The sequence below is a fragment of the Triticum aestivum genome, chromosome 5A, assembly GCF_018294505.1.
Source record: "Triticum aestivum cultivar Chinese Spring chromosome 5A, IWGSC CS RefSeq v2.1, whole genome shotgun sequence".
Taxonomy (NCBI): domain Eukaryota; kingdom Viridiplantae; phylum Streptophyta; class Magnoliopsida; order Poales; family Poaceae; genus Triticum; species Triticum aestivum.
Genome location: NC_057806.1, coordinates 620,990,573 through 621,062,661, shown reverse-complemented (window position 1 = coordinate 621,062,661; position 72,089 = coordinate 620,990,573). Strand labels below are relative to the sequence as shown.

Here is a 72,089-nt window from a genome sequence, read left to right as displayed (position 1 = left end):
GAGCTATTTCAACAATTTAATTATGGTCTTCTCCTATCGACCCCCAAAGAAAAGAATAGAAATAAAACTATTTACACGGGAAAGCTCCCAACAAGTAAAAGAAGAACAAGAAATATTTTGGGTTTTCTTTTTAATTACTACTACAAGCATGGGAAGTAAACTAATTAAAAGCTACAACTATTTTTTGGTTTTTCTTAAGGTTTATCAAACACACAAGAAGAAAGCATAAAAAGGAAATAAACTAGCATGGATGATACAATGAAAAAGTATGAGCACTGACATCTAGAAATGAGTGTGTGAACATAAATGTAATGTCAGTGAGAAATATGTACTCCCCCAAGCTTAGGCTTTTGGCCTAAGTTGGTCTATGGCGACGGCTGGCCTGGCGGATATCCATAGTAAAAGTTGGGGTCGTAGTGAGATGCAGCGGCTATCGCCTCCTGAGCTGCAGCATGGCGACGAGCAGCCTCCGCCCTCCTCTCGTACTCATCTGCCTCCTCTCTGGTAATAACATATCTTCCTTTTGCCTGATAATCAAAGAAGGCAGGACCAGGGAGAGTAATATGGACAGCACGACATCTGTCAAAGATTAGTCGATACTGGAGAGGTGATTCATTCCTCTCGACAAACTAGTGGTGAACCATAGCATTAAAGTCTAGGTAAGCAGGGGGTAATTCAATATCATCTTCGCATATGGCTATACCAAGAAAATTAGCTATGTGGGTTGCATAAATTCCACCAAATAAATCTCCATTAAATCTATTGAGATGCAACCTACGTGCAACAATGGCTCCTAAATTATAAGATTTTTCTCCTAACACATCACTCCTAAGAATAATGAGGTCAGGGACACACAAGTGACATGCCTCATCTTTACCATTAATGCATCTACCTATGAAGAGAGAAAAATAATGTATAACAGGAAAGTGAATGCTCCCTATAGTGGCTTGTGTTATATCTCTAGATTCTCCCACAGTTATACTAGCAAGAAAATCTCTAAATTCAGATTTGCGAGGATCCCTGATACTACCCCATTGTGGAAGTTTGCAAGAAGTGGTAAAATCCTCTAAGTCCATAGTGTAAGAATTTTCATAAAGATCAAACAGGACAGTTCGAGAATTATGTGAAGATGAAAATTCAAACCTCCTCACAAAGGAACTAGTGAGATGGTGATACTGGCTGCACTTCTCTTCCTCGAAGCTCACAAGATCAGCGTTACGGAAATATGCGTTAAATTCTTCCTTAATCCCCGCTCGATCCATAAAGTTTTCCGAATGCCATTCACAAGGACGCACTGGAGCGTTTCTTGGTGGCTCATCATCAGCATCATGCATTGCAAGCCTGGGTCCTTGCTTCCTTGAAGAACCACCTTGGAACATTTTCCTAAGCATATTTCTTCCTCTGAAAAATTCTTAAAATTTTTAGTAACTTCAAAATAAAAGTAAACCAAACTCAATAATATTTATAGCAACTACTCCTACAAGTGCCAAGGGCCTATATCATGCATCAAAACTACTTGGAACCATATAAATTTGACATGCAAGCTCAAGAACCTGGTCACCTAGGAAGCAACAATTTGCAATGAATAAAGCACTAGAACAAAAACTATTTGGACCAATGGAGGAGTCACATACCAAGGAACAATCTCCCAAGCAGTTTTGTGAGAGGTGCTTTGAGCAAGGAGATCGAAAATGGCAGCAAAATGAGCTTGGACTCGGGTTTGAACTAGATATTCATGTTTGGGGGAGGAAGAAGTGTGTGGGTGAAAGGATAAGTGGAGGAGGGCCACCGTGGGCCCACGAGGCAGGGGGCGCATCCTCCACCCTCGTGGCCAGGTGGATGGTCCCCCCTGCTGTGTTCTGAGTGCCAAATATTCTCAAATATTCCAAAACAAATCATATTTAAATTTCAGGGCATTTGGAGAACTTTTTTGGGTATTTTTATATTGCACGGATAATTAGATAACAGACAGAAAATACTATTTTTATTTTATTTAATATAAATAACAGAAAGTAAAAGGAGGGTATAGAAGGTTGTGCCTTCTAGTTTCATCCATCTCATGATCATCAAAAGGAATCCACTAACAAGGTTGATCAGGTCTTGTTAACAAACTCATTCCGAATAACATGGAACCGAAGAAATTTTCAATAACACTATGTTACCTCAACGGGGATATGCACATCCCCAATAATAAGAATATCATATTTCTTCTTGACAGTAGGAAGAGTAAATTCAAAACCTCCAAATATAAACGATGGAATTTTTCCAATAGAGTTGATACTATGAACTTGAGGTTGTTTCCTCGGAAAGTGTACCATATGCTCATTACCATTAACATGAAAAGTGACGTTGCCTTTAGTGCAATCAATAACAGCCCTTGCGGTATTCAAAAAAGGGTTTTCCAAGAATAATAGACATACTATCGTCCTCGGGAATATCAAGAATAACAAAGTCCGTTAAAATAGTAACGTTTGCAACTACAACAGGCACATCCTCACAAATACCGACATGTATAGCAGTTGATTTATCAGCCATTTGCAAAGATATTTTAGTAGGTGTCGACTTATTCAAATCAAGTCTACGATATAAAGAGAGAGGCATAACACTAACACCGGCTCCAAGATCACATAAAGCAGTTTTAACATAGTTTCTTTTAATGGAGCATGGTATAGTAGGTACTGCTGGATCTCCAAGTTTCTTTGGTATTCCACCCTTAAAAGTATAATTAGCAAGCATGGTGGAAATTTCAGCTTCCGGTATCTTTCTTTTATTTGTAACAATATCTTTCATGTACTTAGCATAAGGATTCATTTTAAGCATATCAGTTAATCGCATACGCAAAAAGATAGGTCTAATCATTTCAGCAAAGTGCTCAAAATCCCCATCATCCTTTTTCTTGGATGGTTTGTGTAACGCCCCAAGACCGTTGCGCCAGGTGTCTTCCAGTTATTCGCTGTTGTTGCCTTGTCATTTGCTTGCGTGTCATGCATTTCATATCATGTCATCATGTGCATCGCATTTGCATACATGTTCGTCTCATGCATCCGAGCATTTTCCCCGTTGTCCGTTTTGCAATCCGGCGCTCCTATGTCCTCCAGCGTCCCCTTTTATCTCTTTTCGTGTGTGAATGTTAAACGTTCTCGGAATGAACCGAGATTTGCCAAGCGGCCTTGGTATACCACCGGTAAACCGCCTGTCAAGTTTCGTGCCATTTGGAGTTCGTTTGCTACTCCAACGGTTAACCGAGGAACCATAAAGGCCCCGTGTGTGTTGCAGCCCAACACCCCTCCAAAGTGTCCCAAAACCCATCCAAACCCCCTCCATGCTCTCGGTCGTTCGATCACGATCGCGTGGCCGAAAACCGCACCTCATTTGGACTCTCCTAGCTCCCTCTACCTATAAATATATGGCTCCCCTCGAAATTTCGCGCAAATGAACCCTAGCCCTCTTCCTCCTTCGCGCGCCGGACATGTCCACTCCGCCGCCGGACATGTCCGCCGGCCACCTCACCCCGGCCAATCGTAGGCCGCCACGTCGCCCCGCCGCCGCTCTCCTCCAACCCCCGCACGCCACCTCACCCGCCGGCCCTCCCTCTCCTCCACACCGCGCGGGCCCGGGAGGCCTAGATCCGGCCCTCCCGGCCCGATCCGCGCCCCGCCGCCTGGCCGGTCCGCGCCGTCTGGGGCTCCGCCACCGCTCCGCCGGAGCCGCCTCGCCACTGCTGCCGCCTTCGCCGGCCCTGCCCCGCCGCCACAGTGCGCCTGCCGCCTCTCGCACGCCGCCCGCGCCGCTCAGAGCCGCGCAGCTCCGCCGCCGGTCGCCCACCGCTCCCCGCGCCTTCCTCGCCGGCCTCGACCTCGCCGGAGGCCGCCGCCCTCGCCGGAGTTCGTCGCCGGATCCGCCGCCCCGGATCGGGACGAGATCCACCAGCCCTTCGAACCAAACGGCACCTCCCCACATCCCGGATATCCTCATCCCGCGTTGACTTTTCGCGGAGGTAAAATTGCAAGTCCCTAGATCTGTGACATTTTCTAGCTCTGCTCAACATGCCATATCTCATCATCCGTAGCTCCGTTTTGCGCGTGTGTTATATCAAATTGTTCGTCTAGATGCCATCTTCATTTCATTCCATTGCACCATGCTTGTTTGAGTCCATCTTGATGCCCTAAATGCTGTTGCAAGAGTGCTATGTAATGTTAGTTTCTGTTTCTTAACAGAATATGGAAATTTGTCTTTTTTGCCATATTTAATGTGTGCCTCCTATGAACTTGAGCCCTACATGTGTTTTGTTATATGCCATGCCATATTTACAGGGGTGTATGCCATGTATTTTTGTGAGCAATGTGGTGACTAGCACAAGCATGCAAAGTAGCTCTCGTGATGTTGCTGATTTCAGGGACTTAGAATTCTTCTAAGTCATTTTCCCTGATGTTATTTTTATGCCATGTATTCATGTTGCTACAGAGTGATCCATGCCTCTTTTGAGCATGTTCAGTAAGGATGATTTTGAGATATTGTTATGCTCTATCCATCCATGTCTTTGTTTGCAATTATGGAGTACCCTAGAATGACTCAATCTTGCTCTACTTTTGCTATAAAATGTTCCCGGCAGATTGTTTACGTGTTAATCAATTTTGCCGAGGTTGTTGTAGTTGATCCATGCATGCTATGAGATTGTTCTTGCCATGGTTAGCTTCATAATCATGTTTTCTTGCTGGTAGTATGCTTAGTTTGTCATGCAATGCCTTGTGTTGTGTTGAGTGCATCGAGCTCGCAGACACCCCACATGCCTATTTAAGCTTATGGGTAAGGTAAAAGGTATGAGGTGGAGCTGCAGCAAGCGACTAGCATATATGGTGGCTAACTTACGCAAATGAGAGCGAGAAGAGAAGCAAAGCACGGCCGTGAACTAGAAATGATCAAGAAGTGATCCTGAAACTACTTACGTCAAACATAACACAAGAACCGTGTTCACTTCCCGGACTCCGCCGAGAAGAGACCATCACGGCTACACACACGGTTGATGCATTTTAATTAAGTCAAGTGTTAAGTTCTCTACAACCGGACATTAACAAATTCCCATCTGCCCATAACCGCGGGCACGGCTTTCGAAAGTTCAAAACCCTGCAGGGGTGTCCCAACTTAGCCCATCACAAGCTCTCACGGTCAACGAAGGATATTCCTTCTCCCAGGAAGACCGGATCAGGCTCGGAATCCCGGTTACAAGACATTTCGACAATGGTAAAACAAGACCAGCAAAGCCGCTCGAATGTGCCGACAAATCCCGATAGGAGCTGCACATATCTCGTTCTCAGGGCACACAGGATGAGCACTCCATACAGCTAAAACCAAACCTCAAGTTTCCCCGAGGGGGCGCTACAAAGGACTCTAGTTTGGACCAACACTCAGAGGAGCACTGGCCCGGGGGGTTAAAATAAAGATGACCCTCGGGGTTCCCATTATAACCCAACCGCGTAAGGAACGCAAAATCAAGGAACATAACACCGGTATGACAGAAACTAGGGCGGCAAGAGTGGAACAAAACACCAGGCATAAGGTCGAGCCTTCCACCCTTTACCAAGTATATAGATGCATTAATATAATAAGAGATATTGTGATATCCCAACAATAATCATGTTCCAACATGGAACAAACTCCAATCTTCACCTGCAACTAGCAACGCTATAAGAGGGGCTGAGCAAAGCGGTAACATAGCCAAACAACGGTTTGCTAGGAAAGGTGGGTTAGAGGCTTGGCTTAGCAATATGGGAGGCATGATATAGCAAGTGGTAGGTATCGCGGCATAGCAATAGAAATAGAGCGAGCAACTAGCAAGCAAAGATAGAAGTGATTTCGAGGGTATGGTCATCTTGCCTGCAAAGTTCTCCGAGAAGACGAAAGCTTGATCCTTGTAAACGTACTCAACGGGTTCCTCGAACAGGTACTCGTCTCCCGGCTCTACCCAAGGCAAGAACACAAGCAAAGGAAACAACAATCAACCACAGTGCAATGCGCAAGCAACATGATGCAAAACATGGCATGATATGCGGGATGTAATATGCAATGCATATGCGTGCTCCGGAAGGGAAAGATTGAGCCAGGCCTCAACTTGGCAAACCAAGAGTGCCGCTGGAAAGATGAGTTGATTTCGGTCGAAATCAATATAAAGATCACCGGAATCGGATGCACGGTTTGCAAAAGGCAAGCAAAACAATAATGGCACGATTCTGCGATTAACAACATGATGCCATCTAGAATGCAACAAGAAACTAAGCTACTGCATTCCAACATAACAACAAAGCACATGGCAGTGATCCACTCAAGATGCTTGAAAAAAGATGAACACTGAGTTACGGCTAATTCACACAAGAGCAGGTTCAAACAAGCATGGCAAAAGTGCAAAAGATATCAGCATCACAGACTTAGTGAAAATACTAACATGTCAGGAATTAACATCAGGAAGCAATGTTTAGAGCAAGATAACAACATGCTACAGGATCAGATCATAGCAAACAAAGGCATGGCATGAATCAACTCAAAGCATATAACAAAAGTTCCTTACTGACCATAAGCCAAAAAGGATCATAAGATATGATGGCACCCATGTAAACATAGCAAAATTCGTTAACAGATTCAGACTTAGCAGAAAACTGGACATGGCATAAACAGAATTACGTAAGCTGCAGCTCCACCTCACTACCCTTTTCCTACCCATAAGCTTAAATAATCTTGATCGCGAGGGTGTGAGATTGCTGAGTCCCCGTGACTCACAGATTACTTCCAAAACTAGTTGCAGGTGCCGATGATATCGTGCAGGTGACGCAACCGAGCTCAAGGAGGAGCTCGATGAAGATCGTGTTCGTTGTGTTGTTTCATTCCAGTTGATCAGTAGTGGAGCCCAGTTGGGGCGATCGGGGATCTTTTGCATTAGGGGTAGTCTTCTTTTATTTTGGTTCCATTGTCGGACCTTGTGTTGTATTTTGGATGATGTAATGCTATATTTATGTTTTGTGTGAAGTGGCGATTGTAAGCCAACTCTTTATCCCTTTCTTATTTAGTACATGGGATGTGTAAAGATTACCCCTCTTGCGACATGCCTACAATGCGGTTATGCCTCTAAGTCGTGCTCGAACACGTGGGAGATATAGCCGCATCATGGGTGTTATAGTTTGGGAGGAAAAGGCATGGCTTTCTGAACCCATGGTTCTCTTTCTTTACCATGTTTCCTAGCAACAAAGTCTTTCTTATCATAATGTTGATTCTTTGATTGTGGGTTATCAAGATCAACAACAGGTTCAATTTCTATATCATTATCATTACTAGGTTGAGCATCATCATAAACATTATTATTAGCATTATCACTAGTTTCAGGTTCATTACCAGATTGTATTTCAGCATCAGAAATAGAAACATCGTTTGGGTTCTCAGGTGTTTGAGCAATAGGTTCACTAGAAGCATGCAAAGTCCTATCATTTTTCTTTTTCTTCCTTTTAGAAGGACTAGGTGCATCTATATTATTTCTCTGAGAATCTTGCTCAATTCTCTTAGGGTGGCCTTCAGGATACAAAGGTTCCTGAGTCATTCTACCACCTCTAGTCATAATTCTAATAGCATTATCTTTATTCTTACTATTCAATTCATTGAGAAAATCATTTTGAGCTTTAAGTACTTGTTCTACTTGAGTGGTAACCATAGAAGCATGTTTACTAATAAGTTTAAGTTCACCTTTGACATTAGCCATATAATCACCCAAGTGTTCAAGCATATTTGAATTGTATTTCAATTGTCTACCAAAATAAGCATAAAATCTTCTTGCTTAGCCATAAATTTATCAAACTCATCTAAGTATGGGCTAGCAAACTTAGTAAATGGGATTTCAGCTTTATCATATCTATAGAGAGAATTTACCTTTACTACCTGTGTCGGTTTATCAAGACCATGAGTTTCTTCAATAGGTAATGGATTAAGATCATATGTTTCTTCAACATGCGGTAAATTAAGACCGTGTATTTCTTCAATAGGAGGTAAATTCTTAACATCTTCAGCTTTAATACCTTTTTCCTTCATAGATTTCTTTGCCTCTTGCATATCTTTAGGATTGATAAATAGAATACCCCTCTTCTTCGGAGTTGGTTTAGGAATAGGCTCCGGAGGTGTCCAATTATTTTCATTTGTCAACATATTATTTAATAGAATTTCAGCTTCATCCGGTGTTCTTTCCCTGAAAACAGAACCAACACAACTATCTAGGTAATCTCTGGAGGCATCGGTTAGTCCATTATAAAAGATATCAAGTATTTCATTTTTCTTAAGAGGATGATCAGGTAAAGCATTAAGTAACTTGAGAAGCCTCCCCAAGATTGTGGGAGACTCTCTTCTTCAATTTGCACAAAATTATATATATCCCTTAAAGCAGCTTGTTTCTTATGAGCAGGGAAATATTTAGCAGAGAAGTAATAAATCATATCCTGGGGACTACGCACACAACCAGGATCAAGGAATTAAACCATATCTTAGCATCAGCCTTTAATGAGAACAGAAATATTTTAAGGATATAAAAGTAGTGAGTTCTCTCATCATTAGTGAACAGGGTGGCTATATCATTTAATTTAGTAAGATGTGCCACAACAGTTTCAGATTCATAGCCATGAAAAGGATCAGATTCAACCAAAGTAATTATATCAGGATCAACAAAGAATTCATAATCCTTATTAGTAACACAGATAGGTGAAGTAGCAAAAGCAGGGTCAGGTTTCATTCTAGCATTAAGAGATTGTTGATTCCATTTAGCCAATAACCTCTTGAGTTCGTATCTATCTTTGCAAGCTTAGGAATAACAGGCAAGTCTTCATCATCACTTTCATCAATATTATCAGATTCAATATTTTCATTGTCTCTAACCCTAGCAAGTTGTTCATCAAGAAATTCACCAAGTGGCATAGTAGTATCAAGCATAGAAGTAGTTTCATCATAAGTATCATGTATATCAGAAGTGGCATCATCAATAACATGCGACATATCAGAACGAATAGCAGAAGCAGGTTTAGGTGTCGCAAGTTTACTCAAAACAGAAGGTGAATCAAGTGCAGAGCTAGATGGCAGTTCCTTACCTCCCCTCGTAGTTGAGGGATAAATCTTAGTTCTCGGATCTTTCAAGTTCTTCATAATGATAAGCATATATAAATCCCAAGTGACTCAAAGAATGAGCTATGCTCCCCGGCAACAACGCCAGAAAATAGTCTTGATAACCCACAAGTATAGGGGATCGCAACAGTTTTCGAGGGTAGAGTATTCAACCCAAATTTATTGATTTGACACAAGGGGACCCAAAGAATATTCTCAAGTATTAGCAGCTGAGTTGTCAATTCAACCACACCTGAAAACTTAATATCTGCAGCAAAGTATCTAGTAGCAAAGTAATATGATAGTAGTGGTAACGGTAGCAAAAGGTAACAGTGGTAAAAGTAATGTTTTCAGTATTTTGTAGTGATGATAGCAATAGTAACGGAAAAGTAAATAAGCGAAGAACAATATATGGAAAGCTCGTAGGCAATGGATCGGTGATGGAGAATTATGCCGGATGCGGTTCATCATGTAACAATCATAACCTAGGGTGACACAGAACTAGCTCCAGTTCATCAATGTAATGTAGGCATGTATTCCGAATATAGTCATACGTGCTTATGGAAAAGAACTTGCATGGCATCTTTTGTCCTACCCTCCCGTGGCAGCGGGGTCCTAATGGAAACTAAGGGATATTAAGGCCTCCTTTTAATAGAGTACCAGAACAAAGCATTAGCACATAGTGAATACATGAACTCCTCAAACTATGGTCATCACCGGTAAGTATCCCGATTATTGTCACTTCGGGGTTAATGGATCATAACACATAATAGGTGACTATAGACTTGCAAGATAGGATCAACAACTCTCATATATTGATGAAAACATAATAGGTTCAGATCTGAAATCATGGCACTCGGGCCCTAGTGACAAGCATTAAGCATAGAAACATCAATCTCAGAACATAGTGGATACTAGGGATCAAACCCTAACAAAACTAACTCGATTACATGATAGATCTCATCCAACCCATCACCATCCAGCAAGCCTACGATGGAATTACTCACGCACGGCGGTGAGCATCATGAAATTGGTGATGGAGGATGGTTGATGATGATGATGGCGACGGATTCCTCTCTCCGGATCCCCGAACGGACTCCAGATCAGCCCTCCCGAGAGGTTTTAGGGCTTGGCGGCGGCTCCGTATCGTAAAACACGATGAATCCTTCTCCCTGATTTTTTCTCCCCGAAACCAAATATATAGAGTTGGAGTTGAGGTCGGAGGAGCTCCAGATGGCCCACGAGGTAGGGGCGCGCCCTAGGGGGCAGGCACTCCCCCCACCCTCGTGGACAGGTGGTGGGCCCCCTGGCCTTCATCTTTTGCAAGGATTTTTTATTATTTCCGAAAAGTTGTTCCGTAAAGTTTCAAGTCATTCCGAGAACTTTTGTTTCTGCACATAAATAACACCATGGTAATTCTGCTGAAAACCGCGTCAGTCCGGGTTAGTTCCATTCAAATCATGCAAGTTAGAGTCCAAAACAAGGGCAAAAGTGTTTGGAAAAGTAGATACGACAGAGACGTATCACGATCAGACCCCTGTGCGTGCTCATTGGGAGGAGAGCCCTTTGGCCGCTACCCGCCATGCACCTCCCTCCGAACGTCTCCATTAATGGCGCCCGAGCACCTGTTATACGGTGTGGCTATATGTCTCACTGGACTGAGATTTAAGAGAGAAAAATGAAAATCTGAAAAGAAAGCTTTGCACAGATCTCGATGTAAGATCCGACGGACCTATATAGCATCGACTGCGACTTATAGCAAGATGAATATAAGGACGAAGACATTGGATAATGATTGTCCATGCGGCAATGCCCGAAATGCACAAGGGCAAAAGAAGAAGGAAGACAACGATTTGGCTCGATGATCTCTACTTTCTTGATGTGTTGCTGCAGGCCGCGGGAACTAGTCTCCGCGGCGAGCGGCAACGAGCTCTTTCTTGTCCTCAAGATGCTTCTTGAGAGCATCCATGGATTCCTCCACCAGCCTTCTACACTCGATGTGCAGCATGGCATTCTCGTCCATAAGTTTCTCGACGATGAAGCCAGTCCTCTTCAACAAGGCAGTGGTCTGCTCCTACTGCTCCGCACTTCCGACGATCTTCGCCCTCAGCAGGTCGCACTCAGCCCGGAGCTTCACATTGCTCTCATTTAGTTGCCGGATGACGTCAGTAGATTGTTCAAACGAGGCTTTCAGGTCATCCTGCAACCTCGCCCACCTGGAGATCCGATCCATCTGCCTAAGGACGAGGGCACACATGCGCATGTAGGAGTCGTCGCCTGCCCGCGAGATATTTTCCCAAGCCGCCGCGGCGCGGGAGGACATCTCTGCTGCATTCACGGCGCGGCGGGACATCTCTTCTGCTTCCGCGACGCAACCGGACCAGTCTGTTGCATTGACGGTGCGGCGGGTCCTCCGTGCTTCTTCGACGGTGCGGCGGGACCTCTCCGCTGCTACGGCCATGCGGCTGGACATGTTGGCTGCTTTCGCGGTGAGACGGGACATCTCTCGTGCTTCCGCTTTCAGGCTCGCCTCTCCCTGGTGGCAATCTCTCGACCCAGAACTCATGCTAGCCATGGCGGACGCAAGGGAACGATGATGAATGACTTGTTTGTTTTTGACTTTTTGTGGATGAGGAGTTGAGGAGGAATGTGCAGTCATCTTGAAGTAGTAGTATTTATAACCGCGTAGTAATACACTCCTAAGTGAGAAACTGTTTAGGTTTTGATCGGTGTGAACAGGTTTGCAATTCGGAATGTGACATAACGCGGCCTCCCTGTTCTTCTAAAAAAATTGTGACGGGACGCATGCTCAAAATTTACTGACGGTTATAAGTGCAGCACTATTTCCGGAAGGCGTAACGTGGGCACGTACGCCTTCTCGGCCGCGTACGTGGCGTTTGCACCATAGGGTGCACCGCAATAGGCAATGTCAGCACACGTGTGCGCTCGTTATTATCATCGCGCACGCTTCTTTTAATTAGAATGGGTGTGCCCGTCTAGCGCACACACGTTGATCTATCTAACTATTTTCAGTTTGTTGTGCCTAATCACAAACAGTTCATCCATGTGAAGTGCATGCCATCAATCGCAGACACTTTTATCTGGCTTACTTGTTTCTGTTATGTTGCCTAATCGCAAACAGTTAATCCTTCTGAAGCGCATGCCCTCAATCACACACACCTTGATGTGGCTGACCATTTCTTTTGTGTTGCCTAATCACAAACAGTTCATTCGAGTGAACCGTATGCTGTATATTGCACACACCTTCATCTGGTTGCCCATTTCCTTTGTGTTGCCTAATCACAAACAATTCATCCGAGTGAACCGTATGCTGTACATCGCACACGCCTTCATCTGGCTGCCCGTTTCTTTTGTTCCTCCTCATCAAAATTGGTTAATTAAACTGAACCGTATGTTCTGAATCACACATGCAACTAAAATCTGAACCGTGTTTGATGCATCCTCCATCGCAAATGTTTTGCATCCTTTTGACGGTTTTTTACACCACCGTTCGCGATTATGGCATCGCACACAGTTTCGTTGAAAGGTCTCTGAACTTTGATCGTAGTGTCGCGTTAGCAGCATCCTGGAGTAGTGATTGTCTTGGATATCGTCATAATTATTTGCTTTTCTATCAATTGCCCAACAGTAATTTGTCTACCCATCGTTGCTATTTTCTCGAGAGAAGCCACTAGTGAAATCTACGGCCCCCGGGTCTATTTTTATATCATATACTTTCAGATCCATATTGCCAATTGCCTTTCTTTTATTTGCTTCTTTTATTTTCAGATGTATATTATCAAAAACCAAAAAATACCTTGTTGCGTTTTATTTACTTTTATTTGCATATATCAATCTACTACAATCTTATCCTATCCTTACGTCACTTTTTGGCACCGCTACTCGAAAGGGATTGACAACCCCTTTAACGCGTCGGGTTGCAAGTATTTTTTATTTGTGTGCAGGTATCGTTTATGTAGTTACGCGTGGTTCTCCTACTGGTTCGATAAACTTAGTCTCATCACTGAGGGAAATACCTTACCATTGTTGTGCTGCATCCTCCCTTATTCCTTGGGGAAACACCGACGCATATCAAGCGACATCAGCTGGTGCAATCCTTCTTGCACTTGAAGAAGCCGTCGAACTCATGGATGCAGTTCACAATCCTGAGGAAGAGCTTTCGGCCCATCCGATAACGGCGCCGAAATACTTTGTCGCCGTGCAGTGGAGCGTCGACGAAGTAGTCGGTGTAGAGCAAGTAGTAGCCTTCCGGTCGATGCCTCTGCTTTGCCTTCAGCCGGCCTGGCGCCGAGCCACCTCATGGCGGCTTTGCATTGCTCGCGAACAGGCCGGCCAGAGCAGTGAGGACCATGAGGTGCTCTTCGTCCTGGGCGTCGCCTCGGCTTCCTCCTCCAGCAGCGGCACAAACGCCTCCTCGTCATCCGAGTCCATCGCCGAGCAGACAAATCGCTGAACACCTGGCGGGCGTGATAGGCGCGCAGCCGCCGGTATCCCCGCCCTTTGTGGTTAGAGCGCCGGAAAGCTCGCCCATGAGCGGGGTGAAGGCTGTCCGGCGAACCCTCTCTTTTCTGGCGGGGGAATGGCATTTCTAGCGGCGGTGAGTGGGTAGGCGGCGCCGAGATCGGCACGGCGGGGGAAGGGCGTGTGTGCGGGGGAGGGGATGGAGGAGGTCAGAATCTGGAAGTGCAACATGCTTTTTCGTCTGATAGTGGTGGTCCAGGCGCGGTTTTCCTTCCGCCGGAACCCCCAAGCCCCCCCCCCTAGTGCGCTGGGTTCGACCTGGAATTGCCGGGCCAGAATATGGGCTGGGCCGGCAGATTTTGTCGTTTCTAGGGGCGTGACTGGGGGGTTCTTTCGGTGCCGGCGCGAAAAAACTCAGCCTATGGGGGGGCTGTTGGGGGCGCGAGTGGAGATGCTCTAAAGCCGTAGGAACGAAGAAGCGGTAGGTGGTACCCCTGTGTGCCCCCACATGCCCTGTTGGCGGCCCCCAGGTCTGAGGGAGGCGGCTCAGGGGGGGTATCGGAGGAAGGCGAAGTGGGAGGAAGAAGAAAATGCTGAGAACCATTGGATGAATATCGAACGGCCGCTGGAAAATTGACCGACGAAGAATATGCTGTAGGGCGCGTGTTGAATAGTCGCTCCCATTTCTTTGTGCAGTTGACCACCGTGACTGGGTAGACTACTGACCCCAGTCGCGTGAGTGTGAATCGTGTCGTGTTCTAGTTTACGGTTCTGCACCTCGTCTCGTCGCCGCCCATCCTCCCTCTACTAGCAGCGGCGTCCTCCTCCACTCTAACCAAACCAGGGGCCCCGTGCCGATCGAGGGCCGCATGGATGTGGAGTCCTTCCTGGCGTCGTGCGCGGCATCAGGCGACGTGGCTTACGGCGCCGCCGAGACCGTGCTCGAGCGCCTCCAGGACCCCGCCTCCCGATCCGCGGCCCGCCGTCTCCTCGGCGCCGTCCGCCGCCGCGTAACCTCGGTCTCCGGGAATGAGGAATGTCCCCGCGCCTTCAACTTCCGCATCCGCGACGTCGTCCTCGAACCCCACCTCAAAGGTTGCCCCCTTCCCTACACACCCGTCCTCGACCCGCATGTCTTTCGCCGATCTGGCCGCCAAGACCCCGTAATCTTGATCCCTTTGCATCTGGCCCGTCGATCAGGAATTCGATCATAACTAAAACCTTGTCTCTAATCTCTACCTGACTACCAAGTTGGTTTTCTTTTTCTTGTTTCCGTTTTTGTGTAGTTCGTTTCTTGTTCGAGCATGACGTTCTTGGATTTGTACCAGACTCCAGTAATTCGACATTTTGCATTTTCGTGCGTGCTCTTGGAATTTATAACACAGTGAGACATTGATCAAGTGATTTATGTAGAGGAGTATTTTTGTTCTTGTACTCCATGTACAATTCACTATTTCCCAACAATTTTGATGGCCTCTAAGCATCATTTATTCATGTCTACTGTGTAAGCTACAGATTTATTCATATCTGTGTGTAAGCAGTAAATTTTGAAGAGAAAAGTTATCTATTTGGTTGTTCAAATTTGTTCTTTGGCAGAACAATCCTGCCCATCCTATCACCATAAGTATAAAAGCACGACATATGAGTGGGGCAAACGTGTTGTCAAACTAATATAGGACCTAAGCTACATATTTTGAGGGGCATGTTATCTATTTTTTTTCCTTCTACTAGTTTCTTCTCTGGGAGAACAATCCTACTCAACCTATAATCATAAGAATAAAAGCATGACACATGAGTGTTGCAGTCTATTGGCATATATAACAACTAAATAGGACATCTGTCAGCTATATCTTTAGTTAATAATTGTATATAGATCCAGTCTTTGCACTGGAAAAACTGCAATTAAATTTTTTCTTACATTATATGGAGTCTGGGTCTGATATGATTCTTTGTTACGTTTTGTGTGCATAAAGCATTAACTTTTGTCTTCATTTGGCGCAGCGGTAAAAACATCCAGTATTTAATATTTATTTGCTTTTCATAGCTTGATAAAATTTCAAATGCTTATAGGATCCCAGCAAAGAAATATGCTAACAATGATGGAGATGCCTAGCATTTTCACTCCTGAAGACCAGTCCTTCACTTTCTACGAGGGTCTCAATCAGCATCCAGATCCTGCTTTCAAGGATAAGATAGTCGCAGAGCTGGGATGTGGCAATGGTTGGATATCCATCGCGCTTGCAGAAAAGTGGTCTCCGTTGAAGGTTTTCCCCCTCTTGCTCTGTGGATATTTTATCTTACTACCATTATTACAGAAGTGGGAGCTGCCACAGTCAGACATTATTGTTACAGAAGTGGGAGCTGCAGCAGTTAGATATGTTTACTCCGATTTCATGATACACCACTTTCTAGACTTTCAGTAATCCACCAACAGTCTAACTTGCTTGGTACATCTGAGGAAACAATATCCGTTGACATTATTTCCTCCAAGTTTTAAGCAAGGAACTAGTCTATATACACTACACATTATTCTTACCATGTTGAACAGTCTGTCCTTTGAAAGGGATAAGAGGAAAATAACATGAAATTAGTTTTGAGTCGCACATGCCAGTTAACTGAATTACTTTGTACTTAGCTCGACATTACCATAATAGACCAGGAATTTGTCTCCGTCAGAACCCAAGCTGAGCATTGTTTGTTTCTTCGAAGGTCTACGGTCTGGATATTAACCCAAGGGTTATCAAGATTGCATGGATAAATCTTTACTTGAATGCACTAGACGACGATGGTCTTCCAATCTATGATGGGGAGGGGAAAACATTACTTGATAAAGTTGAATTCCATGAGTCTGATCTTCTTGCATACTGTAGAGACAACAAGATAGAACTTGATCACATTGTTGGATGCATACCTCAGGTATGGTCAGTTACTATATTTGGTGAAACAAAATTATATTAGACCAGGACTGATGGAAAATTCTTACTCCCACAATCTGATTTTCAGATTCTTAATCCCAATCCAGAGGCCATGTCAAACATTATCACTGAAAATTCTAGTGAGGATTTTTTGTATTCCTTGAGAAACTACTATGCTCTTCAGGTGAGTTGGAAGACACATTTTGCATCGTTATCACTTGAGCCACTCAGTTTAGCTAATGACAATGGCGTCACGTTGTCTTTCTATCTGGAGTAGGATCAAGAGTGAGCATTTTTTTTGCCGTAATTACCACCTTGTTATAACCAGATTAGAAGAAACAAAATGTGTTTGGAACATGTCACTTACTTGTTGGTGTGTATTTCTACCCCTTATATGATAAACGAATTTTTAGAAGTAATATGTGATTTGTACAACTGTACTGATACCTTGGTTCCACCAGTATAATTAATTTAACTTCGGATGGTTTGAAGGACAGCTAGCAGTCTACATAGACAAGGGCCACTAGACTTAACGATGGATATAGTAGGACGTATACAATGGTGCTATCTTAGGAGTGCCACGTAGGATAAATGCCGAGGTGGAGGAGAGATAAACTAGAAAAAAGGCTGGCCTTCTTTTAATTAAGAGGCGATCTGTTAGCAACGGTATCTCTCGCCACATATTTAGGTTCATCTAGTTATTACTTATTAGAGATAAGACTACGAGATAACCCATTACATCATATTTTCATTGCCATCTCTAAATTACATGTCAGGCTTACCGAAAAAGGCTTTCGCCCCGCTTTATATATAAAGCAAACCGCCCAAGCCACAAACAGGTAAACGAGTTCAGTCACAGCACGCCCAAGGCGCGGAGGTCCAACACACACACAGGCACGACACAAGGTACCAGGGTTAATGCTGAGGGCACAGCTCAACAAGCCCAAAGAAAGAAAAGAAAAAAGGAGACCGGCACACCGGAGACATCTGGACGCCTAATCTGGCTCTGGGGGAGGCGGCGGAAGCGGAGGCGCCACACGGAAGGCCATCGCTCGAATGTCGGAGATGAGAGTGTTGATGGCGTTCCGATCCTGGATGCGGCTAAGCGGCCGCCAGAGTTGCAAGAAACCACACATTTTAAAAATGGCGTCGGTCGCACGACGGAGAGGAGAGCGTTGTATGACAAGCCTATTACGAATGGTCCAAAGGATCCAGGCTAGCACCCCAACACAAAGCCACCTAATGTGGCGGTGACGGGGGGCAGAGGCCTGAATCTCCGCCAGCAAGTTGGGGAAGTTGGTGTTACACCAAGTTCCTCCAACCACGTCGCGGAAGCAGGACCAAAGGAACTGGGCGGTCATGCAAGAGAAAAAGATGTGGTTAGCATCTTCGGCTACGCCACAGAGGGGGCACATGCCATCGCCAGGCCCGTTGCGCTTTCGCACCTCAACTCCAGAGGGCAAGCGACCACGGATCCACTGCCAGAGAAAGATCTTGATCTTTAATGGGAGGTGGATATCCCAAATCAAACTAAACGGCTCCGGAGCCGTAGATGGGGCAATCACATGATAGAGGGACTTGGTCGAGAAGCGGCCCGAAGACTCTATTCGCCACAAGAAGGAGTCCTTAGCGTTGCTCACTGTACATGTCAGGCTTAAGATAAGACTATCTTATTAAGAAAAAAGTCCATTTTACTACCCTGAACAAAGTTGGTGGTTCACATTACCCCCTGATCTTTATTTCGGTTCCCTTTACCCCCTGAACAATCCCAAACCGGACAAAAGACCCCCTTGGGTGGTTTGTCTCAACATGCAGCTGATGTGGCGCTGGTCAATGGTGGTTTTGACCTGTGGGTGGGGCCATGAGGATTAACTTAAGTGAAACAGGAAATTAGCCCATGGTTAATTAGGAAATGGGACCCGCTTGGCAGTGACTCAGGGGGCGCTCGGTGAGGAAATTAGCCCTCGAGGCGGCGCTTGATGTCGAGCAGATCGCGGCGGAGGTTGTCGTCAGTGGGGAACCGCGCGTCGATGGCCAGGAACTCATGGGCTGCGGTGGCGGCGGCCGCGAGGTCGTTGGCTGCCAGGGCGTGGCGCGCAGTGTCGAGCGCGCGGGAACAGTCGAGTGCGGCCTCGACACGGGCCAGGGCGGACTCGTGCGCGAGTGCGCCGCATCGAGGTGGCGGATGCGGGAGGAGAGCACCTCGGTGAGCGCGGCGGTGGAGGAGGATGACTCCCTGAGCGCTGTGGCGTTGGAGGCGGCGAGCGGGAGGAACGGCGGGGCAGAGCGGAGCAGGGAGGCGGCCGCACGGTCGAGGTCGGGGCGGTGGGCGAGGAGCGCGTTGAGGCGGGCGTCGAGGGTGCGCTGGTGGGCGACGCACTCGTGGAGCAGGCGGGTCGCGGCGCCGACGTCGGTGAGGTCGCAGAGGGCGGCGAGGGAGGCCGGGTCGCCGAAGTCCAGGGACGGGGCGGCGTTGGCAGACGCGTCGGCCGCCGCGGATGAGTCCGAGCGAGGGGAACGCGGGGTGGGCGCGGCGGACGGCACGGCCATGGATGCCGGGGGGCAGGGTGGATCGCAGTGAGTTCAGATGTGCGGGAAGGGAGAGGGAAGAGAAGGGAGAAAGGAGAAGCAGGGCGTCAGGGCAGCAGCTTGGAACTCTGACGGTCGCCGGCGTCATCCAGATGCGGCGGGGTCGCGCGCGGTGCTCGGATGGAGGCAACTGCGATGTGAGGCTCGGGAGGAGCTCCTCTGTCTCAACCCAGCGTGACGAGGGAGACTCGCCTGCAGGTCAAAACCGCCCATTGACCATTGCCATGTCAGCAATCAGTCAAGTCAAACCACCCAGGGACTGATTTTGTCCGGTATGAGATTGTTCAGGGGGTAAAAAGAACCGAAATAAAGATCAGGGTTTTATGTGAACCACCAACTTTGTTCAGGGTAGTAAAATGAACTTTTTTCTCTTATTAACCACTGTACATGTACGTAGAATCACTTTCTTGGGCAGTAATAATTCATTCCTGAGTCCTGACCTCAACTTCCAGCTATTGCATGACTTCGTGTTACAACTTATAACTACAAACACGATTTTACTCCACTCTTTCATGTGGAGTTATTTGCAGTTTTTTTCTAGAATACTGGAATTTCTAGCAGTAGTATTCGCTTTTCATCTTTTTAAAATTAAATAGAGAAGTTCTGATCAGTTGCTAACAATTTGATAGTATGCATGACATGATGTGCACGTACTTTTAATCAATCAATATATTCGTATGTTGGCTGATTGTTCTATTTTGACATCCTTTTATTATTGGTATGCTTGTAAACTTGTTGCATGTGTTATTGCATCTAGGATTTTGTTGAGGACCAATTTGGCCTCGGGTTGATTGCTTGGGCAGTTGAAGAAGGGATAGCTATCATAAAGCCTATGGGTATTATGATATTCAACGTGGATTATGCATCAATAAGCTCTGGCAAACAAACATTATGCAGGTAGCAATGCTGTGAAAGAGAATATTAATTAATCAGGAAATATTTTCCATGACAGCATTATCCTAGTGTTTGGTCAAGAATTTCGAGTTGCACAACAACATTTAGTAGGGCCTATAAATTTCATCTACCTGCTTATTCTATTTTGGCAACGGCATTTTTATTTTGATTACCAACTAGCTGGGTTGCTTACAGGCTTCTGATGCGGATATTTCAGCTTTAGTTGAAATTGAGAAAATTTACCCACATCATTTTGAGTTCTTCATGGATCTTCATGGGGATCAACCTGTCTCTGCATGCACTGCCTTGGCATACATGAAATCTGGTGGCCGTGTTTCGCATGCTTTCTCCGTGTATAGCTGTCAACTTCGCCAACCTAACCAGGTTTCTTTGCGTTGTCTTTAGCTTTATAAAAGCAATAATATACCAACGCAAATAGTACCAATTCAGAGAATTTTCAGGTGAAGAAGCTATTTGAGAGTTTTAAAAATGGACTTCATGAAGTCAGCAGCTCGCTCGATTTATCTTTTGATGATGATTCTGTTGCCGATGAAAAGATTCCCTTCCTAGTATACCTAGCTCATTTTTTGAAGGATGATAAGCCCAATCCTTGTGAGCCTCCAGCTGGATGTTTAAACTTTCGGAATATTGTCGCTGAATTTATGAAGAGCTACCACCACATCCCATTAACTCCTGAAGTAAGGCTTTGTGTCCATTTCATTTACAATTATGTCTGGTTATACTATAATTTGCAATATCAAGCTATTCGGTGCTTCTACCTTCTGCTTCATATGATACTTTTTTCTTTTTCTTTCCTGGTACACTAGGATGTTGTTGTATTCCCTTCCCGCGATGTGGCAATAGAAAATTACCTTCGACTGTTCTCACCATCACTCGCGATTGTCGATGAACATCTGACCAGACACTTGCCCAAGCAATGGTTGACATCTTCAGCAATCGAGGTACCTCTCTCTCTCTCTCTCCAACAAAAACGCACGCACGCATGCATTGGCAGCTTGTGCATGTTATGCAACACTTCTTGTTTGAGCAACATCTGATCTGAACTGAGTAGTGATATGTTCTTTTGCCTTCAAAGTTATCTTGTTTAACGGGAACAGTGGAAAATACATGCCTATCCTGTGAAGAAAAATGATGGTTCAAGAATGTTGATGCTACTGCTTCCTTTTGACACTGCAGGGGAGGGCAGATGTAACCGTGCTGAAGACACAGTCACTGTAATTGAAGCGCCATGCCGGTCAGATTTGCTGATTGAATTGGTCAGGAAGCTGAAGCCTCAGGTTGTTGTTACTGGCATAGCTCATTTTGAGGTTGTCACCAGTGCAGCTTTTGTGAACTTACTAAGCGCAACACAAGATGTTGGTTCTCGCTTATTCCTGGACATTTCAGAGCATCTGGAGTTATCTAATTTGCCAAACTCTAATGGTGTGCTGAAATATCTTGCTGGAAACACCCTACCTTCGCATGCAGCTATACTGTGTGGTCTAGTAAAAAATCAGGTGCCTGTAACTTGCCACATAAATTGTTTTATCCATTATGGAACGACTACACATATGCCATGTTAACTAGTACTCATTCCGTCTGGAATTACTTGTCGGTCGCTCAAACGGATGTATCTAGCACTATCATCCGCTTGAGCGACAAGTAATTCTGGACGGAGTGGGTATGATTTAGTTATGACGAGTTAAACAACTTGATCTCCCTCACCCTGGACCGGCCCCAGATGAGGGATGTGATCAATGGATAATCCAGTACTCCCTTACAAAGTTGAGACACTTATTTTGGGACGGAGGGAGTACATCATAAGATGACCATGAGTAAATACTCCTTCCGTTCCTAAATATAAGTCCTTTTAGAGATTCTATAATATGTCTTCACACGGAGTAAATTGAGTGAATCTACACTCTAAAGTATGTCTATATACATCCGTATGTAATCCATATTGAAATCTCTAAAAAGACTTATATTTAGGAACGAAGGTAGTAGATCGTACTTTAGCAGTGTTCTTTCCATGAAGGGGACTTGCAGCCCTGGAATTGTATTTGAACTTCTGTGCAGTCTTACACCTATGATAGGAACATCATCTAAAGGTTTCATTTCTATATGCTCTATCTTATTACTTTGGATTAAAAATTGCAGGTTTATTCTGATCTGGAAGTTGCTTTTGCTATTTCCGAGGATGCAGCTGTATGTAAGGCATTGTCACAAACTATTGAGATATTGGAAGGACATACTTCTGTGATTAGCCAGCACTATTATGGATGTCTTCTCCATGAGCTGCTGGCGTTTCAAATTGGCGACCAGCATGCACAACAAGAGGTAAGCAGAATTTTCCTTGTCCAGTTCTTCACCTTACTTGACCTGATGGTAACATCTCATGTCTGATACTCCTTCCGGTTTTAAATACAAGGCCACTATCAAAACTACAATTTGCATCTATATAAGGCCACTATCTCTTCCCTATAAGAACTGATTAGATGCTTGCCTCGTACAATGGTGCTTACTAATGCAAACGTTGCATCCAGCAATAGAGAAAGAGGCACCAGATGCAACATGTTTAATTAGCCCGGAATACGGGAGGTTTTTCTGTACAATTAATTGTGCTATTTATTAGTTGACTTTGTTTTCTTGGTATCTAAGAAATGGGATAGTGGCCTTGTATACAAAAACGGAGGGAGGGACTCTTTTTTAATGGACATTCCGCTCAGCATAAGTCAGTTAATTTCTGAATCTTGGATTAGTCCCTCCACTTAGTTGGATAACACCTACTCACAGTAAACAGCTAAATGTTTTAGCAGTAGGATGCTTGATTATTTTTCATCATAATATGTCCAGACACCTACAGAAAATCTCCCTGAAAGAGGGGCCCTATGGAATACTTGCTGATTTTAATGTTTATTTTTTGTTGTGCTTGCTTTCAATTATTTTCCCTTGCTCATTTTTCAGAGGCAACCTGCAGAAGTGACACCTCAGAAGATAATAGGATTTTCTAATTCAGCTCTGACTACCCTAGAAGAAGCTGAATTTTTTGTTCCCGAGTTAAAGGATTGTAGTGTCATTCATATGGATTTAGACCGCAGTTTCTTGTCAGTACCTTCTGCAGTGAAAGCCTCCATTTTTGAAAGTTTTGTGAGGCAGAACATCACGGATTCTGAAGCTGATGTCCGTTCTAGCATTGAAAAGCTGGTGGGAAATAACTATGGTTTACCAGGAGACGATTGTCCTGATATTGCAGAGTCCTCCTACCGTAAGGAAATTGTATATGGCAGCAGCTGTCTCGCACTCTTTAACAAGCTTATCATTTGCTGTGTGCAAGAACAAGGCACCTTCTTTTTCCCCATGGGCACAAATGGACACTATGTCGCAGCAGCGAAGTTTATGAACGCAAAAACCTTGACAATTCCAACAAATGTAGAGTCAGGCTTCAAGATTGAACCGATGGCTCTAGATGCAGCTCTAGAGGATGCCATTGAGAACAATAATGTATTCCGTCCATGGGTGTATATTTCTGGCCCTACAATCAACCCTTCTGGTTTCCTTTATAGTGATAACGAGATAAAAGATCTGGTCTCTGTTTGTGCTCATCGTTCAGCTCGGGTCGTGATAGATACCTCCTTTTCCGGTCTTGAGTTTCAAACTGATGGCTGGAGTCGGTGGAATTTGAGTACATTATCTTATGACATTTGCTTATGTTCCACACTAACTTATTTCATGCTCGGAGAGCTGTCTCTTCAGCTGACAGCGTCTGGCCTTGATTTTGGGTTTCTGATTTGTAGTAAGCCACCCAATGTGGAACTTAGTTTCGGAAGCTTGAGTCAGCCACATAAGACACTGAAGTACGCTTTTAGAAAACTGTTGGGTCTTAAAAACGAGTGGGATGGGCACTTCTCTAGTCCCTTCTATAGTCTCATCATGGAGCAACAGGACAAAGCTCAGGAATGGTTCGAACAAGTTCAAAAAGGTTAGCATGCTGTAACACTCTGAACTTCCCTCTCAATTTTTGCTTTCCCTCCGGTGCATAGTAAGGTATGTCAAGTGCATATGGATTATTCACAGCTGATAAGGGGAAATTCTCTAATATCATCATGGAGCAAAGGGAGAAACTCAAGAAACGTGCCAACAAGTTAACGAAGGTTAGCAGCTGTAACATTCTGAACCGCTCTATCAGTCTTGGCATTCCCTTTTAAATCTTAGATCAGAGATAAATATAGGACGAATCGTAGCCCCTAACTTGAGTAACTTGAGTTTTTGTTATCACTGACTGCATCCAGAAGTTAGTTGAGTCCATGCTATCACCTAAAATTCTAATTGCTACCACTAGGTAGACATACTTTCGCACAGCTTCAAGGAGGACTTTGGGTTTGACATGGTGTCCTTTTTTTGCTGCAATTTACAGACACTTGAGAGCTGTGGGTGGGATGTTGTCGGCGGTGATGGAGGTACCTCGATGCTGGCGAAACCGACGGCCTACATTAGCAGATCATTCAAGATAGACGGTTTTGAAGGCGAACTCGACGGCTGCAACATTAGGGAAGCCGTTCTTAGATCCACTGGTCTTTGCATAAGCAGTAGCAAATGGACCGGGATACCAGACTACTGCCGGTTCAGCTTTGCTCTGGAGAGCAGCGAATTTGAGCGGGCAATGGACTGCATAATCCGGTTCAGAGAGTTGGTTCTGGGGGAGGAACAAGGCTCGATCTGATGAAAGGGTAGTAAATGTCAAGATTGGGATTAATTGATTGCATGGAAGGTAAAACCTAAAGAAATACAATCGCCATTTTGTATCTTTTGCCCCCTTTTCTGTTGATTATAAATTAGATGGGAACTTCTTTTTAGAACTGAAATAAGATTAGATACTGAAAATTAATTACCGCCCCAAAAGATGCAAGTTAAGGCTTTGTGTCTCCTGAGAGTACTTACTACTTTACTAGTTAGGTATGTCAAGTCAATATGGTTTATTCACAGCTCATGTGAGACGAAATTAAGTGACTCATTTTCTGCATAAAGTTATGCACTCTGCATTTTCTGCATAAAGTTATGCACTCCGTATTTTCTGCATAAAGTTGTGCCTCTTACTGCTTCAATTTTTCTAGGTGTTGCTTCTTGCAGGATGCAGTTGTAAGATTGTGGTTTGTAGTTTTCTTTTTATTTTTGAAAGAGATGGTTTTTCCCTCTGACTTCTGTTACCAGAAACCAGAATAGCTACAATAAATTAGTAATTTTTTAATGAGTACTTACATTTATACATGTGATGGAATTTGGTTGCTCAAGCTACTGCAAAAAAATTCATTTGCTAAATAGCAACATGTTGAATTTCTTTTTGACTTAAATGATCTTCTTGACAATTTGAGTATGGTGCAGGTATGGTCCAGTGCACAGAGGGCGTCGTCAGGTAAGGAGTTGGGGCTTGTGAGAGAAATAATTCGGTGCAGGAGGGAAATTATAGTAGTGGAGAAGAATATGGGCCTTACACAGTCTGAAAAACATGAGAAGTATTCATGTGAAATGGACAAGAAATGACCATAATGGTATATTTTGGACCAGTAATTTGGAAGGAATTGGAGTGTCATCTATCCAATTATCTCTGCCATACTAGCTTATCGGTATATTTGCTTTGTCCCTTTTCATACGTCATTTTTGTAGGAGATAGGTGCTTCTTTTAAATTTATTTATTATTTTTCAAAGGCGTGAAATTTTAAAATTAAAATAATATCAAATTTGTGAACTTTTTCTTAAATTGTGAATCTTTTTCAATTTCAAGTGCAACTTTTTCTAATGATTTTCTTTTGTAAATCTTGGATTCTTTTTTAAAAAAATTGTGAACATTTTTTTCCAAAATCGATGACCTTTTATCAAATTCATGAACAGGCGCCTGGCTGGAGCGATGCCGTCGCCTAGTTTGGCCAAGGCCTAATCATTTTATTCTTTTGTATTTTTTGTTTTTTCGCTTTTTAAGTTAATTCATTTATCTCCTTGTTGAACTTTATTATTATTATTTTTTAAATCTGTTATTTAAAAAGAAATATGGAATACCTGAAAATGTTCTTGTTTTCAATTATTGTTTGTAATTTTAGAAATTGTTCTAGAATTTCATAAAATGTTTACATTTTTATTTTGTTTGTTCTCAAATTAAGAAATGTTTGTGTTGCAAAAAAAAGTTGATAAATTTCAAAAAAAAGTACATGGTTTGCTAATTTTGTTCAAAATTTTCATCAATGGTTGGGAATTTTTTAAGAATGTCGAGAGAAGGCGCTCCCAAACGGACTCTTCTGGCTTATCCGAAAACTCTTCGTTGAACATGATATTTTTTTAGAAATTATAGGATCGACCTCAACTTTGCAAACAGGTCGGCATGTCCATATTAGAGATCCACGCTTAGTTTGAATAACTTCTGATAGCGTATGCACGTTGTGACACGTCCAACCATTTATCAGCCTTTTTTCACCGAAACAACTTCAGAAAATGCAAAACATGTAAAAAAAAACCCAAGCAACTTGCCCTGGTGCCCTGAATCATACAAGGCCATGGATTATAATTTTTGGTTAATTTGACGTATGTAAGAATAAACATGCTCTCCAAGTGAGCCTTCTGGACATCTTTGAAATGACCTTACGTAACATGAAACCTATTAGTACATAGACCGCCTAATTGACACCAAAGAGTAAAATCTCCTTGTGCTTTTGCCACTAGGTTGGCATGTCCATGGTAGGCATGCATGCTAGGGTTGAATGACTTCCGACATCGTATGTATGTTGTGACACGTCTGGGCATTAATCAATCTTTTTTCACCAAGAAAACTCCAAAACATGCAAAACTTGTCAAAAACCTGAACAACTTGGCATGATGCCTTGAGTTGGTCATACAAGGCCATGAAATAAAATTGGGACCATTTCAAGGGTGTCGATAAACAACGTGCTCTCGGAGCCTTCTAGTTCTACCCGAACACCTTCCGTTGAACATGATCTATATTTGAACATCCTTCAAATGACCCCAATTTTTGCAAGCAAGTGAGCATAGTTGTATCAACGCATCATGCCCTCCTGTTTCTTTCATTGATGGTTAGTCATCTTAGTAAATTGGTGTAGACCAGAGTTTTCAAAGCAAGCAGAAAAATGCTCTCACACTTTGAAGTAAGAAACAATCTTGTATTTCTTTACGGAGGGAGTACTTGTTTTCCTCCGTCGACATGTGGGTGTGACACAGAAGAAAGGGGGTGGGGTTCTCACACTCTCGAGTATCTGATACTCCTGGAGTACAAATAGAAGTATGGCTGGTGTGCCTGCATGTAATCCTATGGCACAACCTATACGTTGGGCCAAACTCAGTTGATATAATCACTTTCACCCTTCAGGAGAACATGATTAAGTCGTCGCTCCTACAAAAATGAAAGTGCAATTACACAAATAAATGTGTAGTTGTCCCAAAATGAAGTGCAATAGGATAAAACAAATTAAATAGATTAACCCTTCTCCTTTTTTTAACATAACCAGATAAATCCAGTTGCATGAATAAATGTGTAGTTGCCAAAAATTGAAGTGCAACTGGAACAAACAAAATAAATAGATTAAACCTTCTCATTTTTTTAACAAAACAAGACAATCATAAAAATGTGAAAGTGTCACATCACTAAAAACAAATTAAGGACCAAACTGGCAGAGTGGTATAATTAGTTTGCATGTAACCACCTACCTGCCTACCATGTCTAGCTTAAGATCGAAAGAATGTAACAAACACTAAGAAAAGAGTAGCCTAAAAAAGGAATGTAACCAATGTCTACTCTAACATAACCAGGGTTCTGCTATATCATGTGCATGTGAAGAAGAAATCTCTAAGTAAAAATCCCTTAGACATTTTTGCCTATGTAAATTCGCTTCCAAGTTATTGGAAAAAAGACATGGCTATGCATATAGGTTAAGCTATATCTTGTGCATGTGAAGAACAAAAACAATATTGCTGTTTGTGGCTATACAAAGATGATAAGGATGCAAATACTATTCATTGGATAAAAACAATCTAGATCCACAACTATGCCTACCAGTATAAAAAATAAAGTGATATATATTGGACGCGACTAGAACATATGGCTGATTGAAGTACTGAAGTTCTAATCTTTTTTTTAACCCCGCCATGAAAGGGAAATTACGCAGAGAGAAAATGCAATTGCATGAATAAATGTGTAGTTGCACCCAAAAAATGAAGTGCAATTGGAACAAACAAAATAAATACATTAACCCTCCTCACGTTCTTTAAAAAAATGATAGCAAATAAAAGTGAAAGTGCAACCACACTAAAAACAAAGAAGGACCAAAGTAGTAGAGTGGAATAATTTGTTCGCGTGTAATCGCCTACCCGCTTACCATTCCTAGCTTAAGAAAGAATATCACAAACATTAAAAAAAGACCCGCCTAACAAAGGAATGTAGCCAATGTCTACTCTGATAAAAACCAGGGTTATGTTATATAGGTTATGCTATATATCATGTGCTTGTGAAGAAAATCTCGCTTCCAAGTTATCGGAAAAAAATTGCCAAAAAAAATTATTCAAAAAAAAACAGGGTCATGTAGGTTATGCTATATCTTGTGCATGTGAAGAGAAAAATACGTCAAAAGATATGACTGTTTGTGGCCTATACAAATACGAGGAGTATGGAAAAAATATTCACTTATGCAAAGAGGATAAGAAAAATTAAGATCCACAACTGTCTATAAAAACAAAAAATGCAATTGCTCCAGAATATGAAGTGCAATTGGAAGAAAGAAAACAACAAAACCTGATTTAAAAAAGAGGGTCACTTGGAAACAAAAGAAGGACGGGATTGGCAGAGTGGTATAACTTGTTTGTGTCAAAAACAAACTACGTACCTACCTCACTACCTGCCTACCATGTCTAGCCCAAGAAAGAATGTAACAAACGTCCAAAAAGGAGACTAGCCTAAGAAAGAAATATAACCAATGGTCTACAAGGAATTTTGTTTACTTTTATAACTCCCCTTTTCTCTCTGTTTCCTTTAGTATTAATGGACCGTGCATCCACCATGCGATGATTAGTTTGAATGCTTAATTATAGTGGTGATACATTCGCAGTAAATTCGTTGGCTCCATTAAAATTCTACCGTCATAGAAAAATAGTCCGATTCAAGATGAAGAAAGTTGTGCACGATGTAAGTGTGTAACCGAGGTTGTGTGTATAGTAGTACTCCCTCCGTAAAGAAATATAAGAACGTTTAGATCACTACGGAGGGAGTACTTGGGAGTGAGAGCAGTTCATGTATGTGTTTGCTTAGCAAGGGTGCTATTATGCTGTGTGTGCCACGGCAAGGTCGAGGAGTACATGCATATAACTATATAAGCAACCAGCTTAAGCAGCTGATTAGCTAACATATCAAGTAAACCTACTCTTTTTTTTGCGGGGAGGCAGAGTTGTAAAAAGTTTGTGTGCATTACCTGCCTACCATGTCTAGCCCAAGAAAGAATGCAAGTAACAAACACCAAAAGAAAAAAAAATGGCTCGCCTAAGAAAGAAATGTAACCAATGCCTACCCTAATATAACCACGGGATTCTTAAATGAGCTGTGATGCATGTTCTCGAATTTCTACTCTAGCATAACCAGCTGGGCTCTGAAACAAGGTGCCAATGTTCTGTGAAATGAAGAAACCTAACCAACGAGCCAGCGAGCAAGCAGCAGTGCGTTGGTTCTCCTATATAATGATGCAGCCGTCTCGGTCATTTCCCATCCTCACTCGCTCACTCCATCCATCCATCCATATCACTACACTAGTAGAAAACAGTGCTTTGGTCCAGGCCGGGTCAGCCCATTAGTCCCGGTTCAGTCCAGAACCGGGACCAATGTGGGCATTGGTCCCGGTTCGTGAGCCCAGGGGGCCAGCCGGGCCACGTGGGCCATTGGTCCCGGTTCATCTGGACCTTTTGCTCCCGGTTAGTGGGATGAACCGGGACCAATGGGTCTCGCTCCTGGCCCACCACCATTGGTCCCGGTTGGTGGCTTAAACCGGGACCAAAGGCTCCCCTTTAGTCCCGGCTCATGTCACCAACCGGGACCAATGAGGTGCCTATATATACCCCTCGCTCGCGAGCAGAGCACCCCAGTGCTTTGTTTTTCTCTGGCCGAGGGGGAGAGGGCTTGGTGGTGCTCTAGCTCACCTCCTATGCACACAAGGTGTTCGATGGAATGCCCGAGCCACACTACTTAAGCTTTCTCCTCTCCAAGCTCGACCTCCAAGCTCCATTTTCCATAATATTTGTCTAGGTTTAGCGGTCCGTCACGCCCCGTCCCCGTCTTCACCGCCGTCGATCACCTGCGCCGAGCTCATCGCCGACACCACCATGATGAGCCTCTTGTTTTATCTTCTTTCTGAAAGGAAAAATATTCTTACTTGTATGTTTACATAGATACTTGTATTATTTTCTTACTTTTATTATTGCATCTTATATGGTGCGATGGTTTTGGTATCCGCCCCCGTCGGCCCTCGTCCTGTCTATGATTCGGATGTGGTATATATATTATCTTTATAACTATTGGTTCATTTATTATTTATGAAAATTATGCCGACCAACATGACATAGATTTTATTTATGTAGGATGTATGTGAATCGGAAATGCCAACCGACCCTATTGTCGAGAGGTTAAATTTAGTTGAAGAAGAAAACAATTTGTTGAAGGAAAAAATAAAAAAATTGAGGAGGAGAAGATGATATTGGAGTTGCATGTTGCGGATGTCGTCGATGATCACAAGATCAAGATAGATGCAATGCGCTTGAAGATTAGAAAGATTAGAAAATATGCCATTCATACCGAGGCTTGGTATCATTATGCCGTTGGATCAATTGTTACCTTGGTTGCGATTATGATCGCATTTGTTTTCGCATTGAAATGTTTTACATAGTTTCAATGTATGGTTTAATTAATTAGATGCTCTGGAGAGCTATATGTTGTTAGATGAGAACTATGTATGCACTTTGGTTTTAATGTGATGATGAACTTCTATTAATTTGGACACTTAATTATATATAATGCACGCAGATGAACCGGCAATGGATGTACGGTGACAGACACACCCGCGAGTACATTAAGGGCGTGCATGAGTTTCTCGATGCGGCTGAGGCAAACAAGCAGAATGTTTTTATGTGTTGTCCATGCACTGAATGTGGGAATACGAGGTCTTACTCTAACCGGAAAATCCTTCACTCCCACCTACTTTACAAGGGTTTCATGCCACACTATAATGTTTGGACGAGGCATGGAGAAATAGGGGTTATGATGGAAGACGGCGAAGAAGAAGAGTATGATGACAACTATGTGCTCCCTGAATACGGTGATGCTGCAACGGGGGGAGCTGGTGAAGATCAAGAGGAACCAGACGATGTGCCCAATGATGCTACAACGGGTGAAGCTGCTGAAGATCAAGAGGAACCAGACGATGTGCCCGATGATGATGATCTCCGTCGGGTCATTGTCGATGCAAGGACGCAATGCGAAAGTCAAAAGGAGAAGCTGAAGTTCGATCGCATGTTAGAGGATCACAAAAAAGGGTTATACCCCAATTGCGAAGATGGCAACACAAAGCTCGGTACCGTACTGGAATTGCTGCAGTGGAAGGCAGAGGATACTGTGGCTGACAAAGGATTTGAGAAGCTACTGAAAATATTGAAGAAGAAGCTTCCAAAGGATAACGAATTGCCCGACGGTACATACGCAGCAAAGAAGGTCGTATGCCCTCTAGGATTGGAGGTGGAGAAGATACATGCATGCCCTAATGACTGCATCCTCTACCGCGGTGCATACAAGGATCTGAACGCATGCCCGGTATGCTGTGCATTGCGGTATAAGATCAGACGAGATGACCCTGGTGATGTTGACGGCGAGCCCCCCAGGAAGAGGGTTCCTGCGAAGGTGATGTGGTATGCTCCTATAATACCATGTTGAAACGTCTGTTCAGAAAAGATGAGCATGCCAAGTTGATGCGATGGCACAGTGAGAACTAAAAGAAAGATGGAAAGTTGAGAGCACCCGCTGATGGGTCGCAGTGGAGAAAAATCGAGAGAAAGTACTGGGATGAGTTTGCAAAGGACCCAAGGAATGTATGGTTTGCTTTAAGCGCGGATGGCATTAATCCTTTCGGGGAGCAGATGTGACGCCCGGATAGTTACGCTACAGTAATCCTTCGCTAATGATGCCACGCCACCTCGATTACTATTGATTAATCTCGCATTAGTTCGAAACCGATTCAAATTCAACTTTAAAATATAGGCAAACAACAAAAGTTTTCAAATAATAAAATTAAAATGTTCTGGTTGTGCCAAATAATGCGTAGGTAATTATGGTGGAGTAACCACACTTGTATAAAATATGTAAATACTCAAAATAAATAAAATAGTAGCAAAAACAATTAGTTAAATGACTTTAAAATATTAAACACTTACAAACTATTTTATTTTATGTGCCAAGTTAATTGTGGTGGTGGCATATTTATTAATACTAATTTTGGTACAACTAATGTATTTTGTAAAACTAAGCTATTTGAAATATAAAATTAACACAGAAAAGAAAAGAAAATAAGAAAAAGGGAAAGGCTAGAACAAAAATAGAAAGAACAACCCTCCTCCCCATCTGGGCCTCGGCCCAGCTGGCCTCTGGGCCAATCAGGCCGACAAGGCCGGCCCACCCCGGCGCCCTACTAGGTCACCCCGACCCCCCCCCCACCGAACCGAACCCTAGCCCGCACCCCCCCACTCGCTTCCACTCCCCTCCCCACGTCGTTCTCCCTTCGCCCCCATCCAGATCTGGATCGGGAGGGGGGAAACAAACCGCGCGACCCCGTCGCCCCCTGATCCCGCTCGACCCCGCAGCTCCTCCCGCCAGCCACGCCCTGCTCCTCCCCCGAGCTCGCCTCTCCCTCCCCTACACCCACCTCCGTCGCCATTCCTGCGCCAGAACCCTCCCCCGCCGACGCTTCGCCAAGCACGACGCCGCCCGTCGTCATCGCCGGCGCTAGGCGCCGCCTCGACCATGCCTCCCCACCGGACTGCCCCCCCCCCCGTCTACGACGCCGTCGTCTCCGTCCTCCGCCCCAAGCCCCGTTGCCCCGAACCCTACGGCCCCCTGTGAGCCGCCCCCTCCCTTTCTCCTCTTCGCCTCCCTCACCCGCCTGCTAGTTCGCCATGGCCGCGCCATGCTCACGCCGTGCTCGCGGACACCACCGCCCCGCTCGTGCCCCGCCACGTCCGTCGCCGTCCGGGCGTGTGCCAAGCCCCGCCCGGGCTCGGCCTCCGCTCGGGCGCCAACCTGCCCCGGCGATCTGGGCGAACGCCTAGTCGGGTGCGCCCTCGCCGCCACCGCAGTCGACCCTCCGCCGCCTTCCTTTGCCTGATCGCCGGCGCCGGCGTGCGCCGCGCGCGCCCAGCGCCCTCGGGCATGCGCCCGCTCGAGTGGCGCCGGCCCTCCTGCACACGGCGCCCGTCGCCCGCTACGCCCCTCGGGCGCACGCCCGCACCCGAACGCCCGATCCACCAGCCCCTTGGGGCCTATGACAGTGGGCCCCTCCCCAGAACGTTTATAAAAAAAGGGAATTTAAATATATATATATATATAATTAATAATAAAATTAATTAATTAATTAGCTAATAATTAACTTAATTAATTTTGATTAAATTAACTAATTAAGGTTAATTAACCTAATGACTAACTAACCTAATTAGCTGCTGTTAATAAACTAACAGAGTATGACAGGTGGGACCCACGCGTAAGTTTGACTTAGTCAATCCCTGTTGACCGCTGATGTCAACATGACCTCATGCTGATATCATAAATCCAATTTCGAATTAAATTAAATAATTAATTAAATTCCAAAAATTAATAAATTCTTTAGAAAATCATATCTTTTAATCCGTAACTCGGATTAAAATATTTTCAACATGAAAGTTGCTCAGAACGACGAGACGAACCCGGATACGCAGCCCGTTTGTCCACCACACACCTCTAACATATCAAACACGCAAATTTCCCCCTCCGGTTCATCTGTCCGAAAACGCGAAACATCGGGAATACTTTCCCGGATGTTTCCCCCCTTCGTCGGTATCACCTACTACCGCGATTGGGCACACCTAGCATCGTTACTTGTCATGTCATGCATCGATATACATTTGTTTGCATTGTATTCATTGTTTCTTCCCCCTCTTCTCTCCGGTAGACCACGAGACCGACGCTGCTGCTGCCCAGTTCGACTACGGAGTTGACGACCCCTCCTTCTTGCCAGAGCAACCAGGCAAGCCCCCCCCCCCTTGATCACCAGATATCGCCTATTCTACTCTATACTGCTTGCATTAGAGTAGTGTAGCATGTTACTGCTTTCCGTTATACCTATCCTGATGCATAGCCTGTCCTTGCTACTACTATTGTTACCGTTACCTGCAATCCTACATGCTTAGTATAGGATGCTAGTATTTCCATCTGTGGCCCTACATTCTTGTCCGTCTGCTGTGCTATACTATCAGGTCGTGATCACTCGGGAGGTGATCACGGGTATATACTATATACGTTATACATGATACATGTGGTGACCAAAGACGGGTCGGCTGGTGGAGCACCCGCGAGTGGATCTTTGTGGCGGAGCGACAGGGCAGGTTGAGACCGCCTAGGAGAGAGGTGGGCCTGGCCCTGTTCGGCGTTCGCGGATATTTAACACGCTTAACGAGATCTTGGTATTTGATCTGAGTTGGCTACGAGCCTATACGCACTAACCATCTACGTGGGAGTAGTTATGGGTATCCCGGCGTCGTGGTATCAGCCGAAGCACTTCAGACGTCAGCGACGGAGCGGCGCGCGCCGGATTGGACTGGAACGCTTGCTAGGCTAGGTCTGCTTCCGGCCGCCCTCGCAACGTGCAGGTGTGCTATGGGCGATGGGCCCAGACCCCTGTGCGCTTAGGTTTAGACTGGCGTGCTGGCCTCTTTGTTTTGCCTAGGTGGGGCTGCGACATGTTGATCTTCCGAGGCCGGGCATGACCCAGGAAAGTGTGTCCGGCCAAATGGGATCAAGCGTGTTGGGTAAGTTGGTGCACCCCTGCAGGGAAGTTAATCTATTCGAATAGCCGTGATCTTCGGTAACAGGACGACTTGGAGTTGTACCTTGACCTTATGACAACTAGAACCGGATACTTAATAAAACACACCCTTCCAAGTTCCACAGACAACCCGGTGATCGCTTTTCCACAGGGTGACGAGGGGAGGATCGCCGGGTAGGATTATGCTATGCGATGCTCTTGGAGATGCTACTTGGAGATGCTACTTGGAGGACTTCAATCTACTCTCTCCTACATGCTGCAAGACGGAGGCTGCCAGAAGCGTAGTCTTCGACAGGATTAGCTATCCCCCTCTTATTCTGGCATTCTGCAGTTCAGTCCACTGATATGGCCTCCTTACACATATACCCATGCATATGTAGTGTAGTTCCTTGCTTGCGAGTACTTTGGATGAGTACTCACGGTTGCTTTCTTCCCCCCTTTCCCCCTTTCCTTTCTTTCTGGTTGTCACAACCAGATGCTAGAGTCCAGGAGCCAGACACCACCTTCGACGACGACTCCTACTACGCTGGAGGTGCCTACTACTACGTGCAGCCCGCTGACGACGACCAGGAGTAGTTAGGAGGATCCCAGGCAGGAGGCCTGCGCCTCTTTCGATCTGTACCCCAGTTTATGCTAGCCTTCTTAAGGCAAACTTGTTTAACTTATGTCTGTACTCAGATATTGTTACTTCCGCTGACTCGTCTATGATCGAGCACTTGTATTCGAGCCCTCGAGGTCCCTGGCTTGTATTATGATGCTTGTATGACTTCTTTATGTTTTAGAGTTGTGTTGTGATATCTTCCCGTGAGTCCCTGATCTTGATCGTACACATTTGCGTGCATGATTAGTGTACGATTGAATCGGGGGCGTCACAAGTTGGTATCAGAGCCGACTGCCTGTAGGAATCCCCCTTCCACACTCCTTGGCCGAAGTCGAGTCTAGACATTGCAAAACTTTTACTAACATGGATGTGTGTCTTACGGGCACACGTCGCCATTTGGGTGGTAGTAGGATCTTGTACTCCTCGACCTTTACTCTGGGACTCTGATCTCTCTCCTATTCGGGTTTAATGAATTTACTAAAATCTAACTTTAGGATCTCGTTACTACTTCCTTCCGGAGAACCCCTCACTACAGGTGATTGCTCCGTGAACCAGAAGGATTTGAAGATACTCTCCGATATTCTCTCGAGACCTTATGCCTGTCGCTTTTGCAATTCCCTACCACCGAAACATCCCTATGGATAAATACTTACACCTGTCGTTCTTACTTTTATTCCCAGTTGATCTTGTTATTACAAGATACCCCGAAATTCTCTCTAATGTTCCGAGAATCCTTTTGTGCCTACTGCCTTGCAGTTCCTTGTCGCCTGAATACCCCTACGGATAATTTCTCGCACTTACCGAGTATCCACTCATCCCCAGTTGATGCATGTATGTCACGAATCCTCAAAATACCATTCGATCTTCCGAAAATCCTGAGCATCCTATTGCTCTTGAAATTCTTGATTACTTGCATTATGGTTAATCCCATAAGTCTAGTAATCTTGTTGACATCCATTGTCATTATCATTTGAGTCCGTTGATTCGATTTGTTGCGAATGCTCACAATCCTCAAACAGATCCTAGAATTCCTCCTTCCGGCTCAGACGTCATTTTTGAACATGAGCTGGTTCTCGACCAATCAATTGCCGTCGATTGTGCCCCTAAGTCTATTGAACTTATCCATCCTTGGTCAGAGCGTCTGCTTCTGATCCTTTGTTTTGGAAATCATAATTCCTTTGTTATCTAAGCATCAAATTATTCAGTTGTCCTATAATATGATGCCCGTGCATTCTTTCTTCCTCTGATTGAGTACCGATACTCACATCAGCTCCGTTGTGGATCGCCCGATCCATTGTTGGATTTTACCTGACAACGCCCTTCATATTCAATAACCTTGTGAGCCTTTCCTCTGATACATAATGCCTTTGGTAAATTGTATCCTCTGCTTTCTCAACCATGCTCTGCCTTCGAGCTTGAGTTAATTACTTCTAAAGATTCTAGTACATGATTCTGAGATGCCCCGATGGGTTGAACCTATGCCTTCCTTAATATGTGTGAACTCGGAAGTTTTCACGAGTCGTACTCATCTGGTATTTCACCAGGTAAAACTTTCAACACTAATGCTTTTATCAAAGCGAGAAGTGAATGGAAGGTTATACATTGAAGAAGTGGGAGTCGACCTTGAACCTTGCATTCATGCCCATGGACACGATGTATAACTTATCATGGAAGCTGCTCGTAAAAATAGTTACCCCCTTGCTATAAGTTCATCTTGTATCCGTGGTTCGATCATTTATGATTGTGGTTTCCGACCATGTTCTCCTTTAAATACCATTTCTCATGCAAGTTTAAGCACTTGTCTTCTGCAGAGTATTACCCCAGTCCAACCTCTACTTTGATTTGTCGTCGAGTATTACCCCCTGGTATCTCGAGATTATCTTGGAACTGCATAACTTCTTATGAGTTCTTCATCAAGTACTACATTCTCACTGATTACGGTTTTTTTTACGGGCTTCGAGTTATTAAACACTCAAGGGCATCGATAACTAAATCGAGTCCGCATCGCGATTAAACAACTCTTAGTAATCTCCTTTACTTGCGAGTTTGTACTCGATCATGTCATTCCTAGCCTGATCGGCTATATCATTATCGTGTTAAATTTTAACTGTGCTACCTGGTCTTTATTCCCGGAGCACAACTTTCAATGATGAACTAAGCTCGCGTCGATTTTTGTCGTCATATCATTTCTCCTTGAACAACAAACTTGATTTCCAGTTTGTGTCCTAACCGGGGTTCCAATAACCTTTCGCTTCATCATTCGTTTGACTTGATGTGATCGCGGATCGATTACATCTTCAGGTAATCTCTCGACAAATGTGTCGTGATCATTATCAACTTTCTGAGCTATTCCAGAATAACAATCAAATTCATGATAAGAATTACCATCCTTGCCCCTCGATGAATTGTGTGTCATCGACTACTTCCTTGCCTTCTTTCCAACACAAACTTGTTTGTGTTGTGGCTATACCTTGAGTTCCTTGTTAACCGACTTATGTTATGTTCTACCTTGAAGTATTACAATCTGCTATGTCAAGAATGTCGTGAGAAATTCACCACCTCTTAAGAATTCTTGGTATGGTGATACTTCTCACCCTCACCATTCTTCTTGGTCCTCGTGTTCATTCCAACCGGTGTACCAACAAGTGAACGGTGCTGTTTGAATTCTTCCCTTCTAGAAACCCTATTGCTTTGAAGTTAATGGTCGGGCGTTCGTTCTTGGACTATTGATTATTGAATCACCACTCTGACATTGGTCGTGCAAACCCGACCCATATTTCGGGTGCACCTTTCAACCAATGTTTAATTGTGTTTGTTTTCCTTGAGCATACCTCATTATATCATTTGATATGACAAATGTTATCCCCATGTTCACATAATTGTGGAAATCCATCTTGTTGGAAGTCTCGATGAAGTGTCGCTGAGACCGTCAGCCACCTCCCCATCCTCTCCTTGGTTTAATGATGAACTCTTGTTTTGGACTCGCTCCCATAGTTCATTTCTTGAGAATCTTACATTGTCATCTCATCAATTTGTGTTGCACCTTTTCTTCTCTGGCATCCTAAGTCAGAGGTATCCTGACACCAATCGGATCTGAACATCGGTCAGATATGATGGTTGGGGCATATTTCCAAGAGTTATAACATTGGTCTATGTATGACCTGGTAAGGTGATGACATGCCTAGCACCACCGGTTAGAGGACCTATTATTATAGTTTCCTTTCTGGCAAGGTTAACCATTCTTCCATGAGGAAATTGTAAGACTTACTCTATAAGTTATTCCTGATGGATCCTTTGTGTTCCCAAAGTCTGACCTTTGCTCGAAGACCATGTCGATGCTATCTCGAAGCATGTTTGTGGTACTCTGATTTTCAACAAGTACATTGAAGCCCAATGCTAAATATTTCCTGCCCAATTATCCAAACACCGTTGTATGGATAATGTCATGAAAAATCCTCTCCCCTACCTAAAGAGTTTTCTACATTATATCCTGACATGGATATCATGCTCTGCTTGTCCTTGGGGAGGATATACCCTTGAAATATGTGTTTAAACATATTTTCCTTTCCATTGTTCTGTTTAATCTGATGATCATATTTTCCTTCCATTGTGGATTTAACCTTTCTCGTGATCTATATGATCTGAGCAGTAATATTCTCCTGCTTATGTAAACACCTCGGTGTACAACTCTGCCAGTGAGACCCTGTTACTTTTGTTGGTGACATTTCGGTAACCACCGATGGACGAGAACTTTGCCTACTGGTCCGCCTCGTTCAACGAGCAGGAAAATGGTTCTCTTCGTCCCTCGTCCTTGGTACTGATGTTGTTGCCGACATAACTGATAGGCTATCCTCTGGCATACCTTGCTTGCATGATCACGCAAGACTTCTCCGCCCTTCCTACTTTTAACCCACATGGTGGGCCCATAACCCACAGTTCCACAGGATCGAAACCTGACTCTCCTGTACACCCCTGTTCCCAAAGTTATTCCTCCCGCGTGGACTCGTATGTAATTCATGAGCCACCTTCCAATGAGATCGTCAATTCTGGCATCGGACATAATAATTATTCCATTGCTTGAAACCCTTTTTCACCTTCTGCCTAGGCAATGAACGATTGCCTGGCTGCTTGAAACTTCTTATTGTACCTTCCAACTTTACTCTCGATGTGTTTTATTTTGTTCAACTCGAGAGGTACTCATATGCTCATTCATGGGTTAATCCCAGATTATTACCCTTATAGCATTCTGTCGTCGCTGATCTGCCCCGTTACCTATTCTTAAATACGATGAAGATCCCGAAGAAAGGACGCCGACTTCATCATGATGACCTGAAGCAGAGGAATCAAGACATCAGTGTAATGGATTGATCTCTTCAAGAAGAGCAACCAAAGACGAGAAGATTCGTTAGGATTTCGTAACCAGACCTTTCCCCCTAGTCCCCCTCTTAAATCTTGGGACGAGATTTCTTGTAGTGGAGGAGAATTGTGACGCCCGGATAGTTACGCTACAGTAATCCTTCGCTAATGATGCCACGTCACCTCGATTACTGTTGATTAATCTCGCGTTAGTTCGAAACCGATTCAAATTCAACTTTAAAATATAGGCAAACAACAAAAGTTTTCAAATAATAAAACTAAAATGTTCTGGTTGTGCCAAATAATGCGTAGGTAATTATGGTGGAGTAACCACACTTGTATAAAATATGTAAATACTCAAAATGAATAAAATAGTAGCAAAAACAATTAGTTAAATGACTTTAAAATATTAAACACTTACAAACTATTTTATTTTATGTGCCAAGTTAATTGTGGTGGTGGCATATTTGTTAATACTAATTTTGGTACAACTAATGTATTTTATAAAACTAAGCTATTTGAAATATAAAATTAACACAGAAAAGAAAAGAAAATAAGAAAAAGGGAAAGACTAGAACAAAATAGAAAGAACAACCCCCCCCATCTGGGCCTCGGCCCAGCTGGCCTCTGGGCCAATCAGGCCGACAAGGCCGGCCCACCCCGGCGCCCTACTAGGTCACCCCGACCCCCCCCCCACCGAACCGAACCCTAGCCCGCACCCCCCCACTCGCTTCCACTCCCCTCCCCACGTCGTTCTCCCTTCGCCCCCCATCCAGATCTGGATCGGAAGGGGGGAAACAAACCGCGCGACCCCGTCGCCCCCTGATCCCGCTCGACCCCGCAGCTCCTCCCGCCAGCCACGCCCTGCTCCTCCCCCGAGCTCGCCTCTCCCTCCCCTACACCCACCTCCGTCACCATTCCTGCGCCAGAACCCTCCCCCGCCGACGATTCGCCAAGCACGACGCCGCCCGTCGTCATCGCCGGCGCTAGGCGCCGCCTCGACCACGCCTCCCTACCGGACTGCCCCCCGTCTACGACGCCGTCGTCTCCGTCCTCCGCCCCAAGCCCCGTTGCCCCGAACCCTACAGCCCCCTGTGAGCCACCCCCTCCCTTTCTCCTCTCTGCCTCCCTCACCCACCTGCTAGTTCGCCGTGGCCGCGCCGTGCTCACGCCGTGCTCGCGGACACCGCCGCCCCGCTCGTGCCCCGCCACGTCCGTCGCCATCCCGGCGTGTGCCAAGCCCCGCCCGGGCTCGGCCTCCGCTCGGGCGCCAACCTGCCCCGGCGATCTGGGCGAACGCCCAGTCGGGTGCGCCCTCGCCGCCACCGCAGTCGACCCTCCGCCGCCTCCCTTTGCCTGATCGCCGGCGCCGGCGTGCGCCGCGCGCGCCCAGCGCCCTCGGGCATGCGCCCGCTCGAGTGGCGCCGGCCCTCCTGCACACGGCGCCCGTCGCCCGCTACGCCCCTCGGGCGCACGCCCGCACCCGAACGCCCGATCCACCAGCCCCTTGGGGCCTATGACAGTGGGCCCCTCCCCAGAACGTTTATAAAAAAAGGGAATTTAAATATATATATATAATTAATAATAAAATTAATTAATTAATTAGCTAATAATTAACTTAATTAATTTTGATTTAATTAACTAATTAAGGTTAATTAACCTAATGACTAACTAACCTAATTAGCTGCTGTTAATAAACTAACAGGATATGACAGGTGGGACCCACGCGTAAGTTTGACTTAGTCAATCCCTGTTGACTGCTGATGTCAACATGACCTCATGCTGATATCATAAATCCAATTTCGAATTAAATTAAATAATTAATTAAATTCCAGAAATTAATAAATTCTTTAGAAAATCATATCTTTTAATCCGTAACTCGGATTAAAATATTTTCAACATGAAAGTTGCTCAGAACGACGAGACGAACCCGGATACGCAGCCCGTTCGTCCACCACACACCTCTAACATATCAAACAAGCAACTTTGCCAATCCGGTTCATCTGTCCGAAAACATGAAACACCGGAAATACTTTCCCGGATGTTTCCCCCCTTCGTCGGTATCACCAACTACCGCGATTGGGCACACCTAGCATCGTTACTTGTCATGTCATGCATCGATATGCATTTGTTTGCATTGTATTCATTGTTTCTTCCCCCTCTTCTCTCCGGTAGACCACGAGACCGACGCTGCTGCTGCCCAGTTCGACTACGGAGTTGACGACCCCTCCTTCTTGCCAGAGCAACCAGGCAAGCCCCCCCCCCCTTGATCACCAGATATCGCCTATTCTACTCTATACTGCTTGCATTAGAGTAGTGTAGCATGTTACTGCTTTCCATTATACCTATCCTGATGCATAGCCTGTCCTTGCTACTACTGTTGTTACCGTTACCTGCAATCCTACATGCTTAGTATAGGATGCTAGTATTTCCATCTGTGGCCCTACATTCTTGTCCGTCTGCTGTGCTATACTATCGGGCCGTGATCTCTCGGGAGGTGATCACGGGTATATACTATATACGTTATACATGATACATGTGGTGACCAAAGACGGGTCGGCTGGTGGAGCACCCGCGAGTGGATCTTTGTGGCGGAGCGACAGGGCAGGTTGAGACCGCCTAGGAGAGAGGTGGGCCTGGCCCTATTCGGCGTTCGCGGATATTTAACACGCTTAACGAGATCTTGGTATTTGATCTGAGTTGGCTACGAGCCTATACGCACTAACCATCTACGTGGGAGTAGTTATGGGTATCCCGGCGTCGTGGTATCAGCCGAAGCACTTTAGACATCAGCGACGGAGCGGCGCGCGCCGGATTGGACTGGAACGCCTGCTAGGCTAGGTCTGCTTCCGGCCGCCCTCGCAACATGCAGGTGTGCTATGGGCGATGGGCCCAGACCCCTGTGCGCTTAGGTTTAGACCGGCGTGCTGGCCTCTCTGTTTTGCCTAGGTGGGGCTGCGACGTGTTGATCTTCCGAGGCCGGGCATGACCCAGGAAAGTGTGTCCGGCCAAATGGGATCAAGCGTGTTGGGTAAGTTGGTGCACCCCTGCAGGGAAGTTAATCTATTCGAATAGCCGTGATCTTCGGTAACAGGACGACTTGGAGTTGTACCTTGACCTTATGACAACTAGAACCGGATACTTAATAAAACACACCCTTCCAAGTTCCACAGACAACCCGGTGATCGCTTTTCCACAGGGCGACGAGGGGAGGATCGCCGGGTAGGATTATGCTATGCGATGCTCTTGGAGATGCTACTTGGAGATGCTACTTGGAGGACTTCAATCTACTCTCTCCTACATGCTGCAAGACGGAGGCTGCCAGAAGCGTAGTCTTCGACAGGATTAGCTATCCCCCTCTTATTCTGGCATTCTGCAGTTCAGTCCACTGATATGGCCTCCTTACACATATACCCATGCATATGTAGTGTAGTTCCTTGCTTGCGAGTACTTTGGATGAGTACTCACGGTTGCTTTCTTCCCCCCTTTCCCCCTTTCCTTTCTTTCTGGTTGTCGCAACCAGATGCTGGAGTCCAGGAGCCAGACGCCACCTTTGACGACGACTCCTACTACGCTGGAGGTGCCTACTACTACGTGCAGCCCGCTGACGACGGCCAGGAGTAGTTAGGAGGATCCCAGGCAGGAGGCTTGCGCCTCTTTCGATCTGTACCCCAGTTTATGCTAGCCTTCTTAAGGCAAACTTGTTTAACTTATGTCTGTACTCAGATATTGTTGCTTCCGCTGACTCGTCTATGATCGAGCACTTGTATTCGAGCCCTCGAGGCCCCTGGCTTGTATTATGATGCTTGTATGACTTCTTTATGTTTTAGAGTTGTGTTGTGATATCTTCCCGTGAGTCCCTGATCTTGATCGTACACATTTGCGTGCATGATTAGTGTACGATTGAATCAGGGGTGTCACAGCAGAGCAGCAATCACAGCACCTGGCCCATGACTCTATGTATGTATAACCTTCCTCCTTGGATGTGCATGAAGCGAAAGTTCATTATGATGCCAGTTCTCATCCAAGGCCTAAGCAACCCGGCAACGAAATTGATGTGTACCTAAGGCCATTAGTTGAAGAACTTTTACAGCTATGGAATGGAAACGGTGTATGTACGTGGGATGAGCACAGACAGGAGGAATTTAACCTTAAGGCGTTGCTGTTTGTGACCATCAACGATTGGCCCGCTCTCAGTAACCTTTCAGGACAGACAAACAAAGGATACCACGCATGCACTCACTATTTAGATGACACTGAAAGTATATACCTGGACAAATGCAGGAAGAATGTGTACCTGGGCCATCGTCGATTTCTTCCGACCAACCATCAATGTCGAAAGAAAGGCAAGCATTTCAAAGGCGAGGCAGATCACCGGAAGAAGCCCGCCATGCGCACCGGTGATCACGTGCTTGCTATGGTCAATGATTTACACTATGTAATCTTTGGAAAGGGTCCCGGTGGACTAGCTGTTCCGAATGACGCTGAGGGACACGCACCCATGTGGAAGAAGAAATCTATATTTTGGGACCTACCCTACTGGAAAGACCTAGAGGTCCGCTCCTCAATCGACGTGATGCACGTGACGAAGAACCTTTGCGTGAACCTGCTAGGCTTCTTGGGCGTGTATAGAAAGACAAAAGATATACCTGAGGCACGGGAGGACCTGCAACGTTTGCACGAAAAAGACGGTATGCCTCCGAAGCAGTATAAAGGTCCTGCCAGCTACGCTCTTATAAAAGAAGAGAAAGAAATCTTCTTTGAATGCCTGCTCAGTATGAAGGTCACGACTGGCTTCTCATCGAATATAAAGGGAATAATAAATATGCCAGAGAAAAGTTTCAGAACCTAAAGTCTCATGACTGCCACGTGATTATGACGCAACTGCTTCCGGTTGCATTGAGGGGGCTTCTACCGGAAAACGTCCGATTAGCCATTGTGAAGCTATGTGCATTCCTCAATGCAATCTCTCAGAAGGTGATCGATCCAGAAATTGTACCAAGGCTAAGGAGTGATGTGGCGCAATGTCTTGTCAGTTTCGAGCTGGTGTTCCCACCATCCTTCTTCAATATCATGACGCACGTCCTAGTTCATCTAGTCGACGAGATTGTCATCCTGGGGCCCGTATTTCTACACAATATGTTCTCCTTTGAGAGGTTCATGGGAGTCCTAAAGAAATATGTCCATAACCGCGCTAGGCCAGAAGGAAGCATCTCCATGGGCCATCAAACAGAGGATGTTATCGGGTTTTGTGTTGACTTCATTCCTGGCCTTAAGAAGATAGGTCTCCCTAAATCGCGGTATGAGGGGAGACTGACTAGAAAAGGCACTCTTGGAAGAGACTCAATAATATGCAGGGACGGATATTCTTGGTCTCAAGCAAACTACACAGTTCTACAGAACTCTACCTTGGTGACCCCGTATGTCGATGAACACAAGAACAGTCTGCGCTCCAAACACCCGGAGCAGTGCGACGACTGGATTACATGTGAACACATCAGGACTTTCAGCAGTTGGTTGGAAACACGTCTCAGAGGTGACAACACTGTTTGTGATGAGTTGTACTTGTTGTACAGGGGACCATCTTTGACTGTATTGACTTACAAAGGATACGAGATAAATGGGAATACATTTTACACGATCGCCCAAGATCAAAAGAGCACCAACCAAAACAGCGGTGTCCGCTTTGATGCAGCAACCGAGAGCGGAAAGGACACATATTATGGTTACATAGTGGACATATGGGAACTTGACTACGGACCTGATTTTAAGGTCCCTTTGTTTAAGTGCAAATGGGTCAATCTGTTAGGCGGCGGGGTACAGGTAGACCCACAGTACGGAATGACCACAGTGGATCTGAAAAATCTTGGGTACACTGACGAACCGTTCGTCCTAGCCAATGATGTGGCACAGGTTATCTATGTGAAGGACATGTCTACCAAACTGAGAAAAAGAAAAGATAAGGAAGCGAATACATCATACGATGAGCCAAAGCGCCACATAGTTCTTTCAGGAAAAAGGGACATCCTAGGAGTGGACGGCAAGATAGACATGTCTGAAGATTATGAAAAGTTTAATGAAATTCCTCCCTTCAATGTCAAGACTAACCCAAGCATCCTGATAAACAATGAAGATTATCCATGGTTACGGCTCAATAAGCAAATGACACAAGCGAAGAAAAAGTGAAGACTTTCTCCCGCAACTATTTATGATGATACCATGCCAACTTCGTAACACACGAACATGCTACCATTGTCCGTTTTGTATATGCACATGCTATGTGGGTGAAATTATGATACCATGCCAACTTTCAACTTTTTCAGAGTTCATTTGAAATGCTTTCATGTCTTATGGTTCGGCCCTCGTAATACCATGACCATTATTCCCTGGCCCATGCCAACTTTCAACTTTCAACTTTCTAAAACTAATGGCACTAACAGAAAGTTTATAATTTTGCTCCTCGCCCCTGGCCCATGACCATTAGTCCTGGTTTATGCCACAAACCGGGACTAAAGGGTTGGTCCTCGTTGCGAGCAGAGTTTAGTCCCACCTTGCAAACCGAAGGGGGCTCACACCGGTTTATAAGCCCTTCCCTCTCTGCCTTGTTGAGCTCCTCTCAAAGTGAAAATAGATGCCCTAATAGAGAAAAGTTTAACCTAAATTCATAGTGGATTTCTCTGAAATTCATAGAAATTTACTAGGAATTTAGGTTGAATTTTCTCTATAAGCGCATCTATTCTCATTTTTTAGCAAGTTAATCACAAACTTGTGATTCAAACAATTTTCAAAGAATTCAAATTTTAACTATTCAAATTTGAAAACTAATGGCACTAACAGAAAGTTTATAATTTTTCTAAAACTAATGGCACTAACACAAAGTTTATAATTTTGCTAACCTAAAAGCAACCAGAATTAAAAATTAAAGCAAAAAACAAAAGAAAATAAATAATGCAAAAAACAAATCAAAAAACAGGAAAAAACTATTTTTATAGTAAAGTTAATCACAAAATAAAATAAATAAAGCAATAAAGAAAACAAAAAACTAAAAAAGTGTTTTCAAATTTGAAAACTAATGGCACTAACAGAAAGTTTATAATTTTTCCAAAACTAAAAGCAAAAAGAATAAAAAATAAAGCAAAAAACAAAAGAAAATAAATAATGCAGAAAACAAAACAAAAAAACTGGAACAAAATAGCAACAATAAGTATTTTGTTGTAAGTAGAAACAAAATAAAATAAATAAAGCAACAAAGAAAACAAAAAAACAAAAAAAAGTGTTTTCAAATTTGAAAACTAATGGCATTAACAAAAAGTTTATAATTTTTCTAAAACTAAAAGCATAAAGAATTAAAAAATAAAGAAAAAAACAAAATAAAATAAATAAAGCAACAAAAAAACAAAAAAATGCCACCTACTAGGCCCCCACGGCCTGAATACGACTAGAAACCCATCCAAGGGCCAGGATTCAGGCCCGCAGGAGGCCCAGTAGGCCCACAGGCATAGTAGTGAAAATTAGGCCCGTAAGCCTGCAATGGAGAGGAGCTCGAGAGGGGTGCGGCAATGGGGCTTATAAACCACTGCGCACCCCTGTCAACTAGCAAGGTGGGACTAAACTTTCGACGCAGCAGCCGCACAAGGCCTTTGGTCCCGGTTGGTGGCACCAACCGGGACTAAAGGGGGCCATTGGTCACGGTTCGTGGCACAAACCGTGACCAATGCCCCCCTTTAGTCCCGGTTGGTGCCACCAACCGGCCTTTGGTCTCGGTTGGTGGCACCAACCGGGACTAAAGGGGGCATTGGTCACGGTTTGTGCCACGAACCGTGACCAATGCTCCGTCTATATAAGCCACACTTGTGAAAATTTTGGTTCAGTTTCTTTGATCCCGCCCCGACGACGCCGCCAGGCTGCCCGTGCTCGCCGTCGCCGCCCCGAGGTCGCCGTCGCCGTCGCCGCCCGCTCCTCGTCGTCGCCGCCGCCCGCTCCTCGAGCCCGCGCCGCCCCCGAGCCTTGCCGCCCTCGAGCCTGCGCCGCCCCGGAGCTCGCGCCGCCCCTCGAGCTCGCCGTCGTCCCCAAGCTCGCGCCGCCCCTCGAGCTTGCCGTCGTTACCAAGCCCGCGCCGCCCCGATCTCGATGTCGTCCCCGAGCCCTCCTCCCAGAGCCCGTGCCGCCCTCGCCGCCCTCCTCCCTGAGACATCCGCCGCCCTCGCCGACGCCCTCGCCGCCCCCGCCGTCGCCCTCGCCAGTCAACCTCGCTATTGTGAGCCGCCGCCACATGTTTATCATTTTTTCATTTTTTTGTACGTATATATAATGTATATATGCATGTGGCTATATGTATGTATAGATGTTCATATATGTGTATTATTATTTTTGTTCAGAGCATTTTTTGTTCATATATGTATTTTTTATGTGTATTATTTTTTTTGTTCATAGCATTTTTTGTTCATATTTTTTTCATAGCATTATTTCCATGTATATATGTATGTGGCTATGTATGTATAGATGGATAGGATTTTTTTTCCATGTATGCATGTCATTGTCGATATACCCCCTCCCCATTAACTTCGACAGGAGGAGGGTCAATATAACCCTCCCCGATAACTTCGACATGAGGGGGGTCGATATACCCCCTCCCTGATAACTTCGACATGAGGGGGGTCGAGAACTAGTTTAGGGGGTCTAGGGTTGAGAACTAGTTTAGGGGGTCGAGGGTTGAGAACTAGTTTAGGGGGTCGAGGGAAGAAGGGGAAGAAGAGGGAGAAGAAGAGGGAGAAGAAGAGGAGAGGAAGAAGAGGAAGTCTTCTCCTCTATTCTTTCTTCTCTTCTTTTTTCTTCTTCTTCCTATATGTATTAGTTTTTTTATTTAGGTTGTTAATTAGTAGATATTAATTTTGTTCATATATGTATGGATGCATGTGATATGTATGTATGTATGCATGTATTGGGTATGTCGTTGTTGATATACCCCCTACCCGATAACTTCGACATGAGGGGGTGGAGAGGGGCTCTAGGTTCATCGAGGGGTCCAGGGTCGTCGAGGTTTCGAGGGGTTGAGGATCGCCGAGGGGTCGAGAGAGGTTTCCTAGTGTCAAAGTATTGAAGAAATCCATGGCTTCATCATTAGCCGGAAGTAACCAGGGCATGACGAAGTCCTCCAAAGTTATTTTGGAATGGTGTCCCGGATAGAATAATTTGCCTTTTTGTATGAATTTCAGCAAAGGCCTTCCAAATAACGATATTTGGAAGGTTCTTGCTGAACTTTGTACCAAAAAGCGAATTATCTTATCTGGGACTCCGTTCCAAAATAACTTTGGAGAGCTTCGTACCATCATGCACCTGTTACTTTCGCCTAATGATGAAGACATGGTTTTGTTGAATTCTTTGACACTAGGCAACCTCCCGACCCTCGGCGATCCTCTCGAACATGAGACGAAGAAGAGGATAAAAAAGAAGAGGAAGAAGAAAAAAAGAGGAGAAGAAAGAATAGAGGAGTTCTTCTCCTCTATTCTTTCTTCTCCTCTTTTTTTCTTCTTCTTCCTTTTTATTTTACCGGGAACGAGGGTCGTCGAGGGTCGCCGAGCGGTAGAGGAGAAACCCTAAATAAAAAGTATCGTCGGTGTGAGATACGTGTACCGTTGGTGTCGGACACTACATCCACGTCCCACAAGTGGCGCGGGCTTCGACGCCCACGTCACTTGTGGGACGTGGATTTTGTGTCCGACACCGACGGCCACATGTATCTCACACCCACGATACTTGCTATTTAGGGTTTCCTCTACTGTTCGGCGACCCTGACCCTCGACGACCCTCGTTTCCGATAAAATAAAGAGGAAGAAGAAGAAAAAAAGAGAAGAAGAGAAGAAGAAGAAGAAAAGGAGGAGAAAGAGGAAGAAGAAGAAAAAAAGAGAAGAAGAGAAGAAGAAAAAAAAAGAGGAGAATTCTCCTCTTTTTTTCTTCTTTTCTTTTTTTCTTCTTCTTCCTCTTTTTTTTATCAGAAACGAGGGTTGTCGAGGGTCAGGGTCGCCGAACGGTAGAGGAAGCCCTAAATAGAAAGTATCGTCGGTGTGAGATACATGTGGCCATCGGTGTCGGACACCACATCCACGTCCCACAAGTGGCGCGGGCTTCGACGCCCACGTCACTTGTGGGACGTGGATGTAGTGTCCGACATCGACGGCCACATGTATCTCACACCCACGATACTTGCTATTTAGGGTTTCCTCTACCGTTCGGCGACCTGACCCTCGACGACCCTCGTTTCCGATAAAATAAAGAGGAAGAAGAAGAAAAAAAGAGAAGAAGAGAAGAAGAAGAAAAAAAGAGGAGAAAGAGGAAGAAGAAGAAAAAAAGAGAAGAAGAGAAGAAGAAGAAAAAAGAGGAGAATTCTCCTCTCTTTTTTCATCTCTTTTTTCTTCTTCTTCTTCCTCTTTTTTTTATCAGAAACGAGGGTTGTCGAGGGTCAGGGTCGCCGAACGGTAGAGGAAACCCTAAATAGAAAGTATCGTCGGTGTAAGATACATGTGGCCGTCGGTGTCGGACACTACATCCACGTCCCACAAGTGGCGCGGGCTTCGACGCCCACGTCACTTGTGGGACGTGGATGTAGTGTCCGACACCGACGGCCACATGTATCTCACACCCACGATACTTGCTATTTAGAGTTTCCTCTATCGCTCGGTGACCCTCGACGACCCTCGTTCCTGATAAAAAAAAGAGGAAGAAGAAGAAAAAAAGAGGAGAAGAAAGAATAGAGAAGTCCAAACCCTAGAGAAGCAGCGGCGAGGCCACCCCAAACCCTAGAGAAGCAGCGTCGAGGCCACTAATTAATATTAGTTCTACGTTTTTGCCACTAATATATCCATCTGTCATGTTTGAATAATAATTGCCATGTTGTCAATATTTGTAGAAACTATGGACACCGCCCGAGACGAAGTACAAGAAGAGTTGTTGGGGGACATAATCGCATGAGGAAGTGATGCCATCTGCTCATTGTTTCTCAACGAGACCGATGGTCTGGAAGCAGCTGATTATGAGGGCTCCAGTGACCTAATGCCGGTGCAAGAAGGAGACCGTGAGGACGGATCCGGTGACCCAATGCCGGTGCAAGAAGGAGACCGTGATGACGTCTCTGGTGACCGAACCGAGTCCGGCCAGGTATATATATTAGTTAAGCTTCTGCTGACTAGCTAATTGATGCATTCATTGTTTTGGTATGTATACATATTAATTAAGTCTTTGTTCTTTTTTCTAGCCCTCTGGATCGAGCACAACTTCGGTAAAGAGACGAGGCCCGAAGAAAAAGTTGAGCTCGGATGAAAAGTTTGAGATCATAGCAATCGCGCCCGACGGCCAACCGATTGAACCCCTCCGGACAAAGAGCGCATTTGTTGCTCAGCGCGGGGTTTTGGTTAGGGACAAGATCCCGATCAGCATCCAACAATGGTTTAAGCCGGCTACGGAAGACCCTGAGGTGTCTTATGTCAATGATATGCAGAAAAATGATCTTTGGACTGAGCTGAAGTCAAATTTCACCCTACCGCCAGAGGATAATCCAGAGAAGCCAGTTAAAGAGCAATTAATAAAGTCTTTTGCTCTTAAGAGGATGGCAGAACTATTCAGGAGGTGGAAGAAAGAGCTGAATAAGTTTGTCAAAAATAATGAGACACCAGAATTCAAGGGCAGATATGAGAAGATCAGAGATCACTGGCCCGCATTTGTGGCCCACAAGACATCGGAAAAGAGTAAGAAGATGTCGGCGACAAACAAGCAAAATGCTGCAAAGAAGAAGCATCACCATCGCATGGGGTCAGGTGGCTACCTCATAGCCCGGCCTAAGTGGGCCAAGACTGAGAATGATCTGGTTGATGAAGGGATCGAACCAGAGACAATTAACTGGCCAGACCGTTGCCGGACTTGGTTCTTCGGGGCTGGCGAAACCTTGGACCCTGTAACAGAGAAGTGCATTTGGACGAACGATCAAATGGACATACCAGTCAGGAAGCTTCAGCACTATATCGAAGCAGCGCAGCAAGGGACGTTATTTCCAGACAGAGAGAACGACGAGCTCACAATGGCCCTCGGGAATCCTGAGCACCCTGGACGGACACGAGGCACGCCAGGCTCCATTCCGTGGAAGGTTGGGTTTCTGGACGCAGGCAGTTACAAACCCCATGAGAGGAGGAAAAAAGTGCAGCAGACCCAAATGCAGGCGCTGCAAGCAAGGGTACAAGCGATAGAGGAACGAGAAGCAAATCATAGCAAACGTACTGCCGAAGCTTCCCCCAAAGCTACCCCGCCATCTCAGCGGAGAAGCAGTGTGGCTTCCACCGAGCTGCTTCAGCCGGAGCATGCCTTGACGGCTCCTGCCAGCTATCCCGTGGATGCTATCACGGAGTCTTAAAATTGCCACCTTATGACGCAATGGATGAATTTGAAGTTCAAGGCGGCTGTTGGCTCTATTTATCCTACTGAACCCGACGCAACTTTTCACTGCCGGCCGATTCCAGAAGGATATGCTAGGGTGATGGTGGATGAAATAACGGAGGGATTTGAGGACCTCCAGCTTGACCACCCTACCGGTGAAGGGGAGACTAGGCTGGGGTCTGCTCTGAAGACTCCATGCCTATGGTGGAAGGAGCTCATCAACCTTCCGAACTGGACGCCTCCGCCTCCTCCTCCTCCTCCGGTAAGTCAGGGCACTCCGCCTCCTCCACCGCCTCCTTCTCCGGCGAGTCGGGGCACTCCGCCTCCTCCACCGACTCCTCCTCCGGCGAGTGACGATCAGGGCACTCGACCAGCTCCTTCTCCAGCGCATGGCGGCACTCCACCTCCTTCTTCGCCTACGCAGACGCGTCCGAGCAGCCAGCCTCCTCCTTCTCCGCCTCGTCAGCAAGGGCGGAAGAGACCTGCCGCTGCTCCGGCTGCTCCGGTGCATCGTAGTCCTTCTCCTCCTCCTCGTAAGCAAATAAAAAAGACAACCACTCCATCTGCTCGGCCGGCGTCTAGCAGTACAGCCAGAGGCGGGAGGACATACAGATTCGGTCCTTCTCTGAAGACTCCAGAGAAGTTACCATACGAGAGGACCCCGGAGGAGAACGCCGAGATCGCACGAACCGAAGTGGATGACTGGTTTCAAGGGTTGAAAGCAAAGAGACATCCACTTCTGGATGAGAAGGTAGATCCGGTGAAAGCGAAGCGCACTCTGGCTGCCCTGACAAAACCACCCAAGTCTCCGCCGAAAGGAAACTATGAGCGCATTATTGAAAAGGAAATTGCCGAAGCGGAGCGGTCGGGAAGTACTGTCAGTGATCAAAGGCTGAAAGAACGACGAGCTGGGAAACAAATTGCCCAGCTCGGCGAACAAGCGAAGCAATCGTGCCCCCCGCTCAAGGTGCCTAGCCACAACGTCGCTAATGATCCGAGGATGGTGCCCGGTTATAGCAATCTTGCAGATTACCTGCCCGACGATGTACATTATGAACCCATGGAGGTGCAGATACAAAGATACGAGTACGGGAAGCCTCTCGTCAAAGATGAAAGATCTCTATCAACGATGATGTGAAGATTGCATGATTGGTACTTGAAAATCTGCAGAGACTCTGGGGGGAGGAGTACTTTGTATGTGAAAGTAAAAAAGGAGCATGACCTCGTTGGAATTGAACTATTGCCTGTTCCATTTGAGGAGTTCTATCGTTTTTCAATCAATTGGCCCTCGATAAAACAACGGTCGCCTGCTACTGTCTGTAAGTAGTACTACTTCTGTCATTAAGTCTCTCTATATAGCTCAGCTCTTTCATTGCATGTATTTATAATCATCCTCACTATATTATGCAGATTGAAGATTGCCGAATTGAAGAAAAGACAAGTCGGTGATATTGGGTTCATTAACACATATATCATAGATGCAACTCAGGTTAAATTTCATGCCGCAGCTACCAAGGCCAACTTGCTACGATCGTTGGTAATAAATGAAAACAAAGATATAATACTCTTTCCTTACAACTTCAAGTGAGTGTTACTGTCTTGTGCGTATTCGGTTTCCCTTATATATTAGTCAAGGTTATAGTAATGTAATTGACGAGTTATGCATGCGTGTGCAGTTTCCACTATATTCTCCTAGAGATTAAGCTTGAGCAGGGACTAGTAACCGTCTTAGACTCAAGATGAAAAGATCCCCAGGACTATGCAGACATGACTCAAATACTCGAGAAGTAAGTTAAATCGATCATTATCCACCATATCAGCAACTTTGTTCATTTCCTGATATATCAAGTAATTGTTTTCTTTGTCCAGCAGGATTTGGAGAAAATTCACCAGAAAAGCTTCGGGACTACCGAAGGAGCTGCAATTTAGACATCCGAAAGTAAGTACTATAGTAGCATGTTCCGCGCATCTACTAGTAATTCAAGTGCTAGTTTCATCAATACCATTTGACATTCTTGCTTATCAGTTTGATTAACCTCTATTTCTTGTAAAGTGGTTGTGGCAGGAACAAGGGAATGATTTCTGTGGATACTACGTTTGCGAGTCCATCCGCCACACGACCTGTGAGCGGGGCTACACTGACGAACAATATGAAGTACGTAAATAACAACATTCACAATTTTATTTTATTACCATCATTTATGTTGAGTTTCATTCATTCATATATATATATATGTATTTACCCTCTTTTTTAAATTAGATGTTTCGGAAGTGGGATGAACTCCTAGCACCAGCTCGCATGCGAGCAATTCAAGAGGAATTGGCGGCATTCTTTCTTGACCACGTGATCCCTGAAGATGGAGAATACTATGTGGACCCTGAGTCCGTGTGATTATATTTGTAAGAGATAATTATTGTATATATGTAGCCGGTAGTGTCGGATAGATATACGAGAACTTGTTGTTCGACCAATCTCTCAGAGAAGGAGAGGTGGTCGATATCACTTCTCTCTGTATGCATATATGTTCATGACGATCTTCTGTTTCCTTCGTTTGCTTACTAGCTAGTTAGCGTGTCTAGTCCTCTCTATACGTATGTATAGTACGTAGTGTCGACCAAGCACGGATATAAGAGAGGACACTTCTCTTTATTAAGAGTGAATTCCGGCTTTTACCCCCTAATTAACCATTTTTGACACTATTTACCCCATTTAACAAATTTTCATCCAAATTACCCCATTTAGTGACAATCTTGTCTGTTCTTACCCCTTTTAAATTTTAAGAGCCTTCTTGCAAAGATCATGTTAATTTTACTTGAGACTAAGTGCCCAAATGTACATTTTTATAAAAACAAAAAAAATCCGACCCTATGATGCCAATAACTTTTTTTTGCAAGAATCATGTCAATAACTGGTAGTACTAATTTTCAATGGACACACATCATTGGAGCCCACTAAAAAACACATGTACGACAATAGCACTGCAGACATGTAAAATAGACTGGTGTTTTTGTTTGATGATCTCCCAAAGCTTAAAATAAGTGGTTCCTATGATGTTTTGCATCAAAGAAGAAAACTAAAATATCATCACATTAAACATAGAAACCGAGTACGAAAGTGTTACGCGCCGGGCACGACCTCATCTGGTGCTCCCGCGAGCGGCAGGGGAGGCAAACCCTACCGCCGCCGCCAGGCCCCCTCCTCCCTCCCTCGCTGCCACCAGAGTCCGCGGCCGAGCGACGCCTCGCCAGCGCTTGCGGCGGCTGGCATGTTCTGGTGTCGGCTGGCGCGTAGGCGGCTTGTGTCGGCCTTCGATTCCTCTCCTTGTCGTCCGGGCACTACTTTGGTCGAAGGATTGGACCTCTCTGAAAGATCGTGGATGTCGCCTAGAGGGGGGGGTGAATAGGCGTTTTAAAATAATTACGGTAGAGGCTCGAACAAATGCGGAATAAACCTAGCGGTTAATTTGTCAAGCACAAAACCTACAACAACTAGGCTCACCTATGTGCACCAACAACTTATGCTAAGCAAGGTAAGCAACAAAGTGATAGCAAGATATATGACAAATAACAATATGGCTATCACAAAGTAAAGTGCATAAGTAAAGGGCTCGGGTAAGAGATAACCGAGGCACGAGGAGACGATGATGTATCCCGAAGTTCACACCCTTGCGGATGCTAATCTCCGTTTGGAGCGGTGTGGAGGCACAATGCTCCCCAAGAAGCCACTAGGGCCACCGTAATCTCCTCACGCCCTCGCACAATGCAAGATGCCGTGATTCCACTAAGGGACCCTTGAGGGCGGTCACCGAACCCGTACAAATGGCGACCCTTGGGGGCGGTCACCGAACCCGTACACTTTGGCAACCCTTGGAGGCGGTCACCGGTACCCGTCAAATTGCTCGGGGCGATCTCCACAACCTAATTGGAGACCCCGACGCTTGCCCGGAGCTTTACACCACAATGATTGAGCTCCGAACACCACCAACCGACTAGGGGGCCCAAGCACCCAAGATAAACAAGCTCAAGGGCACCAAGCACCCAAGAGTAATAAGCTTCTCAACTTGTAACTTCCACGTATCACGTGGAGAACTCAAACCGATGCACCAAATGCAATGGCAAGGGCACACGGAGTGCCCAAGTCCTTCTCTCTCAAATCCCACCGAAGCAACTAATGCTAGGGAGGAAAATGAGAGGAAGAACAAGAAGGAGAACACCAAGAACTCCAAGAACTAGATCCAAGGGGCTCCCCTCACATAGAGGAGAAAGTGATTGGTGGAAATGTGGATCTAGATCTCCTCTCTCTTTTCCCTCAAAAACTAGCAAGAATCCATGGAGGGATTGAGAGTTAGCAAGCTCGAAGAAGGTCAACAATGGGGGAAGAACACGAGCTCAAAGGATAAGGTTCAATGGGGAAGAAGACCCCCTTTTATAGGACCTCCCGAATCCAACCGTTATGCTCACAGCCCGCATCGAGCGGTAGTACCGCTTGACATCACGGTACTACCGCTAGGGGTAGCGGTACTACTGCTCGGGGTAGCGGTACTACTGCTTGCGAGCGGTACTAAAAAATTACATCCGTGCCTACCACCGCTGGACTTGTGACGAGATTTTGGTCCCGAGCGGAAGTAGCCACGGAAGTAGCCGCGGTAGTACTGCTCCAAGCGGTAGTACCGCTCCCAAGGGCGGTAGTACCGCTCCCAAGGGCGGTAGTAAAAAATTACTTCCGCTCCTACCCGCGGTACTACCGCTGCAGCCTTTTCAGAACACCAAAACTGCCACAACTTCTTCATTCGGACTCCGAATTCGATGAAACCAAGTTTGTTGGAAAGCTAGCGACAAGGGCTAACACAATCTTGAAAGAAATACCAATAATAAGCAAATGAGAAAAGGCCCAAAAGAAAATGGTGAGAACCCTTCCTCGGAGAAGACCGGTAAAACCTCCAACACCGAAAACATCATAGAAGACGCATGCAAACTCCGTTTTCGATGAACTCAAGCTTGTCATAAAGATGACCATAAGCTCTAAGACTCACAAAGAGAATCAAACAAGAACCAAGAAACATGATGAAAGGATGCAATGGTTTGAGCTCTCGACGAACGATACGATCAAGCTACTCACTTGAGAGCCCCCCTTGATAGTACGGCTATCGATCCTATAACCCGGTCTCCCAACTACCACCATGAGACCGGTAAAATAGAAAACCTATCAAGGGCAAACCTTTGCCTTGCACATGGTCCAGTTGAGCTAGATGATGACGATCTTGACTCCCTCAAGTTGGACCACCTTTCTTGATTGCATTGGCTCGATGAAGACTAGATGATTGCTCCCCCATAGTTCACTATGGGTGAGCGACTCTTCGGCACATATTCACAAGTCCATTGACACCACAATGGATGGCAAGATTCAAACTTGATTGCTCCCCCATACTCCATTATGGGTGAGCCACTCTTTGTGTTGCTCCACTTGAACTTGCACACTGCAAACTTGATGACGATCACCACTTGATGTCATCCTCCATGGGTTGTATGGGATCTTCCTCTTGACGCAAGACCATGGAAACATACCTAACCCCACAAAGAACTCTCACGTAGACCATGGGTTAGTACACAAAGCATAATGGACAATGCTTACCATACCATGGGAACACTTGGTCCCACTCGGTACATCTTCTATGCTTTGTGAGTTGATCAACTTGATTCACTCTTGACTTAGTCTTGATCAACCTTGAATCTTTCCGACTCTCTTCATTTGGATGATGTCTTGAAGGTAAATATGAATGATCACACAATCTTCTTCTTCAAGACATGCTTGCAATAAGCTCAACACTCACATGACCAATCTTTGGATAATTCCTTAATAGCACCTTGGTCAACCCATAAACTCCTTGAAACCAACACATGGACTTCAAGAAATGCCTATGGAAACATCCTTCAAATATAACTCGATGCAACCATTAGTCCATAGAGATTGTCATCAATTACCAAAACCAAACATGGGGGCACCGCATGTTCTTTCAATCTCCCCCATTTTGGTAATTGATGACAATCACTTTCAAGAGAGTTTATACAAGGAATTATGCATCACCATGCAATGCAACAACCAATGATGCATGAGAATGAGATGCAAATACTATGGAGCAAAACTAAAGCAAGAGGAGATAACTCTCTAAACTTCTCCACAAAACTCTCTGAAACTCCTCCCCCATTGGCATCGATTGCCAAAATGGGTGAAAAGCTTAGAATGCCAATATAAGGAGTGTTCCTCCATAAATTGCGTATCTCTCAAAAAGAGAGTGAAATGCCATACACAAATCCAATGGTAAATACTTGGAGGAAGACAAACTATATTGAGGCACAAAGATTGCTAAAGAATGATATGACACAAAGACATAACAGAGAGAGACACAAGCAATCATACCAATTGAAGCAAGCAATCAACGGATATCAATTGAACCTACTAGACCAATGATCCTACATGCAACAAGAATAAAGATATTATGATAAACGCAAAGGAGTGTTCTAAAGAAACTAGAGAAGCTCCCCATGATTTGTGCACACATAAGAATTTTTGTATTTGAATACAAAGTGCACAAAATAGGATCATAGCTCCCCCAAAATCAATAGAAACTCACATCCAGTGCAAGTGAGCATATAGGAAACAAAGCCTAGCGCTTGCAACAAGTACATGGTTGAGCAACATGTAAAAGAGGCAACTTAAGAATAGGCTCAACCAACATTACGTGTGTGAGTCATGGCGAAGCACTTGAGAGGACTAAAATTAGGATGAGCATTAGGCATCAACATAGTCTTGAAATAATGAGGCACACGGTGCAAGGCCTATCATTCCCACACACACAACTAGCAAGTGGGTTCACAAGCTTACTAATAAGCATATAAAGAACTTATGCTTGTGACAACCCGTGGTGAAGATAGAAGATGAAAGCCTCATCAAGACGAGGGATGCCAATTAAGATGGCAAAAACCTTGTAAAGATAAGCATGAGGAAAATAATCTTCACCACACAAGAGTGCATCAAGATGCAACGATAGAGGACACACACTCAAGGCAAGAGCTTTCACGGAGCCACCAAAGAAATAACATAAGAAAGACAGGGAGGACGTGAAAGAAAGGATATCAACTAGAGATGTAATTTCTCTCAAGTGTATAAGGTTCTATGTAGACGAATATATCTACAAAGAAGGATGTACACCCGAAATAGATACAACACGAAGGAACAAGATATCCACAAGGAAGTCATAAATATACCAATAAGATATTTGCTTGGAAGCATAGCACTTGGCTAGATATGGTCTTATTGTATATAAATGAATTCCAATCACACATCCATCAAAGACATCACAACGAGCAACAAGAGATCATCATTGGGATGCTTTGAGAAAGGAAACAAGTATCACAAGATATGAAATGAATATCATGCCAAGATGCAACCTACACAAGGTTGAATGCAACAAGGGAAAGCATGAATAGATACTTGTTACCGAGATATCATTGGAAGGAAGTAGTAGATACCAATTGAAGGTAGATAGTAGTTCATTGATCATCCTAGCTTGACTCCAATATGCACATGGTGACAACACCTTCCTTGTGAGTGAGCCGAGCATCCAATGTATCTCCAAATGTTCCTAGAAGAACAACACAAACTAAACGGTACCCACACTCAACGGGACCAAATAGTTAGAAACACCAATACATAGGACAAACTCCACATAAATATGTGCATATAGATATGATAATGAATTTCATGCACATCTCATCCAAATTGAGACTAGGTGGAGTTTCCGCTATATATCGAGTCAAAGAAAGAAAGCATGCCAAATGAAATACATGAAGTAAACATGCAAGCTCAAGACTTTCAAAACCCGAAACCAAAAGACGACGAAATGCCAAGTGAAAAGGATACCAAATGGAGAAATCATCACTTGGAAGATATCATAAAGATACATCAAGGAATGAGATATCCATTGATACACACTAAACTAAAGATGTCAAACTCCCAAAGAGAGGATGGTTCCAAACAAACCAAGCTCTCGACAAAGTTTCATGATGGCACAAAGTACCAAAAGAAAAAGGCTTGCCTTCCACCAACACACTTGATAAGGATCACAAAAAAAAGTGTTCTAAAGAAAATAGAATAGCTCCCCCACGAGTTGTGCATTATATAGGATTTGTATTTGAATACAAGAAGCACAAGGTGGGATCACCGCTTTCACTATATCTAGAAAACACTAGACAAGAACAAGAAATAAACAAGATCCACAAGTGGTATGGAAGACAACGGGAGTTGACACAAACCTTGGCAAGAGAAAAAGCAAGTAAAACAAAAGCCAATGTAAAGATGATCAACAAATTCTACCACACATAAGACTACCAATTGTCAAAGACAAGAAGTATTTGGTAATAATTCCCGGTGGTAGATAACAAGGATATCCGACATCATCTTCACACCAACCACAAGCAAATTGCAACTTGTAGAGCTAACATGCCACCTAGGAACAAGATAATCTACAATATCAATTCTAGGTGACAATATCTCAAATGTACACATTTTCTAGGCTTGTAATATGCACTTAGCATATTACTCCCCCATAATGTGATACCAATAAGAACTTAACAAGAGGCAATAAGAGGAACAACCAAGAGATAATTAATGGACTATTTAGAATTTGAATTTCTCATGAGAGATATACCACCTAGCGACTAGATAATATTGTAATATCAATACTAGATGGTATTCCTCATGTACACACATTTATAGGATTGTGAGGTGCACAAAGCACACCACTCCCCCATATGGATATTCCATTAATCTCTCACAAGAGCCAACTAAGAAATAAACAAGATGCACTAAGGCTCAACGAACACCACACAAGTACATGATGTGCAAACAAACATACACAAAGGCAATTGGAGACACATCATATACAAACACATGCAAGGAACAAAACCAAAACATGAAAAGGGGCAAGTAACTTTCAATGTAAACAATTTAAGTACAAGTTACCGCAAGGAGGCACATTGGATATAAGATAGAAACTTGACAACCCAATTGACTTGGCTTGAGACAACAAGAAAGATGAAGTCCCCTTAATTCTTCATAATGTAGCCAAGTCTCCAATGCCCTCCAACAACACCTATTGATCAAGTTTGAGCTTGTTGGTCCCCAACCAAGTTGGGTCCTAAGAGGTTAGTCACAATAGGCTTGGCAACCCAAATGGTTCTTTTCTTGACACCACTTTGAGTACCAACAAACTTGGCAAACACATTGCCAACCTTATCCTTCCCAAGAGAATAGATATCATCAATAATAATTGGGTTGGATAAGTTATCACTAGTGCATGAAGAAGCGACGTGACCTTTCTCACGACATAAGTAGCAACGTCTACTCTTCACTTTCTTCTCATTTGATTTCTCAACTTGAGAAGCATTAGCTTGAGTCTTCTTGGGAAGAGGCCTTTCTTCAACTTGAGGTTGAGCATGAGAATGCAATTGTAGCCGCTTCCCTTGTTGCTTGTCACTAATAGCCTTCTTCTTCAATGGGCAAGATCTAACATGATGCCCTTCAATTTTGCACTTGAAGCAAATAATCTTGGCCGAATCCTTGACTTGTTTTTGGCCCTTCTTCTTGTTGATCTTGGACTTATTCTTCTTGTTGGAGTTGAATCCAAGTCCACCTTTGTCATTGGGGGATTTTTGCACACTCAAGATATTGTTGAGTGTGGATTTCCCTTGATGACTCTTTTCCAAGTCTTTCTTCAAGGAAGTGACTTGGGCCTTGAGCTCTTTGATTTCCTCTACATGGTTAGTCTCAACACAAGTACTAGAGGAAGTATAAGCTTCATCATTAGAGCAACAAGGCAAGGAAAGCAATTCATCGCAAGATGTACCAACATTGTGAGTAGATGAATTACAAGGACTAGCACATGGCAATATACTATTTTGACTAGAAGTAGTGCTAGTATCCACATGAGGCTCACTAGATGTTACCTTGGCAATCATGGCCTCATGAGCTATGTTTAGCACACTATGGGATACTAGAAGATCATCATGAGAGCTTGAGAGCTTTTCATGACTTTCTTCCAATTTCCCATAATTGCTAGATAGCACCTCAAGTTGAGCCCGTAGCTCAACATTCTCCTTCAAAATGGATGCTTCACAAGTAATAGAATTAGTAGCACAAGCATCATCATTAACAACAAGAGGAGAAGGCAACTTGGCAAGCTCTTTGAGATAAGAAGCTTCAAGTTGGGCATGAGACTCGGTGAGTTTGATGAGCTCACCCTTGATGACCCTTGAGCCATTTTCGAGGTGCTCAAAATCCTCAAGGAGTCTAGCATGAGCAACTTCAAGCTTAGCATTTTTAGTTTTAAAAACATTGGCCACCTCAAGGGCTCTATCAATAGATTCCTTCACTCTAGACAATTCTAGAGCAAAAGTCTCCTCAAGAGATTCCTTGGTCGTTTGTTCAAGTTCAAGAGCTTGAGAGAGGTCCGCAATCTCATTAGCGTAATCACGCCCATGACCTTCCAGTTTATCAATGGTGACCTCATGCTCCTCAAGACGAGATTCCAACTCATCAATATATTTCTTGCTCTCAATAGCAATGGACATGATTTCCATGAAGTTGGAACGAGCAATTTTATTTTTATGAAGAGCTTTAAAAACCATTTCCCCCTTAATTTTTAAGGAGGCAACATTATCATTCTCTTCATCATTATCCTCATCATCATTAGCATCAACATCATCATCAAGAGACATATTGGGGTACAAAGTAGGAGATACCTTTGACGCCTTAGCCATAAGGCAAAACGCAATAGATGATGATGTAGGATCCCTTGAGGCACCATTAAACACCACATCTTGTTCCATGGAGTGTTCGGTTTCCACTTGTGGCAAACCACATGTAGGTGAAGTAGAAGAAGTTGAGAAGACTATACGACCGGAGGTGGAGGGAGAACAATCATCCCCACAAATCTTGGACACACCATATTTATCTTGAAGCTTCGTCCACAACTCATGAGCATCTCGGAACGGCATGAGTTGAAATATAACTACATTGCTCAAAGCATCGAAAAGCACATTAGAAGCTTGAGCATTGAGATAAGAGTTTTTCTCATCCTCTAAAGATAATCTTTGGGGATCCTTTGGAGGAGAAAAACCCATATCTACAATTCGCTCTAAATTTGGGTCCATGACCCTAAAGAGATTAAGCATGCGAATTACCCAAACATCAAAATTTGTGCCATCGAAACTAAGAGTGTCAGAGAATCCTAATCCTCTAGTCGACATCTTTACTATCTAGGCGGTTAAGCCCAACAAAGAGAGACGAGGCTCTGATACCAATTGAAAGATCGTGGATGTCGCCTAGAGGGGGGGGTGAATAGGCGTTTTAAAATAATTACGGTAGAGGCTCGAACAAATGCGGAATAAACCTAGCGGTTAATTTGTCAAGCACAAAACCTACAACAACTAGGCTCACCTATGTGCACCAACAACTTATGCTAAGCAAGGTAAGCAACAAAGTGATAGCAAGATATATGACAAATAACAATATGGCTATCACAAAGTAAAGTGCATAAGTAAAGGGCTCGGGTAAGAGATAACCGAGGCACGAGGAGACGATGATGTATCCCGAAGTTCACACCCTTGCGGATGCTAATCTCCGTTTGGAGCGGTGTGGAGGCACAATGCTCCCCAAGAAGCCACTAGGGCCACCGTAATCTCCTCACGCCCTCGCACAATGCAAGATGCCGTGATTCCACTAAGGGACCCTTGAGGGCGGTCACCGAACCCGTACAAATGGCGACCCTTGGGGGCGGTCACCGAACCCGTACACTTTGGCAACCCTTGGGGGCGGTCACCGGTACCCGTCAAATTGCTCGGGGCGATCTCCACAACCTAATTGGAGACCCCGACGCTTGCCCGGAGCTTTACACCACAATGATTGAGCTCCGAACACCACCAACCGACTAGGGGGCCCAAGCACCCAAGATAAACAAGCTCAAGGGCACCAAGCACCCAAGAGTAATAAGCTTCTCAACTTGTAACTTCCACGTATCACGTGGAGAACTCAAACCGATGCACCAAATGCAATGGCAAGGGCACACGGAGTGCCCAAGTCCTTCTCTCTCAAATCCCACCGAAGCAACTAATGCTAGGGAGGAAAATGAGAGGAAGAACAAGAAGGAGAACACCAAGAACTCCAAGAACTAGATCCAAGGGGCTCCCCTCACATAGAGGAGAAAGTGATTGGTGGAAATGTGGATCTAGATCTCCTCTCTCTTTTCCCTCAAAAACTAGCAAGAATCCATGGAGGGATTGAGAGTTAGCAAGCTCGAAGAAGGTCAACAATGGGGGAAGAACACGAGCTCAAAGGATAAGGTTCAATGGGGAAGAAGACCCCCTTTTATAGGACCTCCCGAATCCAACCGTTATGCTCACAGCCCGCATCGAGCGGTAGTACCGCTTGACATCACGGTACTACCGCTAGGGGTAGCGGTACTACTGCTCGGGGTAGCGGTACTACTGCTTGCGAGCGGTACTAAAAAATTACATCCGTGCCTACCACCGCTGGACTTGTGACGAGATTTTGGTCCCGAGCGGAAGTAGCCACGGAAGTAGCCGCGGTAGTACTGCTCCAAGCGGTAGTACCGCTCCCAAGGGCGGTAGTACCGCTCCCAAGGGCGGTAGTAAAAAATTACTTCCGCTCCTACCCGCGGTACTACCGCTGCAGCCTTTTCAGAACACCAAAACTGCCACAACTTCTTCATTCGGACTCCGAATTCGATGAAACCAAGTTTGTTGGAAAGCTAGCGACAAGGGCTAACACAATCTTGAAAGAAATACCAATAATAAGCAAATGAGAAAAGGCCCAAAAGAAAATGGTGAGAACCCTTCCTCGGAGAAGACCGGTAAAACCTCCAACACCGAAAACATCATAGAAGACGCATGCAAACTCCGTTTTCGATGAACTCAAGCTTGTCATAAAGATGACCATAAGCTCTAAGACTCACAAAGAGAATCAAACAAGAACCAAGAAACATGATGAAAGGATGCAATGGTTTGAGCTCTCGACGAACGATACGATCAAGCTACTCACTTGAGAGCCCCCCTTGATAGTACGGCTATCGATCCTATAACCCGGTCTCCCAACTACCACCATGAGACCGGTAAAATAGAAAACCTATCAAGGGCAAACCTTTGCCTTGCACATGGTCCAGTTGAGCTAGATGATGACGATCTTGACTCCCTCAAGTTGGACCACCTTTCTTGATTGCATTGGCTCGATGAAGACTAGATGATTGCTCCCCCATAGTTCACTATGGGTGAGCGACTCTTCGGCACATATTCACAAGTCCATTGACACCACAATGGATGGCAAGATTCAAACTTGATTGCTCCCCCATACTCCATTATGGGTGAGCCACTCTTTGTGTTGCTCCACTTGAACTTGCACACTGCAAACTTGATGACGATCACCACTTGATGTCATCCTCCATGGGTTGTATGGGATCTTCCTCTTGACGCAAGACCATGGAAACATACCTAACCCCACAAAGAACTCTCACGTAGACCATGGGTTAGTACACAAAGCATAATGGACAATGCTTACCATACCATGGGAACACTTGGTCCCACTCGGTACATCTTCTATGCTTTGTGAGTTGATCAACTTGATTCACTCTTGACTTAGTCTTGATCAACCTTGAATCTTTCCGACTCTCTTCATTTGGATGATGTCTTGAAGGTAAATATGAATGATCACACAATCTTCTTCTTCAAGACATGCTTGCAATAAGCTCAACACTCACATGACCAATCTTTGGATAATTCCTTAATAGCACCTTGGTCAACCCATAAACTCCTTGAAACCAACACATGGACTTCAAGAAATGCCTATGGAAACATCCTTCAAATATAACTCGATGCAACCATTAGTCCATAGAGATTGTCATCAATTACCAAAACCAAACATGGGGGCACCGCATGTTCTTTCACTCTCCAAGCTGCGGTCCATCGCTCGTCTCGCGCCCCATAGCAGGACCGACCTCGTCTCGCGCCCAGCAGCACGACCGACCTCGTCTCATGCCCTACAGCACGACCGAGCTCGTCTCGCACCCAGTGCAGCAAGACGGGTCGATGGAGGCCAGTTTTGGCTGGCCTATTGGGTCTCGGCCCTGGGGGCTACCCAGGGGTGTGAAAGGTGGGGCCTTTCCACTCGTCTCTTTTGTTGGGGTACCAGCGGGTCTCGGGTGAGGTGGTGTCAAGGTCTTGGATGCCAGGGCGGTGGCCCTGGTGGTGGTAGCACGGTGCACATGGGTAGAGCCCGTGGCTCGGTGTTGCCCGATGGCCATGGCCGGGTGGGCGGCGTGGTCGCAGGCGTGTGGCATACGGTGGCGGTGAGTGTTGACCGAGGTGAAAACCTGTTCGATCTTCAGACGGACCGGCGGTGGCGAAGCTCGTTCCCTTCCTGAAGGCATCGTCGCGACTCTCATTGCCCATCGTGTTGCTCCAGGGGAAACTCTGATCCTCAGGTCGGCTGGTGGTGGCCCTCTGGTATCGTAACCTTCCTGAAGGTGCCATCTTGGAGCCCACGGTTTGTCGTATGCTTCGCGATGGCGTGTTCATGGTTGAGGACCCCGGTTGCTCTTGTAGTGCTAGGGGTGGTGTTGTTGTGCTCAACGCCTATGTATCATGCCTTGGTGTGTGCGTGTGTCGCGGTGGCGTGTGTTTGTACTGATTGTGGATGATTGTTGCTTTATATATAAAGTGGGACAAAAGCTTTTTTCGGTAACCTACAAACCACAACCCACAATGCAAAATTGAACGTACTTGACCGCCAAAGATAACTATTCCTCTTTCCCTCGATGTGGTGCGCACGTACCTGACAGCCATGAGAAAAAAACTGGGTGCGGCTAAACCAAGTGACCTGGTCGGGCATTGGAAAAAATGCTAAGAAATCTGATAGTAGGGAGTTAGCAAGCAGATCACTCTCAAAAATCTTACTGGGATAAAAACTGGCAAGACTCTCGCTAAATAGGGTAATTGGAATGAAAAAATGTTAAATGGGGTAATTAGTGTCAAAAATGTGGAAGTAAAGGGTAAAAACTGAAATTCACTCCTTTATTAATTATAGCTAGTTAACACAATATATGAAACACCTAAATTAACCCCGGTTGGTGCCACCAACCGGGACCAAAGGGTCTCCTGCCTGGGCTCCGCGCACATGCCACGTGGAGGCCCATCTGTCCCGGTTCTGGATTGAATCGGGATTAAAGGGACATGGTATTAGTACCGACCCTTTAGTCCCGGTTTCAGAATCAGGACAAAAGATCCTTACAAACCGGGACAACAAGCCCTTTTTTTTACCAGTGCTAGCTAGTAGATCTCGATCGTCGTCGAGAGGATGCCGGCCGCTCCTCGAGTTTGGATGGTGGAGGCCCTCTTCATCGGGGCCATGTTGCTCGCAGTGTGTGACGCTGCCACGTTCGCGACCGACCCGCTCGATCCACGAGCGTGAGTGCCCAGTTCATCTCTTGCTTTTGTTTTGCTGCCTCATTCTAGATCGATGCTGACTAGTACGTTTGATCTCTTTTTCTTTTTTGTGAACGCGCAGGAAGTGGTATTATTGTACTTGGATGATTTGTAATGACTGCTTCCTTTGAGCCAAGAATAATATTCTGCTATTTTCGTGATTCTTTTTTCTTTTTCTTTTGTACTCTCTTCTATGAATTTTGTCTACCATTTTATGGTGCCTAGCTATGTTACAAGAATAGAGGTTGTGGTCTCTAACTAAACACTTTGCCAACTTTATATGAGACTAGAAACATTACCAAGGTGATTTTTGTTTTTTGCAATGATATACTTACATGGGTTTTTATACAATACTAAATTAAATAAAAATTTGCTTCATTTTTTTATATGAGCCTGAACAGTGTAGGTAAAAAAAAACATCCATTGCTTTGATTTTCTTTTTGCGGTTTAGATTGTTAGTTACTTGAATAGTATATCAATTTGATTATCTTTGTAGGTTTGATTGGCCCTTGACATTTGTGTGTAGAGGTAGCAAGAAATTTTTCTTTCTTTTCGGAGGGTGGTCATCGGCTTCTTCTCTGCCTACATGCCAAAACTGTAGGTTAATTTTCAGAGGGTGATTTTATTGGTACAGTGTACCTCCTTTTATGTTGTAATCATTTGCTTCTTTTTTTTTTTGGTTCCAAGTTTGCTTTAGCAATACCATTAATCATTGTGGTTGGATCATCATGTTTTTTCCACTAGAAACAGTATCATACTAAGTTTTTTCGCAAAAAAAAAGGGTACTCCCTCTGTAACAAAATATATGACGACTTTTTATGCCATATGCAACACCAAAAAATGTCTGGCACAGATGGAGTATGAGTGATTGTAATTCCTTTCCATTTGCTAGTGCAGTTTTGACATTAGGCCATTATCAGCACCTTTTGTTTGCTGGGATTTGAATTTTGATACGGGATGACCATTTGGATTCCATTCCATGCGTGCATGCTTCTAGGGTATTCTTTTCTATTTGTTTGCACAATATTTGCAGAATACAATTTAGGAGTGGGTAGCGTTGCCGCCGGTGAGATGGCTTATGCCACCGCCGTGGTACCCCTGCCTACGGCGGGCATCATTGGCCGTACTTCTCCCTCGTGGTGCCCCTCCCAGGCGCCCTTCCGCTAGGCGGACCTCGAGGATGACGCGTGGTGAAGCTGGCGCCGCCTAAGTTCGATGACTTTCTTATGCTGGCATGCCCGATGCATGATAGCCCGGTAGCTTCTTGCCCTATTCCGAAGGGGTCCCGACGTCCAGTCCCGTGGGTGGTGACCCTGCAAAGGCTACTGGTAGTCTAGCACAGGCGGCACCTGCCACGCCCAGGATTTAGTTGCGGGGTGCGATGGTTGTGCTCCCACCAAGGAGAGTCATCGTTCGCTCACCGGCTCAGCTCTTACCTATGTTGCGTTGTGAGTTACTGCCGTTGACCGCCTGTCCTGTGACAAAACCGTCTCTCCCATGGACATGTTCGACTAGGGATGCCTTGTTGCGTGGGCGTGTGGACGCATGTGCAGTGGGACGGCCCACCATGGCCTAAGGCGGTGTGGGGGGCGATCACGTGCTGGGCTGAGATGGGTTGGGCCTGGTGGGTACGGCTACATGTCGCCTATTGCTAGGCGCATGGCTACCTGGATGCGCGGGAGCTATTTCTCGCATATAGTGAGATACATGTTCCCCTCGCATGAAGGTATTTCTCCCTTGCATAGATAGTGGGCCGGCTCATTTCTTCTTCTCGTTTTAGTTTTTTTTGCCTTTTTGCATTTGTTTTTTCCAGTTTTCTTTTTTTCTTTTTTGTTGTTATCTTTTGTTTCTTCCCATATCCTCTCTTTTTTTCGTTATGCTTTGGTTTTATTTTGTTTTTTCTCGTTCTTCTTTGTTTCCTTTATGTTTCTTTGTTGGTTTTCTTCATTTTAGGTTTAGTTCAACACATGTCTAATTATTTTTAGTGCCCAGTCTACATTTTCAATGTACACGTGAAACATTGTTTTTTAATACACATTGTACATTTTCTCGAATACATGATGCACATTTTTTTAACATGTTACAAACACTTTTTTGAAACATGTTCAACATTTCTTTCAAATACACGCTGAACATTTTTATGGTAATAAATTTTTTAGAAATTCCGCACACATTTATTAAAAACATGATTAACATATTTTTTTGCATGGTCTAGATTTTAAAAAATGTTTTATGTAATTTTTTTAATATATACATTTATAAAATTTGGAAGTATAAACCAAATCCAAAAAATAAAACAAACAACAAAAACATAGAAACTGAAAAAATCAGGAAAAAAGGTTGTGGCCTGTGCCTGACGCGCTGGGGCGGCACAGTCTGGTGTTCGCTTCAGGCGAGGCTGCCCTACGTCTCGCTAGGTAGGCACACCCGCCTCAACTTTGTTTTTTTTTTAGGGATGCCTCAACTTTGTTGTATCGCTTGAAGCGAGACCTACCCCAGCCTCGCTACAAACCGCCGCCCAGAATGGCCGGCCCAGCAGGGACCAGATATGACTATAGCGCTTTTTTATCGTCCTCTTCTATCAAAGTTTTGATTTTTTTTACTTTTCCTTCTATTTAGAAATATTCTAAATATATCTATTATGAAAATCACTTTGCATAAAGAATTGCACAAAGTAAATCATGTACTTAAAAATGTTAAACATGCATTGAAAATATTCTAGGTGTATATTAGAAATGTACAATGTTTATGGGAAAAAGTAGATATCAAACCATATAAATGAAAAAAACATAATAATGTATTTGAAATATTTTAAACATGTATATAAATAAGTTCATGATGTGTACAAAAAATATACAATCTATATAGAAAAAGCAGACATAAAAAAATACTAGTTTTCAGAAATGTTAACCATCTGGAAAATGTTAAGCTTTTATAAACAATGTTCCTGATGTATACAAAAAGTGTACATTGTTTATAAGAAAATTAGACATACAAATATAAGTTTGAAAAAAATGTTAATCATGTATTTGGAAACTGTTAAACGTGTATTAAAAATGTTCGTGATCTATACAGAAAATTTTGCAAACGTGTATGGAAAATGTAAACATAAAAAATATATGTTGGAAAAAATGTTAATCATGTATTTAAAAAAATGTTCGTGCAGTATATAAAAATGTTTATGACCATAAACAATGTTCATCGTGTATTTGAAAATTGTTGGTCATGTATTCAAAAATTTGTTCATAGCATGTACTTTAAGCACAAATATACATAGTGCATTTGAGAAATGTACAACGTGTATCCACAAGATGGTTCACGTGTACTACAAAAATGTATATAGTGCACTAAAAAATTTAGATATGTGTTATATAAAAGGAAACTGAAATATGACGAAGGAAAAAGAGAACCAAGGAAGAAACAAAAGAAAAGAAAAACCAGAGAAAACAGGTGAAAAAAATGGAAACAAATGAAACAAAAAATGGAGAAACCCGGGAAAAGAGACAAAAAATCAAGAAAAATAAAAAGAAAGAAAAACCAATAAAACAAAGAAAATAATAGACAGAAAAATATTTAAAACGGCTAAATAAGAAGGAAACTCATGAAATAACAATAAAATTGGATTAAAACAAAGAAAAAATAAAAGAGAAGAAAAGTTGTGAAGAAACAGAGAAAACAAAAAGATGAAAAGTAAAAAATGAAAAGAAGGCAAAAACGAAATGAACTAGCGAAGCTAATGTTGGAAATATGCCCTAGAGGCAATAATAAAAGTATTATTATTATATTTCCTTGTTCATGATAATTGTCTTTTATTCATGCTATAACTGTATTATCCGGAAATCGTAATACACGTGTGAATACATAGACCACAATATGTCCCTAGTGAGCCTCTAGTTGACTAGCTCGTTGTGATCAACAGATAGTCATGGTTTCCTGGCTATGGACATTGGATGTCGTTGATAACGGGATCACATCATTAGGAGAATGATGTGATGGACAAGACCCAATCCTAAGACTAGCACAAAGATCGTGTAGTTCGTTTGCTAGAGCTTTGCC

The 72,089-nt window shown here is 44.5% G+C and overlaps 1 pseudogene; it reads left to right on the top strand.

The window, feature by feature from the left end:
- Positions 1–14,248: 14,248 nt before the first annotated feature.
- Positions 14,249–25,606, top strand: LOC123108016 (methionine S-methyltransferase-like; annotated as a pseudogene).
- The last annotated feature ends 46,483 nt before the right edge of the window (positions 25,607–72,089 follow it).